The sequence below is a fragment of the Oryx dammah genome, unplaced genomic scaffold (assembly GCF_014754425.2).
Source record: "Oryx dammah isolate SB20612 unplaced genomic scaffold, SCBI_Odam_1.1 HiC_scaffold_16, whole genome shotgun sequence".
In the NCBI taxonomy this organism is placed as follows: Eukaryota; Metazoa; Chordata; class Mammalia; order Artiodactyla; family Bovidae; genus Oryx; species Oryx dammah.
The window spans coordinates 18,642,706-18,714,794 of record NW_024070200.1 but is presented as its reverse complement, the minus strand read 5'-3'; the positions used below and the strand labels follow the sequence as shown (position 1 = coordinate 18,714,794).

General features: G+C 36.4%; 1 long non-coding RNA gene across 2 annotated transcripts; it reads right to left on the bottom strand.

The window, feature by feature from the left end:
• Positions 1-24,469: 24,469 nt before the first annotated feature.
• Positions 24,470-55,838, bottom strand: LOC120875044. 2 transcript variants are annotated; one of them, XR_005723797.1, is made up of 5 exons: positions 55,828-55,838; positions 52,732-52,736; positions 46,893-46,975; positions 35,158-35,161; positions 24,470-24,479 (listed from the first exon to the last, which is right to left on the bottom strand). It is a non-coding gene; the product is annotated as an uncharacterized LOC120875044 (long non-coding RNA). The 2 variants fall into 2 exon arrangements; XR_005723798.1 differs by lacking the exons at positions 24,470-24,479; positions 35,158-35,161 and adding an exon at positions 37,710-37,719.
• Positions 55,839-72,089: the final 16,251 nt, after the last annotated feature.

Genomic DNA, 72,089 nt, shown 5'->3' with positions numbered 1-72,089 from the left:
ATATGGGGTTCTGGGCATATAGGCATCATATCGGTTATTTATTGTCCAATAAATGACTTGTTTATTGTTATTTATATTATCTGGCAACTACCAAAGTCCTGAATAATGAATCAACCAAGTAATCATATGCCTTTTGTTTGTTTGTTTTACTCTATTTTGTAATAGTGGTATTTATCTTTGGGGGCTTGGTCACATCAATTCAGCCATTATGAATGATACAAAATAACAATTACTATGAAAATTAAACCTTAAATTTGTAGGTTAAAACTGGGCAAATAAAGTTCTGAAAGATGACAATTAACAACAACAAAGAATAAGTTACTCACAATTGACCACAAAGGTATGCTGGTAAAGAAGTTTTTGGAAGAGTCTTATTCCTTTGTCCCATGCTAGGTCTAAAGTTCCTATAGGTCAACTCTGTATATAGTCTGGAAAAAATATGGACATGGGATTAGGGGATACTAGAAAACACTGGAACTAATAAGGAAGAATACAACCAGTGAGAACAACTGACAGCTACTCCTGCTTCACATGCTTTCTACACCCAGCCTCCTTAATGCTATTTGTGGAATACTGTGACAATTACTCGATTACCCCCTGGTCCAGTCTTGACAGGTGGAAGATGGAAGCTAATAAATAAGTGTTTCTTACAGACAAACCTTTTATAAAAACAACTAGACAATTTTGGATTCCCTAACATCATGACTTCTCAGTTTATTGCATTGATATATATTACTGAATGCTTTAAGTTCAGTTCAGTTGCTCAGTCATGTCCGATTCTTTGCAACCCCATGAATCACATCACGCCAGGCCTCCCTGTTCATCACCATCTCCCGGGGTTCACTCAGACTCATGTCTATCGAGTCTGTGATGCCATCCAGCCATCTCATCCTCTGTCGTCCCCTTCTCCTCCTGCCCCCAATCCCTCCCAGCATCAGAATCTTTTCCAGTGAGTCAACTCTTTGCATGAGGTGGCCAAAGTACTGGAGTTTCAGCTTTAGCATCATTCCTTCCAAAGAAATCCCAGGGCTGATCTCCTTCAGAATGGACTGGTTGGATCTCCTTGCAGTCCAAGGGACTCTCAAGAGTCTTCTCCAGCACCACAGTTCAAAAGCATCAATTCTTCGTCGCTCAGCCTTCTTCAAAGTCCAACTCTCACATCCATACATGACCACTGGGAAAACCATAGCCTTGACTAGACAGACCTTAGTCGGCAAAGTAATGTCTCTGCTTTTGAATATACTATCTAGGTTGCTCATAACTTTTCTTCCAAGGAGTAAGTGTCTTTTAATTTCATGGCTGCAGTCACCATATGCAGTGATTTTGGAGCCCAAAAAAATGAAGTCTGACACTGTTTCCACTGTTTCCCCATCTATTTCCCATGAAGTGATGGCACCAGATGCCATGATCTTCTTTTTCTGAATGTTGAGCTTTAGGCCAACTTTTTCACTCTCCTCTTTCATTTCATCAAGAGGCGTTTTAGTTCCTCTTCACTTTCTGCCACGAGGGTGGTGTCATCTGCATATCTGAGGTTATTGATATTTCTCCCAGCAATCTTGATTCCAGCTTGTGTTTCTTCCAGTCCAGCGTTTCTCATGACATACTCTGCATATAAGTTAAATAAGCAGGGTGACAATATACAGCCTTGACGTACTCCTTTTCCTATTTGAAACCAGTCTGTTGTTCCATGTCCAGTTCTAACTATTGCTTCCTGACCTGCATACAGATTTCTCAAGAGGCAGGTTAAGTGGTCTGGTATCCCCATCTCTTTCAGAATTTTCCACAGTTTATCGTGATCCACACAGTCAAAGGCTTTGGCATAGTCAATAAAGCAGAAATAGATGTTTTCCTGGAACTCTCTTGCTTTTTCCATGATCCAGTGGATGTTGGCAATTTGATCTCTGCTTCCTCTGCCTTTTCTAAAACCAGCTTGAACATCAGGGAGTTCACGGTTCACATATTGCTGAAGCCTGGCTTGGTGAATTTTGAGCATTACTTTACTAGCATGTGAGATGAGTGCAATTGTGCGGTAGTTTGAGCATTTTTTGGCATTGCCTTTCTTTGGGATTGAAATGAAAACTGACCTTTTCCAGTCCTGTGGCCACTGCTGAGTTGTCCAAATGTGCTGGCATATTGAGTGCAGCACTTTCACAGCATCATCTTTCAGGATTTTAAATAGCTCAACTGGAATTCCATCACCTCCACTAGCTTTGTTCATAGTGATGCTTTCTAAGGCCCACTTGACTTCACATTCCAAGATGTCTGGCTGTAGATTAGTGATCACATCATTATGATTATCTTGGTCACGAAGATCTTTTTTGTACAGTTCTTCCATGTATTCTTGCCACCTCTTCTTAATATCTTCTGCTTCCCTTAGGTCCATACCATTTCTGTCCTTTATCGAGCCCATCTTTGCATGAAATCTTCCCTTGGTATCTCTAATTTTCTTGAAGAGATCTCTAGTCTTTCCCATTTTGTTGTTTTCTTCTATTTCTTTGCATTGATTGCTGAAGAAGGCTTTCTTATCTCTTCTTGCTATTCTTTGGAACTCTGCATTCAGATGTTTATATCTTTCTTTTTCTCCTTTGCTTTTTGCTTCTCCTCTTTTCACAGCAATTTGTAAGGCCTCCCCAGACAGCCATTTTGCTTTTTTTGCATTTCTTTTCCATGGGGATGGTCTTGATCCCTGTCTCCTGTACAATGTCACGAACCTCATTCCATAGTTCATCAGGCACTCTATCTATCAGATCTAGGCCCTTAAATCTATTTCTCACTTCTGCTGTATAATCATAAGGGATTTGATTTAGGTCATACCTGAATGGTCTAGCGGTTTTCCCTACTTTCTTCAATTTAAGTCTGAATTTGGTAATAAAGAGTTCATGATCTGAGCCACAGTCAGCTCCTGGTCTTGTTTTTGTTGACTGTATAGAGCTTCTCCATCTTTGGCTGCAAAGAATATAATCAATCTGGTTTCAGTGTTGACCATTTTGCAATGTCCATGTGTAGGGTCTTCTCTTGTGTTGTTGGAAGAGGGTGTTTGCCATGACCAGTGCATTTTCTTGGCAAAACTCTATTAGTCTTTGCCCTGCTTCATTCCACATTCCAAGGCCAAATTTGCCTGTTACTCCAGGTGTTTCTTGACTTCCTACTTTAGCGTTCCAGTCCCCTATAATGAAAAGGACATCTTTTTGGGGTGTTAGTTCTAAAAGGTCTTGTAGGTCTTCATAAAACCATTCAACTTCAGCTTCTTCAGTGTTACTGGTTGGGGCATAGACTTGGAAAACTGTGATATTGAATGGTTTGCCTTGGAGACGAATAGAGATCATTCTGTCGTTTTTGAGATTGCATCCAAGTACTGCATTTCAGACTCTTTTGTTGACCATGATGGCTACTCCATTTCTTCTGTGGGATTCCTGCCCGCAGTAGTATATATAATGGTCATCTGAGTTAAATTCACCCATTCCAGTCCATTTTAGTTTGCTGATTCCTAGAATGTCGACGTTCACCCTTGCCATCTCTTGTTTGACCACTTCCAATTTGCCTTGATTCATGGACCTGACATTCCAGTTTCCTATGTAATATTGCTCTTTACAGCATCGGATCTTGCTTCTATCACCAGTCACATCCACAACTGGGTATTGTTTTTAGTTACTCACAAAAAAAATGACAAAACTGATTTTAATTTAACTTTACATAGCTGCCTTAGGGCTCCCGCCGCTTATCAAGAACAGTCACTATGTGGTGGGTTTTGTGGTTATCATCATGGTACTTGCTAACATATTCTAATGATATCTATTCCTTTGCCTTTAGCAAACAGTCTAGACTCTAGTTCTAATAATTTATCCTTGTATTTTTAATCTGCCTATACTGCCATCTTTCAAACATTGCTGTGATGGACAAATGTCCTGTTCCACTGACACTTTACTTCAACTATGAGGCTCTTGCAGTGTTGGGGAAGTATCTTCTACCATATCCCATTTGACTAGTTCGCAATTATGACAGTAGCAACCAGACTTGATTACCTTAAATCTGTTCTTCAAAAATCTTAAGAATTTTCTCTTTCTACTATGTTTTAGTCCCATGCTTTCTAGAACTTTTCTACCCACTTTTCATCTATATCTTGTTTTCTCAGGAATATGTTTCTTTCCCTATACACCTAATCTGATAATCTCACACAGGCTCACAGGTGATCAATTTATATTAAAGCAATTCATACCTACAGAATGAATATTGGAGTTGACATGATGTAAATGAATAATGAAGATAGATTTTTTTTTACTTGTTTCTTATGACTTTCTCTCCTAAGGAACATATTTTAGCGTTCTGTATTTTTCAAATATATGAAAAGTATACTGAGACCTTAAATCTCGGGAGATAATATTATGAATTCCAAATTAAGAATAAAGCTCAATAGTGTCTAGAGATATTGACACAAAATGGCAAGTGGCATTCTGAGGTCAAGTTATGGTTGTCATAACTGTAAGTAAATATCTGCCTATGTGAGTCCATCCCAGGTTGAAGGATTGGGAAAGAACTTGAGGAGTGTTCAATAGCCAAAAACTTATCATCATCATAGTATATTTCTTAGCATATGTCTTAAGTAATGAGTAATAACATGTTTATTTAACAAGATAAATACAGTAGTGGATGTAATTTTCTTTAACAGTTACTGTCTGAAATTTTTTAAAAAGTATGCCTTTTATTGATTTTATTAGGTATTAAACCAAATGCAAACTAAGGAATCATTTAATTTTGCATTGCTGTATAAGAACATTTTTCACACACATCAAAAATTGCAAACAAGTATATAAGCAAACTCTAAAAATTCTTATCAGAGGGTTCTTTTTATACACAACAGCTGTTCAGGGAAGTGACTTGGCTAATATTACTCTGTGGACCACTAAACTCAGCAGTATCTAAGACAAATATTTAAAGCTTACATGAAATGAATTATTTGTAATGTGAGGAATATATTTTCCTTACATTTTGATAAAATTCAAAACCACTACTAAATCCTACTTTTATCATATGAAAATGGAGAATTAAAACTTTAATAGTTCTAAATTGGAAAAGGCAATGGCAACCCACTCCATTACTCTTGCCTGGCAAATCCCATGGATGGAGGAGCCTGGTGGGCTACAGTCCATGGGGTCATGAAGAGTTGAACACGGCTGAGCGACTTCACTTTTACTTTTCATTTTCGTGCACTGGAGAAGGAAGTGGCAACCCACTCCAGTGTTCTTGCCTGAAGAACACCAGGGATGGCAGAGCCTGGTAGGCTGCAGTCTATGTGGTCGCACAGAGTTGGACACAACTGACACGACTTAGCAGCAGCAGCAGTTATTTTAAACTATTAATAGAAATTTTTTTTTCTATAAAACTTTAACAGAAAGAAAAATAGGACACATGAAGAATAGTGAATCATTAATATGACATAAAACAGTATCTTATTTTCTGGACTACAGCTGATATTATAAGGATGTTAACTTTTTGACAAATAGTTTATCATCAAGTTCAGGAATGATGTGTCTTTCTGTAAAATTTTAATTCAGTTGAAAACCTTGAATCCAAGATGTGGTAAAATATGAGAAATACACAGATGAAAGTAAAGAACAGATATAGATGACATAAACTATAAGTGATAGCATGTCTGAAAGAGATTTTGGAAAGCAATAAATGTCTATTGTTTCCTAAAATATGTTAACAAAATTAGAATATAAGCTATGGGTAAAAAAATTAAAGCTGAAATTTTAACAGCACTATGACTTCATATGTGCTATGATTGAGAGACCTCAAAAGAAAAGTGGCCTTGGGAAAGTGACTAGCTAGAATAGGATTGTAAGTCAATAACAGAATATATAAATATAAATCTTAAAAGGAATGGTAAAATGTTGGATATTATTTAGATGAAAGTAAAAGTAGTGAAGTGATATAACTCACAAAAAAGAGAGCATCATAGGAGATTCAAAATCTGCACTAAAAGAAATCATTGAAGGCAAGAAAATCTTGACTTTTATATGGTTATACCAAAATCAGATCATCTAATAAATTCTGTCTTTTCTGATAACCTGCATTATCGTTGACTGCAATCACAACTGACTGATTAAACTTGAAATCAAGTTCTTCAAAAATCTTAAGAATTTTCTTCTTTTTCTACTATGTTTTAGTCCCATGCTTTCTAGAACTTTTGAAATTAAACTTGAAATCAAGTTTAATACACCAAAGTGATTATTCCATTTTGTTACACACAAGGACAAATGAAACAGAGGAAATAGCATATCTTGAAGTGAATTTCTCAGAGAGTATACTTCTATTTTTCCATTTAAAAAACCCGAATGAACCTTTTGGCCAACCCAATATTTTCTTATTGTTTTACTTTCAATATGGCTGTATTTTTACTTTAAGTTTATCCCTCGTGTAGTTTTAACCATCATATCCTTCGCATCTACTGAAGCCCGTAATGTACTGTTTTAAAAGCTGGAATTAGTTGTGTTTCAAATAAGTTTTATGAATTTAAAATGTCTCATATTTTGCTGTATTTTAGATTTTTCTTCAGTTTTTCTTCTGTATCCAAACCTTTCCTGTTTTCATTACCTTTAGTTTGAAAAACTTGTTATTAATTCTTCTGCTAACAAATAATCACAGCTTTTGTATTTTAAATGTCTTTATCCCCCTCTTAAAAATATTTCTTTATCTTCTGGTCCCTATTATTTCTTTTTTTTTTTTTTCTCTCCTTATTTATTTATTTATTTATTTTAAAATTAATTTATTTATTTATTTTTAATTTTTACTTTACAATTCTGTATTGGTTTTGGCATAGATTGACATGAATCCACCACAGGTGTACATGCATTCCCAAACATGATAAGACAAAATCAGATTTCGTTTGTATAGTTGATTTCCTTTATATAATGCATTGATATTTTTCTCTAGCTACTTTCAACATTTTAATTTTTTAGTTTTCAACAGTTTTTCTACATTGTAGGTGTGGTTTTCTATGTAAGTATCATGTTATGCACTTGTTGAGCCTTTTGAAATTATAAATTTATATTTTTCATCAATGGTGAGAAATTTTAAACCATTAATTCTTTTTTATTGCTTTTGCTTAATTCTGCCTTTCTTTGCCTCCTGTAGCTCCAATTGTACATTTGGTATTCACCTGATATTTTTCTAGAGGTCACTAAAGACATTGTCACTTTACTGAAAACTTTTTTTCTCCGTCATACAGATAGATTTTATTGGTTTATCTTCTAAGTTACCAGCACTTTCTCTAACTTTTTCCAGTATGATATAAAGCTCATACAATGAAGTTTTTATTTAAGATATTGTAGTTTTCGCTTAAACAATTTATATATATATATATTTCTGTAGTACTTCTTCACCTGTTTACTCATTATGACTATATTTTACTTTAGGTCCTTGAACATATGTACAATCCTGCTTAAAAGCCATCTTCTAATTCTAGTATTTGTATGAATTTTTTGTAATTTGTTTCTACTTATTTTGTTCTTATCTATTGGTCTACATTTTCCTGTTTCTACATATAGCTTGTGTTTTTTTTATCATTTTAATTATTTATTTTATTTGTGTATTTTGGACTGTGCTGGATCTTTGTTGGTGTATGGCCTTTTCTCTAGCTGCAGAGAGCAGGGGCAACTCTCTAGCTGTGGTCCTTGGGCTTCTCACTGCTGTGGCTTCTCTCGTTGTGGAACAAGGGCTCTAGGGTGCTTGGGCTTCAGTAGTTGTGGTCTCAGTGGTTGTGGTTCCTGAGCTCTTGAGCACAGGCTAAATAGTTGTGGGTCACGGGCTTAGTTGCTCTGCCACCTGTAGGGTCTTTCTGAACCAGAGATCGAACCCATGTCTCCTGCATTTGCAGGCAGATTCTTTACCACTGAGCCACCAGGAAAGCCCATCTAGTGTTTTGAATTGTGTACTCTCTATTGCAGATGATGCCTTGTAAAATCCCTAATTCTGTTATCTTTCACTGAATCATTTTTATTATATTTTAGCAGGTTGTTACCTGGGGCTTCCCTGCTGGCTCAGTGGTAAAGAATCTGCCTGCAATGCAGGAGACACAGGTTCGATCTCAGGGTTGAGAAGATCCCCTGGAGGAGGGCATAGCAACCCACTCCAGTATTCTTGCCTAGAGAATCCCACTGACAGAGGAGCCTGGCAGGCTGTAGTTCATAGGGTTGTACAGAGTCGGACATGACTGAAGCGACTAAGCAGCATCAGGTAACTTAGGTTGTTACCTTAGTTACATTGAAATTGCAAACTCAGTCTCGCTTGAAACATCAGGGAATAGCAGCTGAACTTCCTGTTCAACCTTTTTTAATGCCTCCAGCTGTTGTTTTCTGCTCAGACCCTCAGAGATCCTGCATATGTTCTGTTCAGGTGTCTTTCAAGGAATTAAGCCTAGTTTAATGAACATTTTAAAAAATTCCAATACATCTTTCTGTCTGGTGCTCTCCTTCTGAATTTTCAGAAGCATGATAGCCCCAAACTTATTCCTCTAATGCCTGAATTCAATAAAAGTTTTGTTTGAATTTTACAAGTGCCAGATTTTGGCTTGGATTATAGCTATACTACATTCCATAATTTGAAGAAGTCCTTCAGGTAAAATCCATATGAATGTGAATCTCCTCCAGCATAATTTTCATCATTTGTGAGTATATTCTCTAATTTCTGCCTACATTTGGTCAATCTCCAGAGTCTTTGATTATTATTTTTTTAATCTGAAGTTTACAAAATTGCTTTGCTACTGGAAGTTGAGCTTTTGTTTGTCTGATTTTCCTTGTAGACTTCCTTGAGTTTCCTTTGCAGGAAGGTATTGCACATCATTCTTGCTCAATATGTGGGAGTCAAAATATGATTAATTATGCCATACATAATAATAAACTATAAGTACAAGCCTTTGTGTATTTTATCAAAGTGAAAATGAATCGATTTTAGCATAAAGCAAGTGTTTTCTTAATAGCCTGATCTCCATTAAAGGTTTTAAATTATTCTATAATTCATTAAAATACTTTTCTTTAAGCTTTTATTTTTTCCTATTTTCATATGTAGTGTCTTCACTGATTTAAGATAGTCCTCTATTTATTCTATTTGACCTTTCGTTTTCACCTTGCTTGCTCCTAGTGTTCTTTAATGATGCACATTATTAATACTGACAGGAACATAGACAAATATAAATCTGATGCTCATGTAGAAGACAAATCTATATAGTCAAATTATCATTATTTCACAGTTTATTACCTGGATAAAAAACTATCATATGACATCTGGTTGATTCTTTGTAACACAGTAATAATCATCAGATATTAGTTACATAATTGACTTCTTTGAATATTAGTGACTTATATTATTGATATGGAAACTTTAAAAAGCAGAAAGAGCTTTGAGATAGCTAATTTGAGAGCAACAGGAAATTAGGATAATTAATGATAACTTTTGCTGATGTATTATCTTGTCTGGTCAAAGACCTAAGTGTTATGATTTATCATAGGAATGTACCAGAGAAAAAATACTTCACTTTTTTCTTTTCTCTTGACAAACATCAATTGTTGATAGGCTAGTTGAAGTCCCATTTATTGATTTCTGCTCTGCTGTGGGAGAATTCTATTGAATTAGAAAATATCACAGAGTCGCTGAAACTGCTACAGTCACAGATACAGACTTTGAGTAAAATAAAGTGTGCATTGGCCAGTCTTTCTTTGTTTACTTTTTTTAGTCCATTCTCCCAACACCCTGAATTGCTTAATGCCAACAGTAGCTTAGCTTTCTTTCACCTTTAAGTATGAATCTTTATAAGAAGCAAGACGAATTCAGTGGTGTTTAGCTCAGTTACCTGGCACTGTGTTATACATTTGTAGTATTCTCTGATCAATCTAACTATAGAGTTCTTAGTTTTTCTTTTGGTATTTCACTACCTTCCTATTCCACCTCCCAAAAACTCAAGCCAAGTCCCCACCATTTCACTGGTTTTATTAAAAGGAATTTAATTGCCTGACCTAATCTTGAGATCTGTCTTAGTCAGATTTGTGGAAATTTTAAGGCCCTTCTGAGTACAAATTTAGTTAAACCTTGGGATATTCAAATCATTCACCTAGTATCTTTTCATGATTAATTTTTTGGAGGTATGTGTTTTTTTTTTTTTTTACATTTGTTAAAATGTACGTAATGTGAAATTTAACACATTATCCATTTTTAGATGCACAACTCAGTGGCAACGTACATTGGCAGTTTTGTGTAACACCACCCTGTCCATCTCCAGAACTTTCCATCATCTCAAACTGATACTCCATACACAGCAAAAAATAATTTACTATTTCCCCCTTCAGTCTCAGTTAAGCAACTCTTCTGTTTTTGTTTCTATGATTTGACTCTTCCAGGCACTTCACATAAGTGGAATCACATAGTATTTCCTTTTTGTGACTGGTTTATTTTACTTAACATAATGTTTTCAAGGTTCATGCACATTGTAGCATATATCAGAATTCCATTTCTTTTTAAGGTTGAATAATATTAGATGGCACAGACCTGGGTACGATTCCTGAGTTAGGAAGATCCTCTGGAGAAGGAAATGGCAACCCACTCTAGTATTCTTGCCTGGAGAATCCCATGAACAGAGGATCCTGACAGGCTACAATCCATGGGATCCCAAGAGTTAGACACAACTTAGCAACTAAACCACCACATACCGAATTTTGTTTGTCCATTCATCTGTCAATGGACATTTGAATTGCTTCCATCTTTTGACTATTGTGAATAATATTTCAAGGAGGCTTAAATTATGGCTGCATCGTTTGGCTCAGCTCTTATGATTCTTTCCTTACGAGATTTGTATATGCCAGCTATCTATCTACTAGTACTGACATTCACATGGAGCTGACCTGGTCCTAACCTGGAGTCAAACCTACCTTGAAACAACACTCTGGAGCCAAGCAGAGACTATTGGTCAAACTACACTCAACTTGGAAACCTGTGTGAGAAATCGTTTTTGCTTTCTAAGCTACTGAGGTCTGGGAATATTCCAGCATAAAGTGCATTACTGCAAAAGTAGATAACAGATGTATGCATGTATGCTAAGTAGCTTCAGTCATGTCCAACTCTGTAACCCTATGGACTCTAGACTGCCAGGCTCCTCTGTGCATGGGGTTCCCCAAGCAAGATACTGGAGTGGGGTGCCATGTGCTCCTCCAGGGGGTCTTCCCGACCCAAGGATCACACCAGCATCTCTTCTTCTGTGTAGACAGGTGGGTTCTTTACCACTAGCACTACCTAGGAAGCCCCAGATAACAGATATCATTATTGTTTCCCCCATGTACCACCTTGACAGTCTAATTAAGCTGCTAATATTTGCAAAAGACACATCTGACAAAGTCATGTTATCCAAAATATATTATGAAGAGCATTTAAAACACAACAGTAAGAAAATGAACAACCTGATTTAAAAACAGGCCAAAGACCTTAACAGACACCTCACCGAAGAAGATATACAAAAGGCAAATAAGGATATGACAGGATATTCTGTATTGTATATCATTGATATGGAAATGCAAATTAAAACAGCAATAATAGCACTGAGATACCTCCACACATCTATTAGAATGAACAAAATCTAGAACACTGACAACAGCAAATGTTGGTGAGAATGTTGAACAGTAAGAACTCTTTCATTGCAAAACGGTGCAGCCATTTTCAAACAGTCTGGAGGTTTCTTACAAAAGTAAGCATGTTTTTACCATACTATCCAGCAATTGGGTTCCTTGGTATTCACCAAAAGAAGCTGAAAACATGTCCACACAAAACCTGCACACAGATGTTTATAGCCTCTTCATTCATAATTGCACACACACACACCAAAATTTGCATCTAGGAGTGTTTCAAAATTTTCCTATTTTGTCTATATATTAAATGTATATTGAGTCACTCATAATGGTATATACCATCATGACATATATTCTTTTAAACATTTCATTATTTATAAGAGAAATATGAGAACTTTGATTTAAACTCATCATCACATGGAGACCAAGATTAATATTTGCCTGAGATTATTCAAATATCAAATAATACTGAAGTATATTCTAAATCACCAACTCAGCACAACTCTCGTTAAAATAACTTTTTCAGTTTGAGCTTCAAGTGTTCAGGTTTCTTTTCCTAGCAGGATTCCATAACACTGAGTTTTACTTAAGATGGAAGCAAGTGAGAAGACTAAAAATTAAACAGATCACCAAATAATCTGATATTTGAGTGAAAATACAGAAGAAAGGAATGAGCAATGGTTTAGGAAATATGAAGACCTGAATTAATTTTTTTTCTTAACAATGGTATGAAATCATCTTACCTCTAAAACCAAAGTGGGCACTTACCCGCCTGGAGTTGTATTAAGAATCAAAAGCTTTATGTTGTCAAAATCTATTAGTAGATGCAGATCATAGAAGACTTGAAGAGTTTAACTGGGAAACAAAGTCTTGTGAAACATTCATACACAGCATCACCCAGTCCAGGTAAGCCATTCACCACATTTCTCCTACATGTCTTCACAGAGAGAAACAAAATCCAGAGAAAACTGCAAAGACAAAAAGGGTAACAAACAGGACAGAGATTGATCAAAAGCTATCCCCAGGATAGGAAAGTCCACTCTATGTATTAAAATACTGAAAAAGTCTATCAGTAGATCAAAGCACTAACTACAGAAAAGGAAATTAAAGGCACACAGGGAACATAAGACTATTGCTTTAGAATGATAATGCCCCAAGGACAGAAGAGAAATAGAAGCAAGTGTGAGGAGCCCTGAGGAAATAGGCAGCAAAGAGAAAAACCATGGCGCATAAGGGGAATTTAGTGCAGTACAACAACAAAAAAGAAAAGTAAAAATGGAAAGAAACACGAAACTCTCCCAAACTTTATTTGAAACAGTTTGTTCCAATAAAGAAACCATACTTTGCTACATTAAAAGAAAGGAGTGAGTGAGTGAAAGTCAGTCATGTCTGACTGTTTGTGACCCCATGGACTATACACTCCATGGCATTTTCCAGGCTAGAATACTGGAGTGGGTAGCCATTCCTTTCTCCAGGGAAAAGAAAGGAATGTTCTTCAATTAGAAAGTTGATAAATGAAATAAAATTGTCATCCTTGTCCACAGAAGTGCAAAGGAGCAAACTTCTTCTATATAAACTGTATTTAATCAGTATAAAACATTTAAAGGTAAAACAGAAAATGAGAATCCCAATAACCCAACAAACAACTCTGATCCCTCCCCTGCACATGTGCATGTGTGTGCATGAACACACACACACATATACACACACAATAGCAAAGTGGAAGAAATGTATAATGCAGCATCCCATACTGAATTAAATATCTTCTCCGCCTCTGGCCAGGAGACGTGGAAAGATATCATCAAACAGAAAAGGTTTTTAAGAATCATGTCTGAGGATGACATGCATCACTTTCACCCATAACTCATTGTGCTGCTTTGCTTAGCTGTTCAGTCATGTCTGACTCTTTGTGACCCCATGGACTGTAGCCCTCCTCTGTCCATAGGGATTCTTCAGGCAAGAATACTGGAATGGGTTGCCATGCCCTCCTCCAAGGGATTGTCCCAACCTGGGATTGAACACAGGTCTCCCACATTGCAGGCAGATTCTTTACTGTCTGAGGCACAAGGGAAGCCCATGAACACTGGAGTGGGTAGCCTATCCCTTCTTCAGGAGATCTTCCCAGCACAGGAATCAAACTGGGGTCTCCTGCATTGCAAGCAAATTCTTTACCAGATGAGCTACCAGGGAAGCTGGTAGCTACCATAACTCATTGGCCGGAGCTACTGTCATGATGTCAACTAAATCTAAGAGGACTGACAAATGTGCTGTAGCCAAACCCAGAACAGAAGCATGCCACAGATATTTGTGAGAGCCCACAGTCTTTATCATGGATTTATCTATTCGATGGATTTCACTGGTGGCTTAGATGGTAAAGAATCTCCTGTGATGCAAGAGACCCAGGTTCAATTCCTGGGTCTGGAAGACGCCCTGTAGAAGGGAATGGCAACCCTCTCCAGTATTCTTGCCTGAAACATCTCATGAACAGAAGCCTGGCAAGCTACAATTCATGGGGTCACAAAAGAGTCAGACACAACTTAGTGACTAAGCAATAAATGGCTTGATTTGGGTGATGAAGGAAAAAGGACGGTTTCAGACCACAGTCAAGCAAGGATTCCATTTAGATGTTTGTTTTTTGGGGTTTTTTTTTTTTCCTAATTACAAAATCAGTGAGATCCCATAGGGATAAAACTCAAATGAACAGCCAATGGGACAAGGTCCTAGGATGCTTCAAAAACCTGGAAATGAGAATAAGGCACCTATACCAACATAGGAAATTGTAAAAAAAAAAATATGGAGATTGGAGGAAAACAAAACCAAGGTACAGTCAAGGACTCCTTAGAAAGAGACATCCTATAAGGAATATTAATTTATTGCAAATTAAAATGTGGGAGGCTTCTGGGAAGACAAATAAAATGTGTTCTTAGAAATAACAGATTAGAATAAGATGATGTCATTTGGTGACATTTTTGTTAGAGTCATTGGGGATAAAAAGCAACTAACATGAGTAGAAGAAAGTGTGAGACTAAGAAGTACTACAGTGATTCAGACTGGTCCTTTAGGCTTTTCCTTAATAAGCCATTATTGCACTAAAGGAAGCACTAGAATAAATAAATTAATAAAACATAACTTCAGCTCTCGAGAAACCCACAATTTACTAGCTAGCCAATTCACTAAATCTGATTTAATGTTTTCAGCTTTATACTAGCTGTAGAGAACATGGCTCACTGGGGAAACAAAGAAGGACACTATAAGCTTAATTATTCCATTGTCTCTGAAGACAAGTGATGAGTGAATATTTCTATCTGCTATCAAAATATATTCCTGGCCTGACATTTATTGGTAGCTGTCATTCATTTATGCATTTAAATTTCTTTTATATAAATTTTCACCAGTTATCTTTGTAAATTTTAATATTAAGAAAATATTAAACTGCATTTACTAGATAATATTACTTTGTATTCTCCTTAGCCTCTATATTCTCTTCCATTTCCCTTATTTTTGTCAATGAATTATGCTTATCAGTCTGATTATACCTTTTGTCCTGGATTATGATAGTGAATGATGCTTTTAGAGGTAGTTTTAAAAGTAAGATTACATAAATAATTTTTGAAATCTTATTCCTTAAGTAAATCTAGCAAAATGATTTTTGTGAAATGATTTAGGATCATATAGTGATTTATCTTTTTCCTCTAATATGAGGTCACTAAAGAGGAACAATTTAATAAAGAGCATTATGTTTCCTATTAAGTCATATGATAATTCAATATTGAATTTCTACCCAACTAATTAAGCTCTAAATGCAAAATATTTAACAAAGGCGCTTGATATTTTGATTCTCTTTTTAAAGAATAATCTCAATAACAGGATATTGAGATGAACTAATAAGAATAAATGTTTCATGGTCTTCAAAAGCTATATTACCTTATGTGGAAAACTCATAAAATTGATAAATAATGAAAACTCAATTATACTTGTTAAATTAACAAAATATGCTACTTTATAAACATATTTTCTTGTATTTATATATCTAATAGCTTTTCACCAAAAGCAGCAATTTGTAATATTTCTTTTTAATATTAATGTGTATGAGTCATTATTCTTTAACTAGGTGAGTAGCATTTTTATTGTTATTAGATTATTGCTTTCTACCTAAAAATTGTTTTATAAGTTGTGAAAATTTTTTCAATACATTTATAAAAAGCCAAACTTATCTTAACATTTAGTTAAAAAGGAGAAGCTGAAAATAGGATCAAATGCCTGCACTACTTTTAATGTGAGTTTGAGAAGAGACTTTTCTTTATAAATGTGGTTTAAACACTTTCCACATTTCAGACTTAATTATGTGATAATTGCCCTAACCCCTAACCTGTAAGAAGCTAACCATAGCATTATAGTCAAATCTCTAGATATTATCGAATCCAATCCCTTTTATTTGTGATCTTGTGAATTTCCAACACATATAGCAAACAGTGCTCTGAGAATTTCCTCATTTTGATATGAACCAGACATTTTCCCTTTTAGTTCTACTGTAACTGTAATTGTTTATCACCAGTAGAACATCTGAATAGCAGAACATAAAACATAACTCTATCTATGTTATGCCTTTGTCAAGCTCCTCTAAGGCTATCCCTTCCCATTGTGAAGGTCAACACAGTTTCCCTGACCTAAGAGGCCTTCATGATTTGGCTCTAGGTTTGGAATCTGTCTTCATCTGTGACTCCAAGCCCATTTTTTTCTCTCTCTCTCTCTTCTAGTCACAATATTCTCCTCCCTATTCCTTGATCACATCATGCACACCATCTTCTCTGGTCTTTGTTCTTATTCATTTTTTCCCCATTGGAGAATAGTCGATTTACAATGCTGTGTTACTTTCAAGTGTAAAGCAGAATGAATCAATTATACATACACATATATCTGCTCTTTGCTTTTTGTTTGTTTGAGATTATTTCCCATATAGGCCATTACAGAGTACTGAGTTGAGTCCCCTATGCTATAGGGCAGGTTCTCATTAGTTATCTATTTTATATACAGTAGTATGTATATGTCAATCCCAATATCCCAATTTATCCCTCCACTTCCTTCTCCCTTTATATTTTTTATCAATTTGTCCCATAAATTTGTTTTTTACATTTGTGACTCTGCTTCTATTTTGTAAATAAGCCTATTTGCAACTTTTTTTTTTGACTCCACATAAAAGTGATATCATATGGTATGTCTTTCTGTGTCTGACGTACTTCACTCATTATGGCAATCTCTAGATCCATCCGTGTTGCTACAAATGAAAGTATTTTGTAATTTTTATGACTGAGTAATATTCCATTGTTTACATGTACCACATCATCTTTATCCATTTTTCTGTAGATGGACATTTAAGTTGCTTCCATGTGCTGGCTATAGTAAACAGTGCTGCTATTTAGGTTCATATGTCTTTTTGAATTACGGTTTTCTCCAGGTATATGCCTAGGAGTGGAATGGCTATGTCATATGCTAGCTCTGTTTTTAGTTTTTTAAGGAATGGCTGTACACAAAAATAAATTCAAGAAGGATTAAAGATCTAAATGAAAGGCCAGGCAGTATAAAACTCTTACAGAAAAACATAGGCAGGACACACTCTCTGACATAAATTGCAGCAAGATATTTTTGATCCATCACTGAGAGTAATAAAAATAAAGACAAAAATAAAGAAATTGGATCTAATTAATCTTTAAAGGTTTTGCACAGCAAAGGAAACTAAAAACAAAATGAAAAGAATGGGAGTAAATTGAATGGGAGAAAATATTTGCAAACAAAGCAACCAACAAGGGATTAATCTCCAAAATATACTAACAGCTGATACAGCTCAATATTAAAAACTAAGATTTGCCTCCTATTAAAATAAATAAATTTAAATTAAAAAATAAATCATTCAGAACTAGAAAAAAAGAAAAAGGAAAAAGAAGAAAAAGAGAAAAGAAGAAAAAGAAAAAAAAATCCTAAGATTTGGACATGACTGAGCATGCACAGGCATGAGAAATGACTATTTTGCAGTAAATGCCTTCAATTAGATATTTAAGCTATATCTCATAGTGTAAATTTAATGGAAAAGAAAAAAGTATAGGTTCATCAAGAATCATCCTGAAAAAATCATTGGAATTCAAGCAAATATGTGTTATTTTTTTAATAGATCAATTATTTAACTTTATTTTCTAGGTAAGATGTATTCAAAGGTACAAGGGAAAGTATTGAATTTAAATCTAAAAAGTATCCAAATTCCTTTTTAAAAATCATACAAGTGACTCTGTGTTCTAAACTTTAAAATTCTTCCAAATTGGGAAAATATCTACTTTCAAAGAGAACAATAACAGTGTTCATTATGTCTTCAGAAGAAATTGTCCTTTAATATCTTGTATGCATTAGAAAGGGTTTCCCAGGTGGCACTAGTGGTAAAGAACCCACCTACCAATGCAGGAGACATGACATCTGGATTCAGTCCCTGGGTCAGGAAGATTCCCTGGGGAGGGCATTGCAACCCACTCCAGTGTTCTTCCTGGAGTATCCCATGGGCAGAGGAGCCTGGTGGGCTGCAGTCCATAGGGTCACAAAGAGTCAGACACGACTGAAGCAACTTAGCATGCAAGCATGCATATGCATTAAAAATATATGCATAAATATGTATATTATATAGATCCTCATTCAAAATGATAAGAAAACTGGATTGTTAATGATTACAAGCATTTGATAGCAAGCTGTATTGAGTGTCTGCAAAAATATCCATTCACACGTTGATGGTATTGTAAAACTGCTACAATCTCAATGAACAGCAATGTGAATATAACTTAAAAAAATTAAGTGCACATGGAGCAGAGTGGACATACAGTTAGTTTTCTAATGTTAGTAAGTGAATACAGAGAAATTCTTATATGAGAAAGTGGAAAGCTTTTCAATGAAACTTTTAAAAACTAGATTTTAGATATGCCCTGTTTGTAGTCTGTTGACATAGACAGCCTCAATGGGCCAACTAGAATTGGGGCATCCTATGTGATTGGCCAGGAAAATATGTTTGGGTTTCTCTGGTTGGCCACAAGTGGAAGTGAAACAAAGGTCAAGAGGGAATGATCAGTTACTAAACAAGTACTGCTATTTGGGGCTAATGCTTATAGGGGTTATGTTTGGTTTCCTGGACCCATTGCTGGAGATAATGATCTGACTTTCCATAAGTCTGATTTATAGATAGCAGGCTGGTTACTGGAAATAATGGATTGGTTATTTCAGAGAAAAGGGAACCCTCTTACACTGTTGGTGGGAATGCAAACTAGTACAGCCACTATGGAGAACAGTGTGGAGATGCCTTAAAAAACTGGAAATAGAACTGCCATATGACCCAGCAATCCCACTGCTGGGCATACACACGGAGGAAACCAGAATTGAAAGAGACACATGTACCCCAATGTTCATCACAGCACTGTTTATAATAGCCAGGACATGGAAGCAACCTAGATGTCCATCAGCAGATGAATGGATAAGAAAGCTGTGGTACATATACACAATGGAGTATTACTCAGCCATTAAAAAGAATACATTTGAATCAGTTCTAATGAGGTGGATGAAATTGAAGCATGTTATACAGAGTGAAGTAAGCCAGAAGGAAAAACACCAATACAGTATACTAACACATATATTGGAGAAGGTAATGGCACCCCACTCCAGTACTCCTGCCTGGAAAATCCCATGGGTGGAGGAGCCCGGTAGGCTGCTGTCCATGGGGTCACAAAGAGTCGGACACATCTGAGCAACTTCACTTTCACTTTTCACTTTCATGCACTGGAGAAGGAAATGGCAACCCACTCCAGTGTTCTTGCCTGGAGAATCCCAGGAATGGGGGAGCCTGGTAGGCTGCTGTCTATGGGGTTGCACAGAGTTGGACACGACTGAAGTGACTTAGCAGCAACACATATATATGGAATTTAGAAAGATGGTAACGATAACCCTGTATGCGAGACAGTAAAAGAGACACAGATATATAGAACAGTTTTTTGGACTCTGGGAGAGGGCGAGGGTGGGATGATTTGGGAGAATGGCATTGAAAAATGTACATTATCACATGTGAAATGGATCGCCAGTCCAGGTTTGATGCATGATATAGGTGCTTGGGGCTGGTGCACTGGGATGACCCAGAGGGATGGGATGGGGAAGGAGGTGGGAGGGGGGTTCAGGATGGGGCACACATGTACACCCATGGTGGATTCATGTCAATGTATGGCAAAACCAATACAATATTGTAAAGTAATTAGCCTCCAAAAAATAATTAAAATAAATAAATTTAAAAAATAATAATGAGGTGAGAAATCGTCAAGGTGGAAAGCCCAATAAGAAAAAGATTGCTTCATGACCATAGGATTTAGCAATTATAAGATCATTAGTAGCCTTTGAGAGAATAAATTTTAGCCATGATATGTAGGAAAGGCAAGTGAAAGTAGACTGAGATGTGACTCAGGCCTTAGAACATGGAGGAAAATATGAATTAATATTTAGGGAAGTTTGGCAATGCAAAGGTAAATTATAGGACACATAAAATAGATACATTAGAAACAATGAATTTTCTGGTTTTGTTGAGATGAGAGGGATTTGAATACACTTGAGTGAAAAGGGCAAGAAACAGTGAGGTGATTAAAACTGCCAGAGTAATTAAGCATAGTTCCTGGGAGACAAGAGGGAAGGAACAGGCTCTGAGCCAAGCCACAGATCTCCCTTAGTGTCTAACTTCTCTGAGGAAAGATAAGCCACACTTTTAAAGGTGGTATCTCTGGAATCTGTTTCCTGAGATATAACATTCCTACTCTTCCTCAGAGTGAACTCCAGCAGTGCTTCTCTTTCTGATCGGGTTTTGCAGAGGTTGAAGAGAACAAGGAGAACCTTTCTTTTCCTCTTTGCAGTGTAACTTACCAGTTCTTCATCTAAGAGACCCACCATTTACACATTCTCCCTGACTTCCAAACTGTCATAGAAAAGGCACCCTCCTATTTGCTCGTGGAATGACTCATTCTGCCTCCAGTGCTTTTTTCTTCCCTCTCTCTTCCTCACTATGGAATTATTTGTGTGATCTTGTTCATGTATGGTTAGGATGGTTTCCCTCCTGTGGTTCTAATTCTGTACTACTACATATTTGCCTTCCTGATTGTACTAGTTGATTATATCCTATTTTTATTTTTCCTGTTATGCACTTAAGTTACTACTTATCTTTATTACAGACTTTACTATTATATATTAAATTCAAACATAAAGTAATAAATCATAATCAAGTGAAGTCCCCTTTTTCATAAAACTATCAAATTTTGCAGCATAAGCAGATTCTTAATCTTCCAATAGATTCTACAAAATTTTTCATGGATGTGCTCATTACTTGGTGCTCTCTGATCTGCTTTTTTTTTTTTTTTTTCTTTCAATCTCTTGGAAAATGCCAGCTTCGGTTGGATTATCTGTATCATCCAGCATCTCTCTGTACAGCTGCAGTATAATAGAGTAAAGACATTACTCAGGCTTGGTATTAGACAAGAAAAGTCACTTCTAGGTTAGATCTTAACTGGAAAATAGTCCTAAAATGGGCAAAAATTGTTAATATAAAATAACTTTTGAAAGCATACTCCCTGATAAGTGCTATGTGCTCAGTTGTGTCTGACACTTTGTGACCCCATGGACTGTAGCCTGCCAGGCTTCGCTGTCCAGGGGATTTTTCAGGCAAGCATACTGGAGTGGGTTGCCATTCCCTTCTCCAGGGGATCTTCCTGAATCCGGGATTGATCCTGCATCTCTTGAATTGCAGGTGGATTCTTAACTTGCTGAGCCATCAAGGAAGCCCACTCCCTGATATAACACCTCTTAGTTTTTTTGTTTATCTACTTTCAGACCTCAGCAAGATAAGCTATCACAAATTGAGAGTAAGCTTCCCTTTGGGAGTTTGCCTTTAGGAGGTTTATGAAGTAAGATAGGTCCAGTGTTTCACAAATCTTTTATTGTTCTGTATACTTTGTGAAGAGGAACTAAAAAGCCTCTTGATGAAAGTGAAAGAGGAGAGTGAAAAAGTTGGCTTAAAACTCAACATTCAGAAAATGAAGATCATGGCATTCGGTCCCATCACTTCATGGGAAATAGATGGGGAAACAGTGGAAACAGTAGCTGACTTTATTTTTGGGGGCTCCAAACTCACTGCGGATGGTGACTGCAGCCATGAAATTAAAAGATGCTTACTCCTTGGAAGAAAAGTTATGACCAACCTAGATAGCATATTGAAAAGCAGAGACATTACTTTGCCGACTAAGGTCCGTCTAGTCAAGGCTATGGTTTTTCCAGTAGTCATGTATGGATGTGAGAGTTGGACTGTGAAGAATGCTGAGCGCCGAAGAATTGATGCTTTTGAACTGTGGTGTTGGAGAAGACTCTTGAGAGTCCCTTGGACTGCAAGGAGATCCAACCAGTCCATTCTGAAGGAGATAAGCCCTGGGATTTCTTTGGAAGGAATGATATTAAAGCTGGAACTCCAGTGCTTTGGCCACCTCATGCGAAGAGTTGACTCACTGGAAAAGACTGATGCTGGGAGGGATTGAGGGCAGGAGGAGAAGGGGACAACAGAGGATGAGATGGCTGGATGGCATCACTGACTCAATGAATGTGAGTCTGAGTGAACTCCAGGAGTTGGTGATGGACAGGGAGGCCTGGCGTGCTGTGATTCATGGGGTCTCAAAGAGTCAGACACGACTGAGTGACTGAACTGAACTGATAATTTACATCATGCCAAATGTGTTTAAATTTTATTTTTTCATACATTGTATTATTGTTACATTTGGCTTTTCTTTTACAGCTTTTTGGAGATATAATTGATAAGCAAAGAACTGCACAATTTAATGTGTACAATTTGATGAATTTGGATATGTGCAAATATCTGATATTATCACCACTCTCAAGAAAATAGAAAATAGACAACACTTTCCAAAGTTTCCTTGTGGTTTTGTGTTGTTGTTGTTGTTGTTAATTTGAAGTGCAAAATACTTTGTTAACTGTAGTCAGTAGGTTTTAAAGCAAATCCCTGTAACTTACTCATTATAGCATACACTTGACTTTTCAAAAGGAATATTGCAGTTTGAAAAAATGATTGGTTTTTAATAAGAAATAGGTAGCTGTTTTTATAATTATCTAGATATAAAATATTAATATTTGGTAACTTCATTATATAATAAAGGTAAAAAGGCCAACTGAAGGAAAATCAAAAAGGCAAAAGATTTCCTGATGCCTGGTTATAGTGAAGTGTAAAAATAGTGAAAAAAGAAATCTATTAAGATGTTCGTTTGAACCAATTTACATTTCTACCAACATTGCTTTCAAATTGACTGGCATTAAAAAGACAAGAAATAGCAAGTTTTGGCAAGAATATGCAGAAAAAGGAAATATGTATTTTATAAAGTACTGATATAAGACTGTCTTGATAAATCAGAAACATTGAATATAGGAAGACATTGGAACAAAATTTTTCAAAATTTGGAATTAGTATTTTTATGAACCAATAATTGTATACTCCATTATACTATCAGGTAAGTGTGAGGCTCGGTTACTCTAGCAACAACAACAAAAAAATTATTTTGAAGGACAAAATTATTTTGAAAATTCACTACTCATTATGCCTTGACAAAAAGTTAGCAAAACAAATATGAGAATCAAAGAAATGTATGTTAGAATAATAAATATATGTCTGAGAATGATTTTGCAATAAAACATACCCCAAATTAAAATCATATGGCACACCTAAAAATCAGTTGGTAAAAGTTAAAATACAGAATTACTGTGCTTCAATGGTAATATCTTCTGAAACAAAAAATAAAATACATTAACTAAACTAAATTGAATCACCACTTGGTTGTAGTTCATAACTATAGCATTTTCTTGTGAAAAGGAAAAAGGAAAGCTATAAAGTTAATTTATAAGAAAAAGCCATAATTAATATATTTTGCAAATCATGTTAATATTGCATGATTTTTGAAAAATCGATGACTCTATAACAAATACAAGTTAGTTTTACCTGTATACTAGCAATGATTGTCTGATTGGAACAGAGGTTATTAAATTTTATCTTTAAAGAAGGAAAAATAATTCTACCTACTGTTGGTAGGTAGAATTTAAAAATTGTTTACTACAAAAAAAAATAGAATGCAAGCATTGTCTGTATATTCAGTCAACCTATAAAACATTCATAGAAGAATTGAATATTTTTACAGAATGTAATTTAAATGTTATCAACTTTGACAGGTACTACTTAAAATGAGAAATTGGTAGATGAAAAGAGTGAGGAGAGGAGAGAGATATCAGGGTGACACGTGTGTTATTCTAATACACTGAGTACATAAAAGGAAAAACTTTGGAAATATCAAAACTTTGAATGTCAATATAGTGGCAGCTATTGGGAAACGAAAACAACAGAAGTTCCTGGAGCAAATTATCTTAGTGTAGCCAGGTTTCTAATCTAAGACTTCTCCTTCAGAAGCCCAAATTAAGAAAACTCTGAGAATTCTCCTGAAGACTGTCCCAAATTTAAAGTCTTTTTAAAACTAAATCATTTTTTTCCCGGAATTAATGGGAAAAGTTGTGAAGAAATATGTGAATCCTGGAAGCTTACTCAAGTGTTAAACTTTTTGGCAGACGTAGAGCATCTAGACCTACAGTTTGAGAAAAGGATGTTGTCTGAAGCTAAAGGATATTCCTGCAAGGGAATGGAATTCACATTTCAAGCAGTTGTATAAACATTGACAGGGAAATGAGAGCTGTGAATGTAACATAAACACTTATGACGTGCACCAACTCCCACTTTCATCCTCTTCAGTTCAGTTCAGTTCAGTTCAGTCGCTCAGTGTGTCTGACTCTTTGCGACCCCATGAATTGCAGCACGCCAGGCCTCCCTGTTCATCACCATCTCCCAGAGTTCACTCAAACTCATGTCCATCAAATCGGTAACGCCATCCAGCCATCTCATCCTCTGTCGTCCCCTTCTCCTCCTGCCCCCAATTCCTCCCAGCATCAGAGTTTTTTCCAATGAGTCAACTCTGCACATGAGGTGGCCAAAGTACTGGAGTTTCAGCTTTAGCATCATTCCTTCCAAAGAAATCCCAGGGTTGATCTCCTTTAGGATGGACTAGTTGGATCTTCTTGTAGTCCAAAGGACTCTGAATGCTCAAACTACCACACAATTGCACTCATCTCACACGCTAGTAAAGTAATGCTCAAAATTCTCCAAGCCAGGCTTCAGCAATACATGAGCCATGAACTTCAAGATGCTCAAGCTGGTTTTAGAAAAGGCAGAGGAACCAGAGATCAAATTGCCAACATCTGCTAGATCATCAAAAAAGCAAGAGAGTTCCAGAAAAACATCTATTTCTGCTTTAGTGACTATGCCAAAGCCTTTGATTATGTGGATCCCAATAAACTGTGGAAAATTCTGGAAGAGGTGGGAATACCAGACCACCTGACCTGCCTCTTGAGAAACCTATATGTAGGTCAGGAAGCAACAGTTAGAACTGGACATGGAACAACAGACTGGTTCCAAATAGGAGAAGGAGTACATCAAGGCTGTATATTGTCACCCTGCTTATTTAACTTATATTCATCCTCTTGGTCTATGGTAAATATGGATAGACCTTAACTCTGAAGTTGTTCAATAACAGTTAATGGTAAGTTCAAAGGATAAGTCAACTCTCTCAACTCTCTAATAAAATTTGGAAGTCTATTTTTGAATACACTTTATAGATATACAATACTTCCACCCATTTTTTCTTAATAAAGGCTTTCCAGGTGGCACTAGTGGTGAAGAGCACACCCGCCCATGCAGGAGACATAAGAGGCGTGGGTTCAATCCCTGGGTTGGGAAGATCTCCTGGAGAAGAGAATGGCAACCCATCCCAGTATTCTTGCCTGGGAAATCCCATGGACAGAGGAGCCTGGCAGGCTACAGTCCACAGTGTAGCAAAGAGTCAGACACAAACAAAGTGACTTAGCACATGCACATTTTTCTCTAAATAATTCTTTCTCTGGAATTGGTCAGAAAGTTTTGTGAAAGTAGGTAGACGTTCAAAAATGTTTGCTACTGAAAAGCATGAATGTGAACTATGTAAATCGCTTTCAATTTCATCCAGCTCATTGCTGAATGTTTCCTTTATTTTTATTTAATGACTTTACATTATTACAAAGAAATCCGTCACAAGTTTCATGAAATTGTTTTTTACCAGTTATTGAGAACCTACTGTAAAAATGGGACATTTAAAAATTTTTGTTTTGTTTTTCAGGATGAGTCTTATATTTTTAATGAAACCTTCCATCTGTTTTGTCAAAGTAGCTTTGGGGAGATAGTTAAATCTTTATTGTAAATGCTGAATGAACAGTGACTTTGCCTCCAATGAAAGATAAAGGTACATCTTCATCACTCTCTAGGTAAAAGAAACCACTCACTTCCACTAGAAGGAGTTGTAGTTCTCATATTTGAAGATACATGGATGACTTCTGAGCTGCAGTTATACTGATGCCTGACCAGGCACCACTTATTTCCCTATCCCAGATAAACACATTAAAGTGCTTGTGTGTGGGTGGTGGTGGAGAGGGATGAGGAGAGAGACAGAGAGATTGATATTTGACTCTTGCTAAAGATACAATAATTGAAATATCAGTATCCACAAGGATATGTGAACTATGTAAATCCCTTTCAGTTTCATCCAGCTCATTGCTGAATGTTTTATTTTTATTGAATGATTTTACATTATTTTGTCTATGGTATTTTAAATATGATTTCTTGAGATTACACAGGCGAAAGAGTAGTTTTTATGTTGTTTCTAATTTTAAAATTAGACAAAAACAGGATCTTTTACTTTTTAAATATTATTTATTTATTTATTTATTTATTTGGCTGCTCTGGGTTCTGCTTGTGACATGCAGGGTCCTCAGTTGTAGCATGTGGGATCTCATTCCTTTGACCAGGCACGGAACCCAGGCCCCCTGCACGGGAAACTCAGAGTCATAGCTACTGGACCACCAGGAAGTCCCCCATGTTGTTATACATATATATGTTCACATGGATGGGTATTTATTTATTTATTTTGAAGTTACTTATATGTGAATGCATATCACATAGAATATATTGTTTACTTGTGACAAAGTCTTGCCCCAATCCTGGTTATACTCAGCCCAACGTCTTCTCCATGTCCATACCAGGTAGCTGAACATGTTTGGGGAAAAAGACAAAACTGTGTCCACTGATCTCATTTTAACTTAATGACCACACACCTACATGAGCCATAGTGTTAATATTAGTAAGTCTAATACGTTTCCTAGTTTGTTCATGTTTCCAGTTTTAGATGAACATGGTTTCCTCTTTTATCTTCTTGTTAATTTTCTAGCACCTCCTGCCCTCCTGCCTCCTCCTTCACCCCTTGTGGATAATCTTCTTTTCTGTTTCACTGATAAAACATGAAAAAGAAGAGATGATTTCCGCACATTACCAATCTGTCCATATTCTCTCTCTGCCTTCTTTTCTGCTATTACGGATAAGTTGCCCATTCATATTTATGAACAACCCGTCATCCATTCAAGTACAGCACTGTATCAAAGTACATCACTGTATCAAAGTGCTCCCTTTCCATCCTCCATTGTCAACTTCTCCACTCTATTGAATCATTCTCATGATCATGTAAGTATCATGTAATACTATTCTACTTAAAACAAACAAAACTTGAAGCACACATATATTTCCAGATACCACCTGCTCTCTCTGTTAATGTCAAAAGACTTGCCTACTTTTGCTGTTTATAATTCTTTTTTTTCTTGTTCTGATTTAAACTTTCTTAATTAAACTTATTTTCACTGTTCTTTTGCAGATTTTTGTTCAAACTGCCAATGCCTGTCATGTCAGTTTTCAACTTATTTGACATACCCCCTCTCATCTGATTGATATATTGACTTCATCACGTTCTCCTTGATACGTGGTCCTGCCAAAATTCCTTTTTGTTTTCTTTCTATTTCACTTGCCATTCCTTCATAATCTCATTCATGGGTTCCTTCTCATCTCCTTATCTCTTGGCTATCAGTGTGCCCCAGAGTTCAGTTGTGGCTATTTCCTTCACACCCTCACTGTCTTGATGATCTCATCATGTGGCTTTAAATACCATGTATGTTAAGAACTCCCAAGTCTAGAACTATTGCCTGAAATTCATCATTGTGATTTAGTTGCCCATTCAGCTTCATAAATTGTCTAACACACATTTCAAACTCAGTGTATTCCCAAACAAACTCCTTGTTCTACTTCTCTTCTGCTGTGTTCTTCCCACAGTCTTCCTCATCTCAGTATATTTTTGAAAACTTTTTATTTTACTTTGGAGTACATCTGATTAATAATGCTATGATAATTTCAGGTGCACAGGAGAGCAACTCAGCCATACAACAAATTCACACTTAGAGAACAATCTTATGCTTCCCAGCAGGGAAGGACGGGAGGAAGGGATAGTTAGTGAGTCTGAGATCAGCATTACACACTGCTAAATTTAAAATGGATAACCAAGGTCCCACTGTATAGCATAGGGAACTATATCTAACAGTAGATATAATGCTTATGGATGCTTTATAACATTCTTACAGATACTCATGTGACAACCTTGGTGTCCTCTTTGACTCTTTTCTAATCACATTCATAAATCTGTTAATAAGTCCTGCAATTTACATATTCAAGCACATATAGAATCTTACCATTTCTACAAAATCCACTGAAACTATCTTAGTCCAAAATGCTATCATTTCTCTCCTGGCTTCATACCTTTTCTTCTTAAATCTCTAAAATCACAATACCAGAAGGTCCTATTAAAACGTATTTCAGTTGCTGTTACTTGTACTTTTCAAGTGCCCTAATGACTTCCCATTTCTCTTAGACTAAGCCATAGGTTTTTGAAACTAGCCTATAAGTCCCCTCTGGAACTTCTGTATTAAATCTCCTACACTCTTCCCCTTACTCCCTCAGCGCTAGAATGATTGACTGAATCATCAAATTATTTATTGAGTTCCTATAATGAGGTCACAGATAAGGCAATGGCACCCCACTCCAGTACTCTTGCCTGGAAAATCCCATGGACAGAGGAGCCTGGAAGGTTGCAGTCCATGGGGTCACTGAGGGTCAGACACGACTGAGTGACTTCCCTTTCACTTTTCACTTTCATGCATTGGAGAAGGAAATGGCAACCCACTCCAGGGTTCTTGCCTGGAGAATCCCAGGGACAGGGGAGCCTGGGGAGCTGCTGTCTATGGGGTCGCACAGACACGGACACGACTGAAGTGACTTAGCAGCAGCAGCAACACAATGAGGTCAGGACTTTTGAAATACTATGGACAAAGTGGTAAACAACTCCTGGTGGCTTCCTTGCATTTCCTCAAAGATAATATACAAATCATCATGAGCTTTTCATTTGCTAGTTCTGTCGGGAACACTCTTCACCATATGTTTACATGGATGGCTACTTTCTTCCAGTCTCTTCTCCAGTAAAGACTTCATTCATCTCACTTCTTCCTTTCCACCTCAGAAATATACCTTAACAACTGTTACCCTTTTTTATGTTTTATTTTTTCATGCCATTTATCACTAACTGACATGCTTTACATTTCACTGTTTATTTAATTATTTCATATCTCTACCAATTAGAATATATCAAAAATTTTATGACCATAAAATACAATAGAATAGAGAAAGGAAGAATAAATATAGGTCATGTTTTAAACCAGGGGTATAAATAACACAGGCATAAGGCTATATTTATTACAATTTATTTCACTTAAGTGTATGTTATTTTGTCTATATACCATTTTTACCAATATTAAGGCAACAAATACCGTGTGACTTATTTGGGATCACTTGTGAATAATAATTCTTCATTAAGACATATGTTTTATTAGGCTTTTTAAAAACAGAACAATAGTGCTGAATGCAATATTTCTGATTATTTATCAAAATATTATCTAAATTCAAGCTGTATGTACACAGCCAAAATATTGTCTATGTTAATTAAGAACTAGAGTCCTTGCTGGGAGGATCCAAGTGGCTCTCAACTCTATTCATGGACAGGAGCCAACTCTAATCTAGTTGTTGGCTGCATTCATCACCCCAAAATATTCTAATGTAGTCTAATGCAATCAGAGTCTTTATTTCAATGTATATTTATATTTTAGTTTACTTGTTAACACACATCATAAAAACCTCTTAAATAATTTTCAGACTTTGTTGTTTAAAGTAGTCATCTTTTCATTAGCAAGACAGAGAAATAGAAACCAAATTTGGTAGATATATTGCTTATGAGGCAAATATCCCAAAGTTATCCCTCTTATCCCTCAAATGTATGATCTGTAATTTGATAAACCATCACTAATCTGAGATAGGACTTTGAAGTTACAAAATCCAGACTTCTTTCTAATCTTGTTATCTATGTAATGGATAGTAGACTATTGTTTTATAGTATTATTTTAAAATATTTAAAAATAAAACTTAAAAATTACGTTCATAACACAAATATGGTGCCTATATACCCTAACATATGAATTAGTCCTTTAGAAATTGATGGAAAAAAAAAGCCCCAATTTCTGATCATGGCATAGAAGCTCTTTCAAAACATACCCTCAATCTATCTTTGCAGCCTCCTAAACCATCACTTTCTACAACTATATGACTAGGATTTTCAGTATTTCTCAAATACCTTCATGTTTCACAGCCTTTGTGGGTGCTGTTTCACAGCCTTTGTGGGAATTTTTGCGATTCCCTTATACTTTTCTGTCTTTCAAGTACATGTATTTTGCTTCTTCTAACAGATTAAGTGTACAATACCTTATTGTTAACTATAGATACTATGCTGCACAGATGATCGCTAGAAATTATTCATCTTGATTAATGGTAACTTTTTACTCATTGAACAACAAATCACCATTCCCCCTCCCCCAAACCTTGGCAACCACTGTTCTATTTTATGTTCCGATAATTTTGACTGTTTTATGCACTTCATTTAAGTGGAGTTGTGTATTCTTCTGTGGCTGACTTATTTCACTTCACTTAATGTCTTTCAAGTCCATTCATGATGTCATATAATAGAATTTCCTTCCCAATTGGCACAGTGGGTAAAGAATCTGGCTGCCAGTGCAGGAGGTATAGGTTTGATCCCTGGGCCAAGAAGATCCCCTGGAGAAGGAAATGCCAATCCACTCCAGTACTCCTCCCCAGAAATTTCCAGGTACAGAGGAGCCTGGCAGGCTGCAGCCCATGGGGTGTCAAAGAGTCAGACATGACAGAGGACACACACAAATAACATTCCATTGTATGTGTATACCATATTTTCTTTATCCATTCCTCTACCCACAGACATTTGGGTATCTGTAATTGGCTATTTTAAGAATGCTATAACAAACATGAGGGTGCAGCTATCTCTTTGAGATCTTGATTTCAATTCTATTGAATATATACCCAGAAATGGAATTGCTGGATCATATGATAGTTCAATTTTTAATTTTTTGAAAAAATTCATGCAGTTTCCAACACTTGTCTCTTATCTCTTTGATTGTAGCCATTCTAACAGATGTCAGGTGACATCTCATTGTGTTTTTATTTGCAATTCCCTGAAGTCAAGTGGGCCTTAGAAAGTGTCACTACAAACAAAGCTAGTGGAGATGATGGAATTCCAGTGAAGCTGTTTCAAATCCTGAAAGATGAGGCTGTGAAAGTGCTGCACTCAATATGCCAGCACATTTGGACAACTCAGCAGTGGCCACAGGACTGGAAAAGGTCAGTTTTCATTCCAATCCCAAAGAAAGGCAATGCCAAAGAATGCTCAAACTACCGCACAATTGCACTCATCTCACACGCTAGTAAAGTAATGCTCCAAATTCTCCAAGCCAGGATTCAGCAATACATGAACCATGAACTTCCTGATGTTCAAGCTGGTTTTAGAAAAGGCAGAGGAACCAGAGATCAAATTGCCAACATCTGCTGGATCATAGAAAAAGCAAGAGAGTTCCAGAAAAACATCTATTTCTGCTTTAGTGACTATGCCAAAGCCTTAGACTGTGTGGATCCCAATAAACTGTGGAAAATTCTGAAAGAGGTGGGAATACCAGACCACCTGACCTGCCTCTTGAGAAATCTGTATGCAGGTCAGAAAGCAACAGTTAGAACTGGACATGGAACAACAGACTGGTTCCAAATAGGAAAAGGAATACATCAAGGCTGTATATTGTCACCCTGCTTATTTAATTTATTTGCAGAGTACATCATTAGAAACTTTGGACTGGAAGAAACCGGTGGAATCAAGATTGCCGGGAGAAATATGAATAACCTCAGATATGCAGATGACACCACCCTTACAGCAGAAAGTGAAGAGGAACTAAAAAGCCTCTTGTTGAAAGTGAAAGTGGAGAGTGAAAAAGTTGGCTTAAAGCTCAACATTCAGAAAATGAAGATCATGGCATCTGGTCCCATCACTTCATGGGAAATAGATGGGGAAACAGTGGAAACAGTGTCAGACTTCATTTTTTGGGGGCTCCAAAATCACTGCAGATGGTGACTGCAGCCATGAAATTAAAAGACGCTTACTCCTTGGAAGAAAAGTTATAACCAACCTAGATAGTATATTCAAAAGCAGAGACATTACTTTGCCGACTAAGGTCCGTCTAGTCAAGGCTGTGGTTTTTCCAGTGGTCATGTATGGATGTGAGAGTTGGACTGTGAAGAAGGCTGAGCACTGAAGAATTGATGCTTTTGAAGTGTAGTGTTGGAGAAGACTCTTGAGAGTCCCTTGGACTGCAAGGAGATCCAAGCAGTCCATTCTAAAGGAGATCAGCCCTGGGATTTCTTTGGAAGGAATGATACTAAAGCTGAAACTCCAGTACTTTGGCCACCTCATGCGAAGAGTTGTCATTGGAAAAGACTCTGATGCTGGGAGGGATTGGGAGCAGGAGAAGAAGGAGACGACAGAGGATGAGATGGCTGGATGGCATCACTGACTTGATGGATGTGAGTCTGAGTGAACTCCAGGAGTTGGTGATGGACAGGGAGGCCTGGGGTGCTGTGATTCATGGGGTCACAAAGAGTCAGACATGACTGAGTGACTGAAGTGAACTGAACTGAAGGGTTAGTGATACTCAGCATCTTTTCATTTGCCTGTTCACCATTTACATGTCTTCTTTGGAAAAATTATTCAGATCCTCTGCCTAATTTTAACAGGGTTGCTTGTATTTTTTTTTACCATTGAGTTATTAATATATTCATTCTTTATGTATTTTAAATATTAAGTATACTATCTTTGAGTGAAAACTAATAAGTTAAACATTATTAACATTAAGAAGTTCTATTTTATAAGAGCCATTACTAAGAGAATAAAAAGACAAGCCACAGACTGGAAAAAAAATATGATACAGGACTTATGTTCAAAAAATACAAAGAACTGTAAAACCCAACAATTAGAAAATTAACAACAACAACAAAATTATCCCCAAATCTAAACAGTTACCTCAATTTAAAAACCTATATATGGAAAAACATGTAAAAGGAAAAACATGTAAAAGGATGCCCAACATCATTTGCTGTAAAACAATTCAAATTTAAACAACAGTAAGATATCATTGTTAGAATAGCTACAATTCCAAGCACGAGCAGTACCAATTGCTGGCAATAATTAGAGCAACAGTAATGCTCTTTCACTGCTAATGGGAATACAAAATAGTACAGCCACTTTGAAAGATAGTCTGGTACTTTCTTTCAAAGTTAAATATAGTCTTATGATTTATCTCTTTCACTCCTAGGTATTTACTCAAGTTATTTGAAAACTTATTTCTGCAAAAGACCTCCACATAAATGTTTATATCAGACATATTCAAAACTATCCCAAACAGGAACCAATTAAGATGTCCTTCAGTAAGCGACTAGACTACCAAACTGTCATATATTAATACAATGCAATATTATTTGCTGATAAAAAATGAGTTCTCATTCCACAAAAAGACATGGGTGAATCTTAAATGCATGTTCCTTAGGGAAAGAAGCCAGTATGAACAAGTTTAATCCATAATTCCAATTATATGACATTCCAAATAGGCAAAGATAGAGATAATACACAGATTCATATTTGCTAGGAGTTTGCTTGTGGAGAGGTAGGGTGATTTGAATAGGAGAACCACAGGTGATATTTCAGATGGTAAAAATATTCTGTATGATACTGCATTTGTCAGACCTTTGGGGATTTTGTATGGGTTTCCCTCATTGCTCAGTTGGTAAAGAATCTGCCTGCAGTGCAGGAGCCCTGGGTTCAATCCCTGGGTCGGGAAACATCCCCTGGAAAAAGAAATACAACCCACTCCAGTATCCTTGCCTGGAAAATCCCATGAACAGAGAAGACCTGGTGGGCTGTGGTCCATGGAGTCACAAAGAGTTGGGCACGACTGAGCAACTAACACTTTACTTAGACTTTTATAACACAAAATGAGAACTTCACTTTATGCAGATAAAACAATCATTTAGAAAACTGAATGATGCAAGGATAGAATGCAGAGTGTAATGAAACAACTTAGTATGTCAACCACTCATAGGAAATAGCCTCAGTGAAGGGAGGTGAGGAACAGGCTGCTGACCTAATGACATTGGGAAGGAGTTTAACATTATAAAGGGACCCAATGCAAGTCCTTTAACATTATGAAAGGACTCAATACAAGTAAAACTGCACAATAACAGTGTACTCTAATTGATCAACCTGTTCCCCATGGGGTACAGGTTAATAATTATGGTACTGCTCATGTTAGTTTCTAGGGACTACCCTAACATGTACCCCAAACTAGGTAGCTTAACCTCAGAAATGTATTATCTCCCCCTTCTAAAGACCACATATCTGAGATCAAGGTGTACTTAGGGCCAGGCTCCCTCCAAAATCAGTAGGGAAGGTCCTGCTCCAGGTTTCTCTCAAGATTCTGGCAACTTCTTGGCTTGTAGCAGGGAGATGTTTAATCTTAACATAGTGTGTGTTAGAGAACGTCATCCAGAAGATACAACCACCCACAGAGCCAGGATCTGGACCAAACCCATCTGAGGTTCTTCATCCCTCACATATGTTGGACTTTACATTCTCTCTGCTGGCCCCACAGTGGGAGTCATTTTCAAGGATGAAGCCCTGAGAGAGTGATATGTTATTGAGACCATCTGGATGCTATATATGACTCAACCCAAGTGATCCCTTCTATGTAAACCCTTAAGATTCTGGCAGATGGGTATGGAGATCTACTCAACTTATTGCCACCCAAGACAAACCTTGCAAATTAAGTTCCCTTGCTTTTTAAACTTGCCACTTATCAATATGGCTAGATTTGCCTCTTTTTCTTGGTCTGTCCTTGCCTTGTATATATGTGGACCAGTTTCAGATTTACTGGGAATTCCTGAGGTTTTTGAATCAACTGTGTTGTCCTTTTGTGCTTATCTGTGTCCAAATTTCCCCTCTTTATCAGAGTCGCAGTCATAACAGATTAGGGGACCTACTGTGCTTCAGTAGGATGGCATCTTAACTATATCTGCAACAACCCTATTTCCAAATAAAATCACATTCCGAGTGAGGGGAGGAGGCCAGAAGTATCTAAGGGGGATTATTGGAAAAATATGAATTCTTTATCGTAATATACATATAAATGGTTATAGATATATTCCTCCCTCAAAGGAGTATACCTCACTTCTTAAGTGTGAGTCATTTGTGATAACTGTATTTTAAATAGTACAGCATGGAAAGGAGGAAATATCTTACAAGTGAACAAACCTGATAAACACCATCTTGGCTGGTGATAAAGGTTAACCTTTACAGTAAGTCACCTACGCTGTCACATGTTTGATATGATGTGATGAAAATGGCATTTTACCTCTGTAGTCGTCTCCAAAACACATTGGACCAGCTGAATCATGATAAAAACAACAAAATCATGATAAAACCCTAATTGAGGTTAATTCTTGACCAGTACTTCTCAAAACTGTAAAAATTATTAGCAATAAGTCTGTGAAATTATTGGAGCCAAGAGAAGCTTAAGAACATATGATAAATATACTATGATAACTGGATGGGATCCTAGAGTAGAGAAAGGACATTATATAAAAACCAAGGAAACCCAAATCATGGAATTTTAACTAATAATCTATTAGTTAAGCATAGCAAACGTACCACACTGATATAAGTTGTTAATAATAGGGGAAACTGGATGTGTAGTACATGAAAACTTCTGTATTCACAGTTTTTCTGTAAATCTAAATTTATCCCCAAATAAAAACTTATAATAACAGTTTAAATAGGAATGAATGTTTGCTTTGGGCCTGTAACCTATTCTAGCATCCTAAATACTTTTTTTCTCTAAGGCAATTAAAGATAATTGCTTATGTATTTCTACAGCCTAGTTACTATTTAGAGAATATAAATTAAAACTTTTTACCTTTGTTACTTTAATAAATTTGAAAGGCAATGCTATTACAATTTCTCCCTTGATGTAGTTGCTACCTTGAAGTAAAAAAACTTACTTCCCTATTATTCCAGAAAATGAATACTGGATTAAGAAATAATGTTAGGTGTTTGTCTTCACCTTTTAACCACTAGATATTTAACTTAGGCACATCATTTAACACAAGATAAATAATTTCCAATTTTTAAATTTATCTTTTAATTTTTCTCTATATGAATCCTGTACATACACGCATGTATGCACATTTAAATTACATATATTAAATGATTCAAGGTCTCGTAAAGAATCCACTTGCCAGTGCAGGAGAGGCAAGAGACACTGGTTCAATCCCTGGGTGGGGAAGACCCCTGGAGGAGGCAATGGCAACCCACTCCAGTATTCTTGCCTGGACAATCCCATGGACAGAGGAGCACAGTGGGTTACAGTCTGTGGGATCAAAAAGAGTTGGATGCTATACTCACATAGCATGAGCAGGGGTATACTTGCCTCCACAAACTCACCATAATTTGTATAAATTCAGCTAAAACAAAGAATCTTAGAATTTTGCTTACTCTGTGCAAATGTTTAGGCCTTTTGAAATATTAAAGCTAATGTGGATACTTCCAATACTCTAGTAGCTAAATTGAGTCCACAAATCCCAAACAGAAAACTGCATTACTAAATGACCTCAAGTTCAATAATTCTACTAAATAAATAATTGATTGTATTTAGACTAATAAATCCCACTTCTAGATCTTTACCTTTCTAAAATGTCTGGGTTGTATAAAGCATAGGGGTCCAAAGTTTACACATGTATTTATGGTTTCATGATTTCTGAAGTTTCCAAGGTCATTAAGAAAGCAACATAGGAAGATGCATTTGCAGTCAGCAGGAAAAAACACCTCTTCCACAGTTAATGATTTTTTTTTTTTTTTGCTTCACGCAGCAGGGGTTTCACATAAGTGGTATTTTTAAAAGTGGGCCTGAAAGAAACTTTTTTCTTTGGAAATATAAGAAAGATTTCAAGCCAAAAGGGGAGAGCAGAGGGCATGAATGCATGAAAGCATCTGTTTTTTCTTAACAGGCACCAGCTTCCCAAATCACAGTCTTTTCCTTCAGTAAGACTTTTATAAGGTAAGTGTTTAATAAACATTGTCTTATCATGATAAAAGGGTAACTTTTAAATGGTTCTTCTGTGTATGATGAATTTAACCATGATTAGAATTTCCACTGCATTCTGAAACAAGATTTCTATTTTGTTATCTGGATCTATGTATTATAAACTCTAGTACTAGTTATTTCTTTGTCTCTCTAGCTATCTAGCTTTAATTAAACACACAGTTAATATGTGAAAATTAAGTGCTTTAATTTTCACACTCCAGTAAAAAGAAAAATATTATTTTCCATTAAACAGATTATATGTTTTTATTATAGTATAATTCTACTTGAAAATATTTTGGTATTATCTGCATCACTACTATGTGAGATAGCATCATCATTATGTTCTAATAATAGTATGAAGAATTATTACTTTCTAGATATTTCTGTTTTTCAGAAAATTATTATATTTTTAAATTAATAGCTCAATAAAATTGCATCTTATTGGGTTCACAGTTGTGAGTCACTTTTACTATAATAGCTGGTATTTTTATCCAAGTAGGCAAAACTTACTTTTAATCTCATAAAGATATTTTATAAAAATTAAATGAATTATTTTCTTTTACATTTTTGCTTCTAATGTTATCACAATTATGTATATTGCTAGAGTATATATATAGCATAAGACAATTATATCTTATCTTTGATTTCATAATGTTTGCTTTAATATCTTACCTATTCATAAATACTGGTATTTTTAGACCTTCCAACTGATGCCCTCTTGAAAATCTGAGGAAAATATTGTGTGGCTTTAAGGAAGAAACCACTGAATGTGAGCACATTATTGTTGAAGGCTGTTTTCATTTTGGGTTAATTCCAAAGCGATTGAAATTCTTCCTTGGAAACATTCTTGCCAAGAATGTTTCCAAGGATTTCACCCAAATGTGAACTACTATAAGATTTTGAAACTTAAAGTCAATATGTTTAATAAAAAGGAGTTTAAATATTCTCTATTAAATCAGCTATCTTCGTCCATATCTCCTTTTCCTGTGTTCATAGACTAAGATGATTACTTTCTGATTGACTGATTGACATTGCCTAAAGACAGAATTAAATCTTTGAAAACAGGTGTTCTAGTTATTTTTAAGATATCCTCTTCTAATCCCAGCTCTTCACTCCATTACAGTGAAAATGAATTCCATAGAAAGAGATGCTTTTCTTCTGCCTTTTGTAACCCAGATCATCCCAGACACAAATGATTTCTAACCACATGCTGGACATGCATCTCTGGCTCAGATTTTCTCACTATTGTCTCCAATGCATTTTTTAGCAGATTGCACATATCTGTACTCTGCAATATCCCTTAATTCACATTTCAGCACAATGCTCTGCAGACTTACTGTACATAAAATTGCAGATTCAAATTCAGTAGTTTTAGAATAGGATTTGATATGCATATTTCTATCTGTTCCCATGATACTAATGCTGTTAATTGGAGAACCAACTTTGGGATATTAAGGCAAAAGTATCACATTAAACCCTGATCACATGAATGCAACCCTGATCACATTAAAGCTTATGGTAAAGAAACCTATTTAACTAACCTTCACCCGAAGTTTTATGTTTTCACTAGAATATTTTTTTTTCTTTCCTGGGATACTATTTGATACTTTCTGGGGCTAATGATCCATGAAACACATTCTGAGAAATGTCACACCGGGTTTAGTAGTTCTCAACCTTTAAAGTGATTCAGAATAATCTGAAGATCTTTGATCAAATAAAGATTTCATTCCCTGCCCTGGGATTTTCTGATTCAGTAGAATTGAAATATGACCTTAGTAGTCACACACACTAACAAGATCTTCTGTGATGCTAACTCTTCTGATCTGGAGACAACACCTTGAGAATCATTGCTTTAGTTTCCTTAAATTCTTCATCTGTGGCAAGTCAGATTATCAGCAACATTTAATCTTATTTCATTTTCTTTAGTCTTCCATAGAAAGTTCCTTAGGGCTTTGATTTAAACTTATGCCTTTGGTTTTCTAGAAGGTAACTTAAAAACATCTATACAGATAATATGGAATATAATTTTATAAATATCTTGTTGAAAGACTTGCCGAGTACATAGGTCAGCATTCTTTAAATAAGAAATCTGAGATATTATTGTTAGTATTTTCATCTTAAAAAAATTTCATAAGACAGAACATTTTATTTATGAGAGTACCTTTGTACATACATACATACACACACATACATTATTTCCTCCTCTCTCATTTGGGACTTGATTCTTTTCTGATCTCATTGTCTAATATTTTCTGATGTCAGTGTCTATGTTGAATATATATGTGCTTAATATGCATATATGTTTATACCAAGCTTCACATATTCTTTAGAAAAAATCAACAAAATAAATAATATACCACAGCGTTTAAACTCACATGTGTTTATTTACCCTATTACACATTACTGCAAGCTGAAATCACAAGAAATGTTATTTCAATACTATTCCAAAGCCCCTTATTTTCTCAGAAATTATACATTGAAGAATTATAGCACAGTAGAAAGTTTATAGAGATCTGACTTGTAGACATTTTGATTTGTAGCATAAAAATTGTGCTGTCATTAGAAGAAAACTTTGCATAAATAATAATTAAAATGTACTTATACATTCAAAATTTCTAAGTTCTATCCATATATTTTTGTTGCAGAATAAGTTAACTACACTAAATACATTTCTTTCTCTATGACCTTAATCTTGAGGAGGAGCTAGTGGTGGGGCTAATGGTAAAGAATTTGCCTGCCAGTGCAGGAGATGTAATAGGCACAGGTTCAATCCCTGGGTCAGGAAGATCCCTGGAGGAGTGCATGGCAAACCTCTCCAGTATTCTTCCTAGAGAATCCCGTGGACAGAGAAACCTGGTGGGCTACAATCCATGGGATTGCAAAGAGTTAGACACTACTGAAATGACTTAGCATGCATGCAGGGTCCAAAAGAGTACATTGTCAGTTTGTCTAGCTATCAATGTCTGAAGTTCAAATTTCTCACAGTCTGTGTATTGCTAGGAATTTAGTAGGTATTTATTAATGTGATAATATAAACATAAATTCTTTGCTACTCCTTTTCAAAAAGTTTTATACTTTCTATTACTAAAAGATACAATTGTCAGAGAATATGTGTGTACTTCTTTATGAAACTGAGTATATAGAAATTATGAGAAATATACTGTCATCTCACATTCTTCAGTTTAGTTATTGTTCAGATGTTTAACAAGTTGGATGCATCACTCTTCAACATTTTACCCTTAGTAAATGGCAGGATATTAGTCAGCTGAGTGGCATTGCTTCTATAAAATAAGCATTTTGATTTAGAGTTTTCTCCTATTTTGCAAGGAAATAAAGTGTGTTGTCAAAAAATAAATAGCACTATTACTTCCCAATAAAATTATATATAGTAGATTTACAGTTTTTGTTCTTTTATGTCAAGGGAGGATTTATCAGTTAAACTGCTTGATCAGTCTTAAAGAGACAAAACATTTTTAGCAGTGTTCTTTTTACTGCTTTCTAAATATGCTTTAGGGTTTACCACATATAAACTTGTCTAGCCGGCACCTGTCAATCATTCAGAGGCTTTACAGTAGGCATCCAGGTATAGCATGAAAGAATAATGTGTTGTAAGCGTTAGTCTATGAGTGCAAGGCATAGCAGAATGAAGACCTTTCATAAAACAATGAGAGCTGGTTCTTCGGGGAAAGCAATTGTGGTAACTTTTAGACAGGGAAAATATCCATCTGAAAGTTGAAAGCAGCTCGTACAGTCCCTCTTGCATTACTGGTTTCTACTTTTGAGTAGTTGTTCAAAAATAGAATGCTAGGCAAAAAGCAGAAAATAATCAGTATCAGAGCAGAGATGGAAGCAAAGAGAAAAATAGACAAGAATTCTGGGAGACAATGACAACCAGATTTCAGTGTTTTCTGGGCTAATCCAAATTAGGCATTTATCTCACTTGTGTAGAATTTTGCTTTATATTACTTGGGTAATTAGGAAATGAAAGCTATCTACCTATCCTAAAAACTCTGATTTAGAATAATAATCAAGGTATGATTATTGTAGATTTTTATTCTCCAGACTCTGTAGATTTTTAAAATTCTACATTCCCTCACTCATGTAAAAAAAAAAAAATCATTCTCTTTAAACTTATGCAAGCCAAACTTCGGCTATTCCTACTACAAAAGAAGAGAACAATTACAAGCAATTCAAGGATGTTTCTAGAAATATAGTTTTCAAACTATTATACCTGTGATAATTTATCATACAAGTTCAAATTTATTGTGAGAACTACAGTTAGAAAATACTAATGTTATCCATTTTAAGAAATTAAAAGTGTTGTCTTGCTTTTGAAAGAAAATGTATTCTTTTTTCTTTTGTATCTTTAAAAAAATGGCATATAAGTAGACTTTCTTTGTTTAGAGTGGTTTTAGCTTCATGGCAAAATTCTGTGAAAGGTAGGGAGGTTTCCCATCTGCCCCTGGTACAGTGGAGAGCTCTACACTCTCACATCATTGTCAGTGTGTCTATGTATCACACTGGCATTGCACCTTCTCTGGGTTTTGACAAAAAATGACCCACCATTACTATAGCGTACAGAATAGTTTTACCCACCTAAACATCCTCTATGCTTCACCTGTTTATTCCTTCCTTCCCTCAAGCCCTGACAACCTTTGAACTTCTTACTATCACCATAGTTTTCTATTTTCTAGAATGTCATATCATTGGATTCATAACATGTAGGCTTTTTAGATCAGCTTTTTTTCACTTAGTAATGTGGTTTTCAGTGTCCTTCATGTTTTTTCGCGGCTTGAGAGTTCATTTCTTTTCAGCACGGAGTAACATTTCATTATGTAGATGTACCATAGTTTATTTATCTATTCACCTACAGAACAAATTGGTTGCTTCAAAGCTTTGGCAATTATAAATAAAGATGCCATAAACATCCATATGAAGGTTTTTGTGTGGACATAAATTTTCATTTAATATGAATACATGCCAAGGAGAGTGCTGGATTGTACAGTGAGAGCATGTTTAATTTTGTAAGAGACTGACAAACTGTCTTCCAAAATGCCTGTGCAATTTTGCATTCCACTGACAATGAGTGAGTGTTCTTTGTGCTCAACATCTTTATCACCATTTGATGTTCTTGGTGTTTCTGACTTTGGCCAAAATGTTTTTAGAGGGAAATAGTCTTTCTGGTTCATTCACTTCCTGTGAAACTTGGTTTAGTGTTTCTCATTTCTTGAATGCATTCTTTGTTCATCTCTGGACCAAGTGTGAAAGTGAAAGTCACTCAGTCCCGTCCAACTCTTTGCAACCCCATGGCGCTCCAAATCTGTGTTCCACATATTTTGCATTTGCAGGCACTTTTGTTGTTTTTGTTTAGTCACTCAGTTGTGTCTGACTCTTGGCAACCCCATGGACTGCAGCAAGCCAGGCTTCCCTGTCCATCACCCAACTCCCAGAGCTTGTGCAAACTCATGTCCATCAAGTCGGTGATGCCATCTAACCATCTCATCCTCTGTTATTCCCTTCTCTTCCTGCCTTCAATCTTTCAAGGCATTATGAGTCAGTTCTTCACATCAGGTGGCCATAATATTGGAGCTTCAGCTTCAGCATTGGTCCTTCCAATGTATATTCAAGATTGATTTCCTTTATGATTAACTGGTTTGATCTCCTTGCAGTCCAAGGCACTCCTTGAAAGCACTGGACCACTATTTTATTTTCCTTGGAGATTTTTGAGCTGATCCTGTGTCTCTTTTACTGTAATTCCCTGTAAAGCCAAACTCTACTGAATCTTTGAAAAATGAAGCGGTATTTATTTTTGGTAGTATGTGGGTTCTCTGTCTTTTTCCCGTATCAAGAAAATCATGTACGTAAAATGATGGTAGAAAATGTAGAGTGCTGTGTTTTCTTTGGGGATATATTGAGGGATCTCAGTAGAAGAATGGTCATTGTTTCATTTGAAAAGTAAATTCTTGAACCTTTAAAATTTATGGCAGCAGCTATGAACAATGGCTTGTGAGTAAAACAGATTCAATTTCAGTGCCTATAAAGGTGAAAAATATTCTCTCCCTCAGGCAAACATATTTTCTCTGCTAGGTTTTATTGAAAGCTGACTTTTTTGTGAAAAAAAAAAAAAGTAATAGCCTGGAGTTATGATCTCAATAATATAAAACTTTACAGACAATTTTAGATGAATTTGTTCTTATGTACATATTATTGGTTATATATTCAATTGTCTACTAAGAGTAATCAGATGGTAATTAAAGGGAATTAACACATGAAAGCTAATAATTTGGAGGAAATTGCAATAAAGCATCCATGGTTTAAGTTCAGATTTTTCTTGTTTTCTTTATACTTTCTCTTCTGGTTATTGTCTCTGTGACTTTCCATAGAATTATGTAGACTAGGTATACAAATCATTCCACCAACTTGATAGAGATGAAAAAAGATTTTGCTTTCATTATAGTCTGAAGTTTGTGTCTGCTCAGTTTACTATAAACATATATCTACTATCAAAATAAAGTTCCATCTGAGAAAAATGTTTTTTCCAGCTTAATTTTGAAAATGTTCTTTATAACTTCTGTTCACTTTTCTGTTAAGTTTAAACAATTTTCCAGGAAAATGCTTTCAAGTTTTCCTGTGTCACATAATAGCACTATGTTTTTGAGAAAAAGAAACATATAAAAATTGGCTTACTTATTTTGATAGCAAATAGGGATCTTTAAGGGATTTTGTAGTACTTGAAAGTGAAAGTGTTAGTTGCTCAGTCGTGTCCGACCCTTTGTGACCCTATAGACTGTAGCCCACCAGGCTCCTCTGTCCATGGATGTCTCCAGGCAAGAATACTGGAGTGGGTTGTCATTGCCTTCTCCAGGGGATCTTTCTGACCCTGGAATCAAACCCAGGTCTCCTGCATTGCAGGCAGATTGTTTACTGTCCGGGCCACCAGGTTAATCTGTAAGTATATATTTGATAGCAAGTAGATAGTTTTATTTTTCCCACTGGTTTTTATACCTTCCAACAGAAGATTAATGTTTTTCTACATTGATTAATTTTCCCAAATAGTATACTGGAATCTGTATAAAACAAAATATTTCATGCATTTCAAAATCTTTTCCACATGTTGTTGGGCACATAGTTGACCCTTGCTGAATAACGGAATGTGAATAGAAGAATATATGGCAATAAAGGAAACTTTATCTAAATCTACTAGAAGAGACATGACAACATGTCCAAGTTAGCCTGTAAGAAAAGTCCCTTGAAGAGCACCATGGCATCCTGGCCAGTAGCCTTCCTACTGCCAGTTAGGAGAATAATGATACCTTAGACCGTTTAGCTCTAGCAGAGCCACCAGCTGGTGGCAGCCACACGTGTCAACCAGGCAAGATCAGCAGGACTATTCAGCTGAATTTACTCCAAATTGCTAATCTATGTTTTGTGAACTGATGAATGATGTTTTTTTTTCAATCCACTAAATTTAGGTGGTTTGTTACACAAGAAATTACCAATACATATAGTAGTCCATGTGCAATAGAAGTTGTTCAGAATAACTTAAAACATAATTGCAGAGATACTTATATAATGTTTTAAAAATAAAGTGTGAATTGCTTTCACATTTAGAAATACTGAATTAGTACAACAGGTGAAAACTTATTGTGAATAAATATATCTTAATGTGGCTCAGATGGTAAAAAATCTGCCTTGGATGTGAGAGACCTGGGTTTGACCCCTGAGTTGGAAAGATCCCTGGGAGAAGGGAATGGCAACCCACTCCAGTATTCTTGTCTGGAGAATCCCATCCACAGAGAAGCCTGGTGGGCTACAGTCTATGCATGGGGTCTCAAAGAGTTGGACATGACTGAGCAACTAACACAGTTATTATGAAGAATATCCACCTAGTATACATCTATAATGAACCAATAAAATATACCAATATATAAATAAAATGTAGCAAAATATAATTGAATATAATAAAGAACATGTTGATCCTATTTGTCTTGCCTGGGGGAAAAGTACCAAAAAACCAGTGCAGTTACAGGGACTACAAAATTCTCTATTGAGTCACATGGATTGGCTATGATAAATCAGACTTTAGCATAAGTGTCTAACATTGTTTTTTGATTGTAGTGTAAATGCTTGATGTCAAGCATTTGACTGCTGAGGTGTCTATTTCCAAAGATATCCATCTTGAATCATCATTGCCAGCTATATGACACAGCTATGAGCAAAATAATCAGTTCAGGAATTAGGTGCTGAGATCAGCCCTGGGATTTCTTTGGAAGGAATGATACTAAAGCTGAAACTCCAGTACTTTGGCCACCTCATGCGAAGAGTTGACTCATTAGAAAAGACTCTGATGTTGGGAGGGATTGGGGGCAGGAGGAGAAAGGGACAACAGAGGATGAGATGGCTGGATGGCATCACTGAGTCGATGGACATGAGTCTGATTGAACTCCGGGAGTTGGTGATGGACAGGGAGGCCTGGCGTGCTGAGATTCATGGGGTCACAAAGAGTTGGACAGGACTGAGCGACTGAACTGAACCGAGGCATAAAGGTTTCTCTTCCAGAAAGCCTTGGTTGCTTGAGTGATCCCACGTCTTCCTCCCCATACCCTACTTCCTTCTCTTAAACTTTAAACTAGCCAATAAAGTGTGCACCTCATTGGAAAAGACCCTGAGGCTGGCAAAGATTGAAGGCAAAAGGAAAAGGGGATGACCAGAGGATGAGACGGGTAGATAGCATCACCAAATCAATGGACGTGAATTTGAGCAAACTCTGGGAGATAATGGAGGACAGGGGAGCCTGGAGTCCTGGAGTCCATGGGGTCTCAAAGATTGGGGTATGACTCAGTGACTGAACAACAATAACAAGGAAATTCTAGACATCCCACCCTTGTACACTAACAAAAGTAAAGCCCCAGGTCTGCTCTCTCATTTTACTTGAGATCTCACTGTGTGGCCCTTGAGCATACTGTATACCCTCCTGGACTTGGAGATATCACAGAAGTGATGTATCTTGTCAAAGTTTCCTGAGAGCTTTTGCTAAAGTGCATTCTGCCATCGTAAGAGCCAAAAGGGCCAGTCCAGATACAACATAGGCCCCAGTGGAGAAAATGTCTATGGTGGTTCCCTATGAGAAATGCAGGTCAGGCATTTCTAGCCCAGAACATCACCTTCAGTACAACACAACACACAATTTTGACATAGACACACACAAACACAATTTTGTCATTCTTCTCTGTGAGAAGAACTGAGGCATTGATGTGCCAAGGATCATCACAACCTACCCACTTTCCCTAGGCAGCAATTTCAAGACACAGCTCAGTGCTGCCAGTGAACATACCATGGACAGAATGAGCAGCTCTACAGTGAGTCTGCTACTGTGCATTAGAGGCCCAATTAAACAAACACAACCCACTACACCACTACAGCTCTTGTATACAGACAGACAAAACCCATATGTTTTCTCCCATAAAGGATTACAGGGCACAGACAAAAGGCTAAGATTGTCAGCATTTCAAATGGATTTGTAGACTAAACATGTTTCTTATTTGAGTTTTAATCATGAGCTGGATTCCTCCAATGTTTTGTTCTTTTCCATTGTGTGAAGTCCCATTAGAAAAGGAGACAATCAGACCCTCATACTTTTTTCAATCTGGAGAGGGAGCCTGAGAAACGGCTACCACATCCAAGGAAGGCAGCAGGCGCACAAATTACCCGGGGAAGCTCTTGTATGCAGATAAGCAAAACCCATATGTTTTCTCCCATAAAGGATTACAGGGCACAGACAAAAGGCTAAGATTTTCAGCATTTCAAATGGACTGGTAGACTAAACATGTCTCTTATTTGAGTTTTAAGCATGAGCTGGAGTCCTCCACAGGACTTTCCTGGGGGCTCAGATGGTAAAGCGTCTGTCTACAACGTGAGAGACCTGGGTTCGATCCCTGCGTTGGGAAGATTCCCTGGAGAAGGAAATGGCACCCACTCCAGTACTCTTGCCTAGAAAATCCCATGGACGGAGGAGCCTGTTGGACATGACTGAGCGACTTCACTTTCACTTTTTTCAAACCAGTTTGGGAGAATGTGAAGGGCAGCTGCAACTGCTCTTGGTATTAAGTCCAATGGAATATCCCCCAGTAGGTTCACAAAAACACAACACAACTATGCAATGTCATATCAGCTGGTTATACAGGTAAATCTATTATAATATCTCCCAGTGCAGGCTGAACAGATCAAAACAAACAGAGCATTTACAAGGATAATTTTCATAAGTATCTCCAGTCCATTTCGCAAAGGATGGTCCATGGAGTATTAATATTATGTGAATTAATGGACAAGGTTTTCGGTGTGTTTGGGGCATGCAGTGGAAGTGGATACTTCTAAATATTGTGTACTTTATACTACTTTGGGAGATTTATAAATATATGATAGTTTCTTAGAGGCTCTGCAGAATACTGTAGAAGAGAATTGTTTAACTTAGTTTATAGCTCATCGTGTTCCTTGTGCGTTCATCACAGAAATTTCTTGGTGTGTTTTCTTACTAAGAATTCTTGGAATATTTATGTCTTCATGAACATAGTTTGAGTGATACCTGTCTATAAAATTGGATGTCAGTAATAGGCTACAGAAAATTCTCATAGATGCTGTTGCTCACAGTCAAGTCTTCGAAATTTCTTAAGTGGAAGCAAGTTAAAGATTAATATACTGACAAAGACTTTCTGCATAGCTCTTCAACTAAGGTTAGAATTAACTTTCCCTGTGACAAGAGAGTGTCCCTGCACAGATCACCTAATTGGAAGGGGGCGGCAGAGGGGCAGGTTGTATGCCTCACAATGAAAGCATAATTTGGCTGAGTATAAAATTTTTAAGAGAACATATTTTCTTCCTTATATCTTTGCATTCACTGTTGCTTTCTTTTAAAGTATTTACTGAGGCAGAAGAAAGCCAGCGTTTGTCCTGGTTTGTGCTTACTTATAAATAATCTTGCTTTACTCTCTTCACTTTTTCCTCTCTAAATGCTTGTAGCTGTCTGTCTCAAAACTTTTGTTGTCTGGGCTGGGAAAATTGCAAATTATTTTGTTCTATAATTTGTGTCCCTTTCAGATCGAGAATATTTATTTTATATTCCGTGACTGCTTTTGTTCCTGTTCTGCATTTTTTTTTCCTCAGTACTATGATGAGGCCTCCATTTTGTTGGAGGCACATTTATCACCTTCTCACTCATCAGTTTTTTATCTTTTCCCTTTTCTGCTTCATTCTAGGAAAAGGGAAACTTACTAAGCTTATCTTCTTCATTACTTCTCCATAAACATTCCAGTCTTGCAATCTCAAGAAAGTGGAAGTCACTGGGTCATGTCCAGCTCTTTGTGACTCCAGGGACTCTATAGTCCATGGACTTCTCCAGGCCAGAATACTAGAGTAGTTAGCTGTTCCCTTCTCCAGGGGATCTTCTCAACCCAGGGATTGAACCCAGGTCTCCCGCATTGCAGGTGGATTCTTTACCAACTGAACCACCAGGGAAGCCCAGGAGTACTGGAATGGGTAGCCTATCCCTTCTCCAGGGGATCTTTCCCACCCAGGTATCGAACCGGGTCTCCTGCATTGTAGGTGGATCCTTTACCGGCTAAACTACCAGAGCAGCATTAATTCAGGGTGACAATTTGCAGCTTTAATGTACTCCTTTCCCAATTTGGAGCAAGTCCATTGTTCCATGTCTGGTTCTAACTGTTGTTTCTTGACCTGCATAGAGATTTCTCAGGAGATAGGTAAGGTGGTCTGGTATTCCCATCTCTTGAAGAATTTGCTACTGTTTGTTGTGATCCACATAGTCAAAGGCTTTGGCGTAGTCAGTAAAGCAGAAGTAGATATTTTTCTGGAATTCCTGTTTTTTTCTATAATCCAACAGATGTTGGCAATTTGATCTCTGGTTCCTCTGCCTTTTCTGAGGAGAAGGCAAAGGCACCCCACTCCAGTACTCTTGCCTGGAAAATCCCATGGACTGCTCCTCCGTCCATGGGGTCGCTAAGAGTCAGACATGACTGAGTGACTTCACTTTCACTTTTCACTTTCATGCATTGGAGAAGGAAATGGTGACCCACTCCAGTGTTCTTGCCTGGAGAATCCCAGGAACGGCGGAGCCTGGTGGGCTGCTGTCTATGGGATCGCACAGAGTCAGACTCGACTGAAGCGACTTAGTAGCAGCAGCAGCAGCCTTTTCTAGTTCTCAGTTCACATATTGTTGAAGCCTTGTTTGGAGAATTTTGAGCATTACTTTGCTAGTGTGTGATATGAGTGCAATTGTGTAGTAGTTTGAACATTCTTTGGCATTGCCTTTCTTTAGGATTGGAATGAAAATACCTTTTCAGTCCTTTTCTAGTCCTGTGGCCACTGCTGTGTTTTCCAAATTTTCTGACATATTGACGGCAGCACTTTCACAGCATCATCTTTTAGGACTTGAATTAGTTCTGCTGAAATCCCATTACTCCACTAGCTTTGTTCATAGTGATGCTTCCTAAGGCCCATCCTCAATAAGGGTTTCCCTAAATACTCTCCTAAAATTTCTCTATACTCCCAGAAGCCCTTAAATTTTGTCTCTGTTTATTTCCCCCCATAACACTTGTCTTCTTTGTATCATCTGTTTCCCCTAAAAGAATGCAAGTTTCATGCATTGTATCTGCTGTGTTTACTACTTTCTCTCACACATGTAATAATGTCTAGTGCTTGTTTAGTAAGTAGGTTTTTTGGGAAATAAATTAATAGTGGGTCCAATTATGATATTATCATTTTATAGCTAAGTAAACTGAAGCTCATGAACAGTATGAAAAGGCAAAATGATAGGATACTGAAAGAGGAACTCCGCATGTCGGTAGGTACCCAATATGCTACAGGAGATCAGTGGAGAAATAACTCCAGAAAGAATGAAGGGATGGAGCCAAAGCAAACACAATACCCTGTTGTGGATGTGACTGGTGATAGAAGACTCTAGAGAGTCCCTTGGACTGCAAGGAGACCCAACCAGTCCATCCTAAAGGAGACCTGGGTGTTCATTGGAAGGACTGATGCTGAGGCTGAAACTCCAATACTTTGGCCACCTCATGCCAAGAGCTGACTCATTGGAGAAGACCCTGATGCTGGGAGGGATTGGGGGCAGGAGGAGAAGGGGACGGCAGAGGATAAGATGGCTGGATGGCATTACTGACTCAATACACATGAGTTTGAGTGAACTCCAGGAGTTGGTGATAGACAGGGAGGCCTGGTGTGCTGTGGTTCATGGGGTTGCAAAGAGTCAGACATGACTGAGTCACTGAACTGAACTAAACTGAAACTGAGGCTCAGAATTGTAGATAGTAAGTAGCAAAACTAGGATTCCAACACAAGTCATTCTGATTTCAAAGTCCGTGATCTTAGCTGCTAATCAGCCTTGTCATTAATAATGGTCAAGACAACTTAGTCTAATTTTGAAATTTAAAATAATAAGTACATCTTGCTTTGTGTGTGGATATTTTCTCAGTTATCTAAAATGTGAGATATGGCCCAATATTCCTGGTGATTGAGGAAGCTCTAAAAAAAATGTAAAAAAAAAAGGGGGGGGGACATCCCTGTTGGCTCAGATGGTAAAGCGTCTGTCTACAATGTGGGAGACCTGGGTTCGATCCCTGGGTCGGAAAGATCCACTGGAGATGGAAATGGCAATGCACTCCAGTACTATTGCCTGGAAAATCCCATGGACAGAGGAGCCTGGTAGGCTACAGTCCACAGGGTCACAAAGAGTCAGACACGATTGAGGAAGCTCTACCAACAGCAAATGACCCCACACTTCTATTTCTCAACTTCTACTTATTACTGTCTTCAACTTATAAATTTTCCTCTTCATACCATCAAATGGTTTAGAGAAATTAAATATCACCAGAAAAAAAAAAAGATTATTTAATTTTACATGGAAAATTCTTGTTGCTTAACTGACCTTCAGAAAATAAAAATCCAACTCCATAAAGTACTGTTTCAGGCTCTGTGATAGACAGAAATAAAGGTAATTTGGCACCTGGCTGTTATCTATACATAGGCACCAGGTACTCTTTTTATTCCTAAAACTATCTGTGTACTTTGTACATAGTAACATGTCATTTTGTATTTCAATGTCCTTTTCATAGTAAGCAAACTTCTCTAATTTTTATAAGATGGTTATATACACTAATTAGAAAATTAGAAAAGTTTTGGAATATGAAAATAAATGTAAGCAGAAAATGAGAAAGGAAAATTAAACTAGGTGCTAGTTTGTGATATGAATGCCTTTGACATTTAACTTCTAAATTTGATTTTTGCTGTGGGCGTTTGCATCTGGGGGTCATCAAAATGCACAACTTTAGTGGTCTGAATAGTACCATTTATGAGATGATCTATCAGGGAAGTCAATATGATGTTGGGACTCAAAGCATGAAAGATTGCAGGGTATTTAAAATGCTGAAGAAGAATATTTACTCTCTTGGTTATGAAACTTTCTAACTATGATGAATTAAATTGCTCTATATAGAATTGTACACACTAGAATATAACAAAAGTAGGATTAAGAAATACACAGAATTCAATATGCTGAAATATTTTGCTGAAATGTAAGATTGTCACTTAGGTTATTGTTAATTGTGTAATCCTAACTCTACTGCTCCCATGAAGAATCTATGAACATAGAACATTTTGGCTGCTCATTATTGGATCCCCATTTCCAGAACAGTGTTGACATTTGCTGTAACTACTGAATGAACAAAGTGAAAAATTAATAATGTGGGCCTTGAATGTGACTTTAGTCGAACACACTAGTTTAGACAACTGGCCTGATGTTGAACTCCTTTGAAGTTTATATTTTCTTCACTTTCATAATTTATGAGTCAGGAATTTGACTGACTCATGAAAGGCTCAGCTAGAAAAATCTAGAAAAATTACTCATCTCCATGTGACACTTAATTGTGGTTCCTTCCTGATTTGTTGAGCAGCTGCTCTGGTCTTAAAAAACTAAATTGGTTTTATTCACATATCTGGTGCCTTTGTGAAGATGACTGGACCCTTTTCCATTTCCATGTTATCGTAAGGCCCCTAAAGACTCTCTGCAACTGATTATCAGAATTCATACGCAGTCCAGTCCCACAACTTCCTACTGGTGAGGTTTTGAGCCAATTATTTAACCTTCCCAAACCCCAAGTCTTATTTCTAAAGTTGCTAAATGTACCCACCACATTATAATATTGTAAATGGTAATTTCATAAATGTTTGGCACAAGGCCTTGTACATAAATAATCATACTTATGAACCGTTAATGACTTATGTACAAGGCAAATGAAAAACTGGCTTAAAACTCAGCATACAAAAAACTAAGATCATGGCACCTGTACCCATCACTTCATGGAAAATAGATGGAAAAATGGGGGGAAAAGATTAAAAAATGGATATAGTGGCAGATTTTATTTTCTTGGGCTCCAAAATCACTGTGGACAGTGACTGCAGCCATGAAATTAAAAGACACTTGCTGCTTGGAAGAAAAGCTATGACAAATCTAGACAGTGTATTAAAAAGCAGAAACATCTCTTTGCCAACAAAAGTTGATATAGTCAAAGCTATGGTTTTTTAACTGTGGTTGTGAGAGCTGGTAAATAAGGCTGAGTGTTGAAGAATTGATGCTTTCAAACTATTATGCTAGAGAACTCTTGAGAGTCCCTTGGATAGCAAGGAAATCAAACCAGACAATCCTAAAAGAAATCAACCCTGAATATTCATTGGAATGACTGATGCTGAAGCTGAAGCTCCAATACTTTAGCCACCTGATGAGAAAATCTGACTCATTGGAAAAGACCCTGATGCTGGGAAAGACTGCAGGTAGGAGGAGAAGGGGGTGACAGAGAATGAGATGGTTGGATGGCATCATAGACTCAATGGACATGAGTCTGAGCAAACTCCAGGAGATAGTAAAGGACAGGGAAGCCTGTGTGCTGTAGTCCATTGGATCACAAAGAGTTGGACACAATTTATGACTGAACAACAATAAACTGTTATTATTGAGTTGGACTTTTTAAGCATTTAAGCTTTGGGATATTTTGCTGGGTAAAGGAAAGAGAAAGGTATCCTGGTTAAAGTGAATGTTTTAAGCCAAATCAGCGTAATGAAAATAATATGGAAAAATACTGAGGGGATTTATTTGAAGGAAATAAAATATGGGAGGTATTAAGAAATCATTTATGCATTGGGTGAGCATGAAATATAATAGCAGGTTTTAAATTAGTAGAAAGTAGCTTCACTGGTAATAATAGCACATCTTAGTAAAAATTAAAACCATATTGGATCACAGCTCAATCTGAATAGCTCAGCTGGTAAAGTATCTGCTTGCAATGCAAGAGACTCTGGTTTGATTCCTGGGTTGGGAAGATCCCCTGGAGAAGGGAAAGCACTCAGCCTTATTTACCAGCTCTCACAACCACAGTTAAAATTATCCAGTATTCTGGCCTGGATAATTCAATGGACAGAAGAGCCTGATGGGCTACAGTCCGTGGGGTCTCAAAGAGTCAGACACAACTGGGCCACTTTCACTTTCATTTTCTTCCCTGATAATGAAGATTTTTCTCTAAATATCAAGTGTAAAATTAAATTCTTTTAAATAATCTCAGTTTCTTCACATGTGCAAATGTGTACCATGACATAACAATTGACATTTTATTTATGGCTAAGTGTATAAATTCACACTTCATGGAATAATATTTTTAAATAATTATGAGGTCATTGACTTTCAGTTCAGTTCAGTTCAGTCGCTCAGTCCTGTCCGACTCTTTGCGACCCCATGAACTGCAGCATGCCGGGCCTCCCTGTCCATCATCTCTTTTAATTCCCCAATATTCCATTTTCTAAAGTGTTGTCTTAATAGGATACAGAGATTAGTTATCTTGCTTTAAGGAAGAAATATTTATCTAAATACTGGATTTTATGAGTCAGCAAGGAGTTCTATGTAAACCAAAGGAAGCTGCTAATACTGATGTTATAAATGGGATTATATACTCCTGGAAGATGCTTGCAATTTAATCAAAGTGATTTTGGAGCTTTGGAAAAATATCCTGATGTGTAGTTTAGCATGGAATTAACAGATTGTTTTTATCCTAAAGTCTGTAATTACTAATTTTCTTCAGTCGTGGAAAGCAAAGCTTATTTTGTAATATTGTTTCATTCATTGGGTGTAAAATTATAGTAGTTACTTATCCCCCTTGGTAGCCCCAAATAATGTAGTTTGTAACTCGTATACTTACTAAAGTCTTTATTGAACTTCTACTACTTAAACATTACTTGTGTTATGCTCAAAGTTCTCTTTTTTTAATGTTTTTAAAATTTTATTTTATCTTAAAAAATTTTGCCATGATGTGCGGCTTGTGAGATATTAGTTCCCTGACTAGGGATCAAACCCTTGCCTTTGGCAGTGAAAGCTCAGATTTCTAACCAGTGGACCACCAGGGAATTTCTAAGAAATAATATTTTTCAAAATTATAATGTTTCTAAGTTAAATACTCACACATGCAAACATATGCATAAACATAAACCCATACACACCCTAACTGTTGATTTTTTTTTTCAATTCTGTAAAATATAAGATTAAGTGAAACCACTGTAATTTTGGGTTTTCCTGTAGTTAAAAAAAAAAAATCTATATATTTGACTATGTAAGCACCCAAAGTATTTCTTAACATTTTCTTGGCAAACAAATATGGATTAAAAGTAGTTACTTGTGTTATTCATAAACTTTCAGGAGCAATGACTGAAATTAAAGTCTATACAACTATCAAATTGAAAAAGGGAATACTCTGAGCAATATAGAACAGCTGTATTTTATAGGAAACCTTGTATTTTAGGAATGTTAATTATTACTTACATTTTAAGTAACACTAAAGCAGAAATCAATGTTAAAATCACTATCTTCATATATTTCAGAAATTCTTGGCTTCAAATTCTAATTCCTTCTAAGCCCACCCTATACTATTTATATGTATATACACGGGCTTTTAATCTGGTTGTAGCAAGCAGGGGTTACTCTCTAGTTGTGATACACAGGCTTCTCATTACAGTGGCTTCTTTTCTTGCAGAGCATGGGCTCTAGGGCATGCAGGATTCGGTAGTTATAGCTCATGGGCTCAGTAGTTGAGGCTCTCAGGCTCTAAATCATAGGCTCAATATTGTGGCGCATGGGCTTAGTTGCTCCATGGCATGTGGGATTTTCCTGGATCAGGGATTGAAGCCGTATCTATTGCACTGGATGGTAGATTCTTTACCATTGAGCCGCCAGAGAAACCCCCTACCCTATATATTTTAAACTAAAATTTTTTATTTTAATCTGTTATCAGAGATAGTGGGTGATAAAATACCATAAGTTTTGAGAGACTCATGATTAAACTCATAATCATAATAGATATGACTTGACATGCCAAGCTAAAATCAAAATTTAATTAAATTTAGGTTATGATCAGTCCTATGAAGAAATAGGTATAGTCATATGAAGAAAGATGGAAACTATCATCATGAAACCATATTGTTTAAAATATGGAGATTCTTTACCAACCTAAAAATAGAGTTACTATGTAATCCAGCAATCCCACTCCTGGGCATATATACAGAGAAGATGAAAATTCTGAAAACTGTAATTTGAAATGTTCATAGCAGCAATATTTACAATAGTCAAAACATGTAAACAACCTAAATGTCTATCAATAGATGAATATGTGACCAACCTAGGCAGCATATTAAAAAACAGAGACTTGACCAACAACAGTCCATCTAGTGAAAGCTCTGGTTTTTCCAGTAGTCATATACGGGTGTGAAAGTTGGACAGTGAAGAAAGCTGAGCACTGAAGATTTGATGCTTTTGAACTGTGGTATTGGAGAAGACTCTTGAGAGTCCCTTGGACAGCAAGGAGATCCAACCAGTCTATCCTAAAAGAGATCAGTTATGAATATTCATTGGAAGGACTGATGTTAAAGCTGAAACTCCAATACTTTGGCCCCCTGATGCAAAGAACCGACTCATTGGAAAAGACCCTGATGCTGGGAAAGATTGAAGCCTGGAAGAAAAGGGGATGACAGAGGATGAGATGGTTGGATGGCATCACCAACACGATGGACATGAGTTTGAGTAAGCTCCCAGAGTTGGTGACGGACAGGGAAGTTTGGCGTGCTTCAGTCCATGGGATCGCAAAGCGTCGGACACAACTGAGCAACTGAACTGAACTGATACACATAATGGACTATCACTCAGTCATAAAAAATGAAATATTGTCATTTCTGGCACCATGGATGGACTTAGAGATTATCATACTAAGTGATGTGAAGTCATACAAAGACAAATATCATGTGATATCACATGTGTGCGGAATCTAAAAAAAAATGATGCAAATGAACTCATTTGCAAAACAGAAACAGACTAACTGACACTGGAAACAAACTCCTGGTTACCAAAGAGGAAAAGGGCGGAGGGATAAATTAGGAATTTAGGATGAACAGAAAAGCATTATTTTAAGTAAAACATTTTAAAAACAAGGACCTACTATATAACACAGGGAACTATATTCAATATCTTGTAATAACCTATATGTAAGTGAATCTAAAAACTGCATATATATATATATATATATATATATATAAATCACTTTGCTGTACACCTGAAGCATTACAAATTAATGGTACTTCAATTTTAAAGGTATATAGGCCATATTCTTGGAAACAGAAAAAGAAACCATACCGTTTGGATATCTTTGCCTATCTACAGGATGGTTTATTTGATCTAAATCAAAACAAGCAAAAAGCAAACAAACAAATATACAACCTCCAAAACTCTATGATTGGGAAATGTAATGTAAGATATAATGGTGCTTTGTCTACATGAGTTTAAACCCAGGCTCTACAATTTTCTAGTTGGTGATCTTGGGAATGCTCCGCAACTTCTCTTCACCTCAGTTCTGACACAACTCAAAGTGTCTTGTGAGTATTAAATAAAATCATCCGTGGAGGCTCAGCATAATATTTAGTACATAGTAAATATATTAGCTATTATCTGTTATTGGTGATTTAAATGTTATTATCATTATGTTCAAGCGATAACCAATTCAGAATAGTTTCATGAAAATAATATTTGTAAATTTGGAATTGTTATTTTTGCTTTAAATTCTGAAACAATTGTAGACTCATGGGAAATTGCAAAATAATATAGTAGGAAGTCTCATGCACACACTTTACCCAGTTTCGCCATAGTATAATATCAACACCAGGAAATTGACACTGGTACTCTTGGGGAGGAAGAAATTTTACTCTACCCTTCTAAGTTCTTTTGTCTGTCCTAAGAATTAAATTCACATGATGATAGAGTAACAAGAGAAAAGCATACAAAAGTTTAATAACACATGCACATGGGAGAGACACAGGAAAACTAACCCAAATGGCTGAAATTCTCACTTAAATACCATATTCAGCTAGAGAAAAAAGAGGATATTGAGGATAATGGGTTGGGACTTTAAAGGGTAGGGAGGCAATTGACATAGATAGAAAAGCAAATGGGTTTAAAAAAAAAAAAAAGTTTACTGGACCACATAGAGACAATGGGACACAAAGTGGCCTCTGATCTCTAAGAGATTCTCCCAACCACATCTACCCCATATTCACTACAGATATCTTATAATAGTTTTCTTCTGGGAACAGACTCTCTGAATTCTTTAGGGAGTTTTGTGGGAGGTCAAAGTGTTTCTCTGATTCGTCTGAGGCTTCATTATTTTCAGCATGAAATAATCTGCATCCCAAACAGCCATTTTGGGGTGGCAAGTTTTGTTCCCCTACAATACAATCCACAGAATTCATTCAGGTTTTATCAGTTAGGCATATTCTTCCATTCCAAAATAGGCTGGAAATAAGAGGCATCTGTGGAACTTTCTCAGGCAGATTAAAATCTGAAGGGGCTAAAAAATAGCATCTTTCTGGCCCAATTTCTGAACTAATTGGAAGAAAACAAACAAAAGTAGCTAATAAATCTTAAAGTATTACTTTTATTACTCATAGAAACAAGATTGGAGAATGTTTTCAACATGTTCCTATTCTTTCCTTTTCTAGAATATTGGACTGTCTTGTTCTTTATTCAAATGTTAACAAGGGAGTGTTTTGTTTTGGAAAACAGATGGAGTAATGTACCTATAAGTTTCAATTCTGTTTACTTATAAGTTTTATATATTACATTCAGTTTAGTTCAGTTCAGTCACTCAATCATGTCCGACTCTTTGCGACCCCATGAATTGCAGCACGCCAGGCCTCCCTGTCCATCACCAACTCCCAGAGTTCACTCAGACTTATGTCCATTGAGTCAGTGATGCCATCTCATCCTCTGTCATCCCCTTCTCCTCCTGCCCCCAATCCCTCCCAGCATCAGAGTCTTTTCCAATGAGTCAACTCTTCGCATGAGGTGGCCAAAGTACTGGAGTTTCAGCTTCAGCATCATTCCTTCCAAAGAACACCCAAGACCGATCTCCTTTAGAGTGGACTGGTTGGATCTCCTTGCAGTCCAAGGGACTCTCAAGAATCTTCTGCAACACCACAGTTCAAACACATCAATTCTTCGGTGCTCAGCTTTCTTCACAGTCCAACTCTCACATCCATACATGACCCCTGGAAAAACCATAGCCTTGACTAGACGAACCTTGTTGGCAAAGTAATGTTTCTGCTTTTGAATATGCTATCTAGGTTGGTCATAACTTTCCTTCCAAGGAGTAAGCGTCTTTTAATTTCATGGCTGCAGTCACAATCTGCAGTGATTTTGGAGCCCCAAGAAATAAAGTCTGACACTGTTTCCACTGTTTCCCCATCTATTTCCTATTATAGTTCAATAAAAAAATTTTAAAGTACAGAGAAAAGATTCTGTGTGTAGATGCGTGTAGGAGGAAGATAAGGATAGACACAAGAATAAGGATAGACACAAGGAGATTCAGGAGGGATTTGCAGCGGAGTATGGCGTTTAGAGCCCAATGTCATACTAGCTATGTGTGTTCAATAACACCAATGCATAAAGCTTCTTTTGCTGTGGGATGACACTGATGTTTTGCTTTTGTGACTCTTGCTGAGTTGATAGCTAACTGTTCTTTAGAGGTCTTAGATAATAGAGATGTTTTCACTGAAAATAACACAAACACAAAGTTTTGACCCATTTTTTCCCCTTTTCCTTTCAGCAGGATTTTTAAAGAGTTTGATCCCTCTGAGAGAGTATGATATAGTCTTCAGGCTTTATGTCAGCTATCTCTGCAGCATTTCAGCTACTGACCTTGATAGTTAGAAAAGCAACCTGAAAAGTTACAAAATTGAAAAATGAGCATGAAAGAAAGGTTGGGGTAAAAATAAAACCATTAATATCACCACCTATTATATTCAATTTAGATCATGTATATATTTTCAGCATATTCTACAGACTTTATTTAACAATAAAAACAAAGCCTTGTTAAAAAGGTCTGTTTGTGGAGAACGATCTAGAAAAGGAATAGTTTTGATGCTATGTGTACATTGTTATATGGAAAATAATTATTTGAGGCTATTTTAAAACCACTGAAAAGCCTATTTACCTTAACAATTATAGCCTGATACCTGAATTGCCCCCAATTTGTCATTTTTATAATTATCTTCCAAAGTTTCCTATTACTCATGGTACTCTACATCTGTATCTCAATTCCTGCCCTGCAAATAGTTCATCAGTACCATTTTTCTAGATTCCATACATATGTGTTAATCTATATTTGCTTTTCTCTTTCTGACTTCACTCTGCATAACAGGCTCTAAGTTCATCCAAGCAGATGTAGAGAATGAACTTGTGGACGCAGAAGTGGAAGGAGGGAGGAGATATATATATATATATATATAAATTTGTGACTGATCCGCCTTGTTGTATGGCAGAAACTAATACAACACTGTAGACAATTTTCCTCCAATTAAAAAATAAATTTAAAAAAAGATTCCTATCACTCATGGTAAGGGAATATGCCCATGACAATAAAGCTCTGCCTTTAAAAATGAAGACTTAGATCATTAAATACACACATGGCTATATTTAAATGTATGACATTAACTGTTATAATTTGTCTTCCTCTTGACTTTGTCATGATTATCATGTTAGTTTATGAAAGAGTATTTTCATTAATATTACATCTTACAGTAATAATTGTTTTATGATGTTTCTCTTTCTCTGCATGGACTCAATTAGCTCTCCCTGCGTAAACATTCTCACGTGTCAATGTATAGAACTATATTGATCTTTTTTTCTGGGACTTATTATTTTCCAATTAGATATTTTATAATCTTATCAGAAGTTTGTCTTTTTATTGTTGTTTTCAAGTACCTTCTTGGACTTATCCTAACTTACTCTGACGTTTTTCACATTTCATTTCTAATTGTGAAAATCTTAGTCTTTCTTCAGAATACAGAGCAAATGACAATTTATTCATGATAACTTTCCCGATGACTCAGTTAAAAATTATTTTTTTACCTGTTCCCATGTAAAAATCTTTGAGCAGTGATTATTTCTAAGTAAGGAATCAGTAAGGAAAGCGTAACATCATCACCACCAGCATCAACTTTGATACTGAGTACACTTACATTGCTTTGTGTATTTGTACCTCTGCCACTAGATCTCTCTGGCTCTGGAAAAAGTAAAATTCCAAATAGTCTAGATATTTCTCAGTTCTATATTTAAACATTGAATTCAGTTTAGTTCAGTCACTCAGTTGTGTCCACCTCTTTGCGACCCCATGGACTGCAGCACACCAGGCTTCCCTGTCCATCACCAGCTGCCGAATCTTGCTCCAGCTCATGTCCATTGATGCCATCCAACCATATTGTCCTCTGTCGTCCCCTTTTCCTCCTGCCTTCAATCAATCAATTTGCCATATGAGATGATTGTTATCAAATAAAGTGTTAAGAAAATTTTATATAATGTGATTTTTCTAAGGAGAAAATTTTGTGAAGTTACAAAACAGGATAATGAATAGGGGATGAAATAGCAGGATGTACTGCCATGCCAGGGGTGGGGTGGCCTGGGAGATCACTGAATAATTATGAAAGTTCTGGTCACCTGGGTACAGGGTTGTGACGAGGTGAAGATAAAGAAGAAAACCTTAGTGAGTGGCTTACTCAAAATAACTAAAAATAATTTAGGAAATTTCACTATGGTTATATCTGATAGGAGAAAACAAACCTATGGTAATGTTATGAATGCTGAAAATGATTAGACATATAATTGGATGTTATTGGATAACTGAATTTTGATTCCCAACTGATTCAAGTAGAATAGAATACAGCCAGTGAAGCCAAAATCTGATTCCAGTATACACTGTAATAGTACTTCACTGCTATATTACACAGAGGTTCTGTGGTTCTATTACACTATTACATCATGGATAGGCTGTAATATTAAATCATATATAACAGAAAATAAACAATTTAAAGTGCAATATTTGAAATGAAAGTACCTTAATAAAATTAACTTGTTCTACTAGCATTGGTGAAATAGATTAGTTTTTATAGCACATGAAAAAAATGTGAATTAAGTATATGAAGACATTATATTTTGGCCTACTTAAAAAAAGTGAATTTCAACCTGTTTAATCATTATTATTAATATTTATTATATATGGATCAATAAGATCCTTAAAATCTGATAGCTGGCTATAGATATAAAATATATATGACCCTTAGCAAAGAAATATTTTGAAAATGTCAGAAACATGGTATTTAATGCTAAGGTTAATGCTGCTCCATTAGAAATGATTTGTAAAAAGAAGGCACTTTCATTCTTTTCTAATGTTCTCTATTTGAAAATGAGCTGGCATTGATTTTGAATTCAAATCTCATATCAAATTAAAGGATCTTTAAGAGTACAGCCAAAATAGAAAATAACCTTATCCTTATGTATGCAAGGGGGCCTAGTTTCTATTATACCTAAGTTTTGTTTTAGCACTATGTAATCTAGTCCCCATTTCAAAGGTTATTAGCTTATTTGGTGCCAAAAGGTCATCCATATTAGCAGTAATTGGCTTTTATAAATATCGCTCATTATGCAAATGCATTATTTACAAGCACCATTAGGCCAAAGTGGATTTTAGAATTTGGTAATAGGTTCTCTGCATTCATTATGAGGCAAAATATTTGACAATAGATAAATTAGGAGTTCATCTTAGATATTAAAGTATAATTTAGAATTTGAAAAGTTTGGGATATTTCCTGGCTTGTAAGCACTAAAATAGGACTTTTGGGGAGACAGAAATGAAAACAGATGGGGTATGAATATCTGAATTTGAAAGACTCATCCTTAACTATCTAAGTTGGAAGACTTGTTAATGCCTCCAACCAATCTAGTATGTGGCCATAATATACCAAGTCAGTATCAGCTTATATTGTTGGAACTAACACCAAAATATTTTGTTCTGAACACATAGCATACTGGAAGCAATCTTGTTTTCAAGTTTTATGAACATGCAAATCTTCTTTTCTTCTAGACTGAGAAAGACAATTTCTCTCTAGTTTAAATGATTTGAAGTCATTCTGATATACAGCATGCTGACCGTAGTTAATAATACTGTATTGAATTCTGAAAATTTGCTAAGTGAGAAGATTTTAGGCGCTCTCATCATCCACACATGCAAATGGTAACTATGTGAGTAGAAGAAATGTCAACTAGCTTGTAGTGATCATTTCACTATGTGTTGTTTAGTCGCTCAGTTGTGTCCAGCTCTTTGTGACCCCATGGACTGCATCACACCAGGCTTTCCTACCCTTCCCATCTCCCAGGGTTTGCTCAAACTCATGTCCATTGAGTCAGTGATACCATCCAACTATCTCATTCTCTGTTGTCCCCTTCTCCTGCCTTCAGGAGGATCTTTCCCAGCATCAGGGTCTTATCTAATGAGTTGGCTCTTTGCATCAGGTGGCCAAAGTATGTTAATTTATCATGTGTACATCTTAAATACACACAATTTTTATTTTAAAAATTAATTTAAATCAACATAATAAAGGTCACTCTGCAAGAAAGCACACAAGCAGACCTCTACTGAAATTGTCTAGAACCACGGTGAAAGCAGCTATGGTAACTGCTAAATTGTGTCAGGGACTCCTTGATCATTTCTTTTAGCTAGTATTTATTGACATTTTTGCTCAATATTTTTTTTTTATCATCTTAATCTATTTTGCTTCATTTCTACCAATTGTCCCCCATCACTGCACAGCTTAGTGATTGCCAAGTACACCATCACGTTGTCTTCAAACCTTAAAAATGGAAGGCTTTTTTCTTTACCCAATAGACCTTGGTGTGGGTTGCAAGCACATTTCAAAGTTCAGGCACTTTTTGAACCTGCCTTGGCTTATCCCTTCCTGTGTTTTCTCTTCACACTTGCAGTTTCCTGGTCAATCAGGAACTCATGGACATATTGGACCCTCTTTGGTATCCCTTTGGATGCATGTAGTCTCACACTAGGCCCAGGGACTATGGAGAGAATATCAAACCCTCTCTGTGGCTTTCTCATTCTTAAGATTTCTCTTTAACTGTTTGGTCTTCCCCATTTGCTTCCCACTGAGATCACCCACTGAAACTGCTATATTTTATATCTTCTGCATCAGATCAAGTAAACACTCCCCAGCAGCAAGGTTTCTTTCACAACCAGCCACACCCTTGGAGAACATTTTCCTTTCTAAAAAAAAAGGCAATGCAAAATACTGTATTTAGAGTATTTTGTGTGAATGACCAAGATAATTTATCAAAAGCCTCAAAGAGAGCATTGGCATTGAGGTTAAGTATGAAAAAGAATTCCTGACCAAATATGATTTTATAAGAAATCTAGAGTCAGAACACTCATTAAGCTCAAGCAATATTCAGGTGCAATAAGATGGCTTTTGAATTATGGTGGAAGCAATAAGAATGAAGTATCTATGTGATACGATGCGAAAACATTAAACATATGATGGTGAATATAATTTTGGAATTTTTAGCATACAAAAAGGTAGAACAATAAATCAAAGGAGAATTCAAGAAAAGCTTGGTTTCAGAGGAGGGCAATACATTATCTTTTAGGCATGTTAAATTTGAAGTGCCAGTAAAGGACCTTCAGATGGTAAAATCTAATAGACATTGAAAAATGAGACACAGATATTGGGAAAAAGTAAGACATGGGGATAAGATTTGTAAGTCATTCTCATAGGTAAGATTATTTAATTTATGGGAAGAAATACATTTTCTAAGATTATATGTAATACAGATCATATATAATCTAGGTTTCTAATCCATATTGTGTGTGTGTGTGTGTGTGTGTGTGTGTGTGTATAAATTCTCTCAAGTTCTGCTAAGAGATATAAGAGGCAGAAGAATGACAAACTACTTGCCAAGGTCTAATTGAGAGAGAGGGAAGTGGGAAGGAGAAAGGGAAAGAGAGAAAGAAAATATAAGATAAAGAAAAATTGAAGAAGCTTCTCCCTGAAGGCAAGAGAGGAGGACGGAATCTCATTAAAGGAGACAGAATAAGAATGATCAAGGAGGAAGGAAATAAACTAACAGCGTCTCCTGAGAATTAACGGTGAACAAAGTTCGAAAGAGAAATCCAGATTGTGCCAAATGCCACAGAGAGAGAGCAAGAGGATGACGGAGCACAGGATTTTAGTCATTAGGTTGTCCTTGGAGATCTTGCCCACATAACTCCCAGGGAGTCTAAATTTGTGGTGGATAGCAATTTTAAGAAAGATTTTTTTTACAGAAAGAGAATATTATATCTAATTAGATTCATGCAAAGTCTTATTTTAGAAGTTTTTTAAAAACTATTTTGATCATGATAAGAGTTCAAAATCTTTTCTACTCCATCTATTCAGCAAATACAGTAAGATGTAGTTAGAATGATACAATAATCATATTAATAACTATTCCTCTAAAGTTTGTCTTCTTTTTTCTCTTGATTTTGAAACATTATTTTTAAAAGGCTTTTTGAATACTGACTACCTCACAGACTGAACCCAATGCTTTTATTTCCTGTGTAATTTCATTATTATAACATTCAACTGAATTAGAGACTGTGTAAGAGGTTTTTGCAGGTGGGGCAGTTGGTTAGGAATCTGCCTACCAATACAAGAGATGCAAGAGATGAAGGTTTGATCCTTAGGTTGGGAAGATCCCCTGGAGTAGCAAATGGCAACCTACTCCAGTACTGTTGCCTGGAAAATTCCATGAGCAAACGAGTCTGGTGGGCTACAGTCCATGAGGTCACAAAGAATTGGATACCGCCGAGCACATACACACAGGAATAAGAGTGAAAAGGGTGGCAAATCACTTGCCATGATCAGATAGCCAATGAGTGAAGGAGCTGAAATATGAACCCACATCTGTTAGAGCCAGCAGTCATTCTGCTGAGCCACCCTGGTGAGGAGCAGAGGGCACGCACGCCCATGTGTTCATACAAACTCACAACATTGCTCACAAAGCAGAATTTCATCCATGCCTACTCTCAGTGCTGTGATCCATACTCTCTGATTCATATTCATACATCTTACCTACGTTTCTTCTGCTGCTAATCATTCCCCACTTCTAATTTTACTTTCATACTGCTGTCTCCATGATCTTTTAAAAGTAAAATAGTTATCATCAAATCAGAAATATATATGTATATATATATACACTCTTGCCTCTTTCTGTGCTATTGTACATATTTGTTAACATTTTCTTTCATATTACATACATTTTTCCTATTTGGATTGTTATTGACTCATCTTACTCCTGTGTCCTGGCCTTTATTTCCACACAACTACATTAACACTAGATTGTAAACCATTTAAAAGAAAGAACAGTATGTTGTCAACTTGCTGTTCCCACCCCCCAACATTTTAAAAATAAAAATTTTGATAATACTTATTGGATTTGCCAAAACTATGAGTGGTATGTATGTGTCATTAAACACTTTAGTATGTGGCACCTTTTTCTCTCAGATACTTAATATATACTTATTGAATATGTTCATGGATATAGGACTAAGTGAAAAAGAAACTTTTAATTGGCTACCAGGTGTGCATTACTCATCAGGTATGTACTGCCGGTTATCTTTATCCACTTTTTTTTCCTTTGTTTGTTTTGTTTTTTAATAAAAGATCAGGATAAAGGAATAACACATTATTTTTGGTCAAATAAAGGTATATTTCTTGGAAAATAGGAGTGATTATCATTTAACTAAACTACAATTTTTAGAGGTCCACAGATGTCTCAAGTGGATGTAATGCGTATGTATGTATGTCCGTGAAAGTTGGGGTGGAGAATTATGTAAAAGAGAACAGAATACTGCAGTTTTAAACTTAGGCCAAGTACATATGGGGCTTCCCCATATGGTGCAGTGGTAAAGAATCTGCCTGGATATTCTCATTTTTCAGGAGACACAAGAGACATGCATTGAATCCCTGGTTCGGGAAGATCCCCTGGAGGAGGGTATGACAACTCACCCTAGTATTCTTGCCAGGAGGATCCTGTGGACAGAGGATCCTGGCTAGGCTATAGTCCATGAGATCACCAAGAGTTGGACATGACTAGAGGACTGAGCAGGAATGCAAGCACATACTTTTCTATAGCTGAAGTTTGTGGTAACACGGCAACTAAAAGGTAAATTTAAAGAAAGGGTAGTCAATAAATTGGCTTTTTCTTAATAATTGCTGATGATAAACACAGCTTTTGATTATCAGAATTTTTACTTTTTAATTAGTTGTGTTGAAGATTGGTACATGGTCCAAAATAGTCAAGCACATTGTTGCAACTTTACATAATCCAAACTAAATGTGAGTAGAAATTACACTCAAAATTCCATGATATTTCAAACAGCATTTGGAGATCATTATGAATACCAATCTTCTCTCCCTATAGCTAAACAATGGATAGAGTTGCCAATTACAAATTAGGAATAAGATGATAAAATTATTGGTTGTATTCTGATACTAGGACCATAATCACCAACAGAATATTTTTGCTTCGCTGAGTGCTGATGGAATTGCTCGAATCAGCAGGTGCTTCCTTTCTATGCCAAGAAATCTCTTATTGAAATCCACTAAAGAATTAGAGCTCTGTAATGGGGGAAAAATAATACAAAGCACCTGGATCCAGGTCTAGTTTGATTTTCAGGATTGATGAGGGGAGTTAGAGGTGGATGAATAAATAAAGACAACAGAAGGCTTAAATGTTAGGCAGATATGTATTTTGGTACCCTTTCCATACTTAATATATGTACAGTTTCCTAGAATATAAAGATTAAAATATGAAGCATTTTCAAGATAGTAGTAGAATGTTAGCAATATTAGTTCCATATCAATTAAATTTCCGGATGGGGAATATGTACTACCTCTAGTCTTTCAACTTATGTTTTTCTCAGATTTTAAAATTACTGAGGATAAATAGCAATGCCTAATTAAACTTTATCTGAAATTTTTATTTCCTTTATCATATTTTAAAAGAGGCATATCTGATAATATGTTACCAGCTTTCAATTATCGTTGACTATGGAGATTCATGTTATATCATTTTTTGGACTTAGTTTAAAAAAAGAAAAAAATGTTTCTTGATAAGTAAAAATATTTCAGTAATTTCAAATGTTCTCTTAAAAATAGTATAAACATTTCAAGATATTGTTTCGGTATGATGATACTGTTGAGGATGTTGCAAAGAACTCTGATGGCTTGAGGAAGCAGTTATACTTTTATTGTCTTCAGACTCTCAGTAGAGAATTCCTTGTAAACTGAAACTGCAATACCTCAAACAAAAACCAAAACTTAGGGATTCTTTGGAAAACCATGGCTTCCTCCTTTTTCTCACCCCTTTTGTTGTAACTAAGTTTGCAAAGGAGAATATAATCACTTTTAAACAAATGTCCCTACATATTGAAGGATTTGTACACATATATTCAATTTATTGGAAAAACTATCAATTTGTTTCATAATTATCCTAAAAGAACATCAGTTCTGTCACTCAATTGTGTCCAGCTCTTTGTGACCCCATGGATTGTAGCACGCCAGGCTTCCCTATCCATCACCAACTCCCAGAGCTTACTCAAACTCATGTCCATCGAGTCAGTGATGCCATCCAACCATCTCATCCTCAGTCGTCCCATTCTCCTCCCACCTTCAATCTTTCCCAGCATCAGGGTCTTTTCAAATGAGTCAGTTCTTCGCATCAGGTGGCCAAAGTATTAGAGTTTCAGCTTTAGCATCAGTCCTTCCAATGAAAATTCAGGACTGATTTCCCCTAGGATGGACTGGTTGGATCTCCTTGCCATCCAAGGGACTCTCAAGAGTCTTCTCCAACACCACAGTTCAAAAGCATCAATTCTTTGGCACTCAGCTTTCTTTATAGTCCAAATCTCACATCCATACGTGACTACCAGTAAAACCATAACTTTGACTACATGGACCTTTGTCAGCAAAATAATGTTTCTGTTTTTTAATATGCTCTCTAGCTTGGTCATAACTTTTCTTCTAAGCAGCAAATGTCTTTTAATTTCATGGCTGCAGTCACCATTCTGTAGCGATTTTGGAGCCCCCCAAAATACTCTCACTTTTTCCATTGTTTCCCCATTTATTTGCCATGAAGTGTTGGAACTAGATGTCATGATCTTAGATCTATATCTTAGATCTAGATCTTAGATCTATATCTATATTCTACACACATATATCAGGCATAAAACTTAGTATCATTTCCCTTTATATTTTTCTCACATATCTTTTTCTAAGCTCTTCCTTATAGTATTTAATAACAAGGTTCATGTTTTCTTCCTTAAATTAAATATACATGTGTAAATAAATCTTGGTTTTTTTGTGTGTCCATTACTGAATTACGTATTATTTTAAAATAGCATTTTCAAAACAATCCATATAAATTATAATTGACTTTCATATAAACACTTTTACTGTATTACCCTAAGTAATAAGGAGCAAACACTAACTGGAGAATAACTGTTTGCTTCCAAAGGCTATGAGCCCCCATTCACTCATGGGCTTTTCGTGTGCTAATGATCTAGAGTCAAGTATGTAAGAACTCTTTCACAGCTTGTATAAATGACATCACATGACTGGCATGGCAGCACACAGGTCCATATACCATGTGTGAGTGAGAAGTGAGTGTGTGTGTTCAGTTGCTCATTCGTTTCCATCTCTTTGTGACCCCAAGGGACTACGGTAGCCTGCCAGGATCTTCTCTCCATGGAATTTTACAAGCAAGAATACAGGAGTGGGTTGCCATTTCCTACTCCAGGGGATCTTCCCAACCCGGGGATTGAACTCGCATCTCCTTCTGGACCAAAATTAGAATTTACTTCTCTAAGCTCAAACTATCTTTTAAAAGCATAACATTATCATGCTAAATAAATTTTGACTCTTTACTTGAGTTATTATATTTCTTCTGGAGACTATATAAAAAATTAGGTTTATAGTCTACCATTTCCTAAATATTGCTCAAAGTAATGCTATAATGTTAAAATTATGGTTCATTATTATCAAGTAAGAAAATAAAACTATAATTTTAGCTTGTTTTTGCACATTTTAAATTTTTTTCAATTCCAAATCTCATTGATTTATAATAAGTATTTTCTTCCTCACATAATATGCTCATAAGTATGAGTCATTGACTTATCAGAGACTCAGTGTGAAGGAACAGCCTGTATTTGGAACACAAAGTTCTCATTTCAGAAGAGAAAGAGCAAGTTAGCTTCTGAAATATAATGACTGTTAAATCTTCTGCCAATGGAATATCTATTCACATTTTGTTGGTCAAAGAAAGTCACATGACCAAGCCCAATATCAACAGCAGGGGTTTATCCTTCTCCCACAATAGGCACTGCAATTCCATGGAATGTAATCCTTTTACAGTCAGGAGGTAAAAAGCTGTGAACAATATCTATATATAGTGTTTAACACAACTCAGTGATGGTAAAATTGAACTTTTAATCTAAACCTACTGGCTTCCCTGGTTGTTCAGACAGTTAAGAATCTGCCTGCAATGAAGAAGACCTGGGTTCAACCCCTGGGTTGGGAAGATCTGCTGGAGAAGGGAATGGCAACCCACTCCAGTATATTTTCTCTGGGAAATCCCATGGACAGAGAAACCTGGCAGGCTATAGTCCATGAGGTTGCAAAGAGTTGGATATGACTGAGTGACTGACACGTTCACCTTCAACAGACCTCACAATCATTGGCCTTTCAAAGATAGCTTATTTTATAGATTAAAATAGCATTATAAAATATGTGCATTATTTGTCCTTATGATTAAATGGACAGAAGTTAAATTTCAGTTATCATAGGGGACAGCCCCATTTTTAATTATAAATTCCAATATTGGTTTTCTTTAATGAATCACTTACTCTGCTTCTTCTGTCTTGGCAGAAATTGTATTTGTATATTTCACATGACATTAAAGAAGATGTTTAGAAAGCAATAAGTGGTTAATATGACAGTTCTTTTCACAGTTTACTAATTTAACAAAGGTTCTATTTTTGTCAAAATAGTCAACTGTGCCTGAGAATATAACCAAATAATTGAATCAAGGTTTTCTGTTTGTTTCCTGGGCTATGGCTGTCAAAAAACTGTATGTCAGGTCTATAAATGGGATGCAAAATATAAAGCTTGAAAGAATTAACCACCCATTTCAAGAAGCCAATCTCTTGCTCAAGCACTGAGTGACCATGTGTGTAAGACTCATGTGATTAGAAATTGGAGATAATCAAAGGCAATATAATAACCTTCTCTTTCATGTGTCAAGAACACATTGCAACAATGTCAAGAAAGTGTCATCACCATTCCTGTTCTTCTAGTCTATATTCCTGGAGGTGTCTGGTATAATTAGGAATAATTAGCACTCTACCTCCACTGTGTACCATCTACATCAGTTCTGGCATTCTGATGAGCAGAATCCAGGATGGTCTGGATGTTGCTGGCAAATTCAGATAGCCAGACATAAAGAGAGTAGGAAGGAAACTTGCAGGATAATAAGCTCTCCATTGTGTGGAAGCTCAGAAACTTTTATATCTTCATTTCTGTATACAGAGAGGTACTATTCAGTTCAGTTCAGTACAGTCACTCAGTCGTGTCCGACTCTTTGCGACCCTATGAATCGCAGCACGCCAGGCCTCCCTGTTCATCACCAACTCCCGGAGTTCACTCAGACTCACGTCCATCGAGTCCATGATGCCATCCAGCCATCTCATCCTCTGTCGTCCCCTTCTCCTCCTGCCCCCAATCCCTCTCAGCATCAAAGTCTTTTCCAATGAGTCAACTCTTCGCATGAGGTGGTCAAAATATTGGAGCTTCAGCTTTAGCATCATTCCTTCCACAGAAATCCCAGGGTTGATCTCCTTCAGAATGGACTGGTTGGATCTCCTTGCAATCCAAGGAACTCTCAAGAGTCTTCTCCAACACCACAGTTCAAAAGCATCATTTCTTCACAGTCCAACTCTCACATCCATACATGACCACAGGAAAAACCACAGCCTTGACTAGAAGGACCTTAGTCGTCAAAGTAATGTCTCTGCTTTTGAATATACTATCTAGGTTGGTCATAACTTTTCTTCCAAGGAGTAAGCGTCTTTTGATTTCATGGCTGCAGTCATCATCTACAGTGATTTTGGAGCCCAAAATAATAAAGTCTGACACTGTTTCCACTGTTTCCCCATCTATTTCCCATGAAGTGATGAGACCGGATGCCATGATCTTCGTTTTCTGAATGTTGAGCTTTAAGCCAACTTTTTCACTCCCCTCTTTCACTTTCATCAAGAGGCTTTTTAGTTCCTCTTCACTTTCTGCCATAAGGGT